Source organism: Carya illinoinensis, chromosome 6 (assembly GCF_018687715.1).
Source record: "Carya illinoinensis cultivar Pawnee chromosome 6, C.illinoinensisPawnee_v1, whole genome shotgun sequence".
Lineage (NCBI taxonomy): Eukaryota > Viridiplantae > Streptophyta > Magnoliopsida > Fagales > Juglandaceae > Carya > Carya illinoinensis.
Genome location: NC_056757.1, coordinates 814052 through 866312, shown reverse-complemented (window position 1 = coordinate 866312; position 52261 = coordinate 814052). Strand labels below are relative to the sequence as shown.

General features: G+C 36.9%; 5 protein-coding genes across 6 annotated transcripts; 3 read left to right on the top strand and 2 right to left on the bottom strand.

Annotated features, from left to right (window-relative positions):
- The first annotated feature begins 15254 nt into the window (after positions 1-15254).
- Positions 15255-19294, top strand: LOC122313315 (probable NADH dehydrogenase [ubiquinone] 1 alpha subcomplex subunit 5, mitochondrial). Its single transcript, XM_043128196.1, has 2 exons — positions 15255-15663; positions 18915-19294. Exons 1-2 carry the CDS (start codon positions 15351-15353, stop codon positions 19109-19111), a joined length of 510 nt encoding a protein of 169 aa, XP_042984130.1. The 5' UTR covers positions 15255-15350; the 3' UTR covers positions 19112-19294.
- A 697-nt stretch (positions 19295-19991) lies between these two features.
- Positions 19992-27741, bottom strand: LOC122313314. Its single transcript, XM_043128195.1, has 8 exons — positions 27280-27741; positions 27098-27192; positions 26922-27001; positions 25665-25706; positions 25466-25593; positions 24690-24870; positions 23669-23847; positions 19992-21045 (listed from the first exon to the last, which is right to left on the bottom strand). The coding sequence occupies exons 1-8, from the start codon at positions 27648-27650 to the stop codon at positions 20553-20555; spliced, it is 1569 nt and encodes a 522-aa protein (XP_042984129.1). The 5' UTR covers positions 27651-27741; the 3' UTR covers positions 19992-20552.
- A 1106-nt stretch (positions 27742-28847) lies between these two features.
- On the bottom strand, positions 28848-32239 carry LOC122314477 (pentatricopeptide repeat-containing protein At4g21190). The gene is made up of 6 exons (XM_043130100.1): positions 31936-32239; positions 31332-31416; positions 30955-31053; positions 30588-30731; positions 30285-30497; positions 28848-29525 (listed from the first exon to the last, which is right to left on the bottom strand). Exons 2-6 carry the CDS (start codon positions 31413-31415, stop codon positions 29106-29108), a joined length of 960 nt encoding a protein of 319 aa, XP_042986034.1. The 5' UTR covers position 31416; positions 31936-32239; the 3' UTR covers positions 28848-29105.
- Positions 32240-35973: 3734 nt separating this feature from the next.
- On the top strand, positions 35974-40966 carry LOC122314383 (DUF21 domain-containing protein At5g52790-like). 2 transcript variants are annotated; one of them, XM_043129921.1, is made up of 13 exons: positions 35974-36235; positions 36344-36420; positions 36515-36598; positions 36692-36805; positions 37956-38042; positions 38136-38275; positions 38369-38456; positions 38618-38691; positions 38940-39112; positions 39267-39532; positions 39620-39666; positions 39782-40040; positions 40566-40966. In XM_043129921.1, the coding sequence occupies exons 1-13, from the start codon at positions 36055-36057 to the stop codon at positions 40611-40613; spliced, it is 1638 nt and encodes a 545-aa protein (XP_042985855.1). In that variant the 5' UTR covers positions 35974-36054; the 3' UTR covers positions 40614-40966. The 2 variants fall into 2 exon arrangements, with proteins under 2 accessions (XP_042985855.1, XP_042985856.1); XM_043129922.1 differs by lacking the exon at positions 36344-36420 and having other exon boundaries at positions 36019-36235.
- Positions 40967-41529: 563 nt separating this feature from the next.
- On the top strand, positions 41530-42382 carry LOC122314384 (uncharacterized protein PAM68-like). Its single transcript, XM_043129923.1, has one exon. It carries the CDS (start codon positions 41611-41613, stop codon positions 42154-42156), a length of 546 nt encoding a protein of 181 aa, XP_042985857.1. The 5' UTR covers positions 41530-41610; the 3' UTR covers positions 42157-42382.
- Positions 42383-52261: the final 9879 nt, after the last annotated feature.

The window sequence follows — 52261 nt, the reverse complement described above, 5'->3', positions numbered from 1 at the left end:
GCTGCCCAAAGCTCTTCTTCAGGGATGATACGTGGAAGACATCATGAACATCCCCAAAATAATCTGGCAAAGCAACTCTGTAGGCGACGGACCCTACTCTCTCCAGAATCTGAAAAGGGCCGACGTACCTCGGATCTAGTTTCCTCTTCTTACCAAAACGCTTAACACCTCTCATGGGAGAGACTTTAAGATAAACCCAATCACCAACTTCAAATGACAATTCTCTCCTCCTGGTATCAGCGTAGCTTTTCTGGCGACTCTGAGCTGCCGCCATTTTATCTCTAATGATCCGGACTTGGCTTTGCATTTCCTGAATTATTTCGGGTCCAATTACCCTACTCTCCCCAACTTCATCCCAACACAAGGGCGACCTACACTTTCTTCCATAAAGAGCTTCATAGGGAGCCATCTGAATGGTCGCATGGTAGCTGTTATTGTAGGCAAACTCAATGAGCGGCAAATGATTTTCCCAACTCCCTTGGAATTCCAGGGCACATGCTCGCAACATGTCTTCCAAGGTCTGTATGGTGCGCTCTGACTGGCCGTCTGTCTGCGGGTGATAAGCAGTGCTGAACTTCAACTTAGTACCCAAAGCTGCCTGCAAACTCTTCCAGAACTGCGATGTGAACCTCGGGTCCCGATCCGACACTATACTCTTTGGTATGCCGTGTAGCCTCACTATCTCCTTGACATACAAATGGGTCAACTTTCCCAAAGAGTCGGTGTTGTTAACAGGCAGAAAATGAGCACTCTTCGTTAACCGGTCCACAATCACCCAAACAGAATTCTTCCCACTAGGTGTTCTCGGCAAACCCACTACGAAGTCCATCGTGATATCATCCCATTTCCACTCAGGAATAGGGAGGGGTTGGAGCATACCTGCAGGTCTCTGATGCTCGGCCTTTACCTGACGGCACGTGTGGCATTTCTCCACATATAAGGCAACGTCCTTCTTCATTCCATCCCACCAGTAAGTTTTCTTCAAGTCTCGATACATCTTTGTACTGCCGAGATGAACTGAATACGGGGCCGCATGAGCTTCCGCCATGATCCGTTCCTTGAAATCTGAGTCCTTTGGGATCACTCTGCGATCCCGGAACCGAAGTATTCCATCACTATCCATGCTATAGTGCAACGGCCCTCGAGATTTTCGGACTCTTTTCCTGATGTTCAGCAGCTTCTGATCCTTTCTTTGGAGAGCTTTCAATTCTTCAAAATCTATTACCCGAATGTCCAGAACCGAAGACAAAATCTCTACTTGCTGCGAACTCTCTATAAGGAGCCTTCTCATCCCATAAAGTAACGAATCCATTTCTGACGGTTCGGCTTCATCCTCCAAATGAGACTTCCGGCTCAAAGCATCAGCAACTATGTTAGCCTTCCCCGGGTGGTACTTGATCTCACACTGATAGTCACTGATTAGCTCTAGCCAACGCCTCTGCCTCATATTCAAATTTTTCTGGGAAAACAAATGCTTCAAGCTCTTATGATCAGTAAATACCTCACAAGCTTCCCCATACAAGAAATGCCGCCAGATCTTGAGTGCAAAAACAATCGCAGCCAACTCTAGATCATGCGTCGGATAATTCTTCTCATGGTCCTTAAGCTGACGAGATGCATAGGCTACAACCCGTCCTTCCTGCATAAGGACACAACCCAAACCGAACTTAGACGCATCACTGAAGACTACGAATGGCTTATGCGATTCTGGGAGTGCTAACACAGGTGCCGTTGTCAGCCTGTTCTTCAATTCCTGGAAGCTTCTCTCACACTTCTCCGACCACACAAATTCTGTATTCTTCCGAGTCAAAGCTGTGAGAGGTCCGGATAGGCGAGCAAAACCTTCAACAAATCTTCGGTAGTATCCGGCAAGCCCCAAGAAACTCCGAATCTCGCGCACTGTAGTTGGGCGTGGCCATGACAAAATGGCTTCTACCTTACTAGGATCAACTGCCACTCCACCCTGGGAAATTACATGTCCAAGAAATTTAACTTCTTCCAACCAGAACTCACACTTGCTGAGCTTGGCGTACAACTGGTGCTCTCTCAATTTCTCAAGTACCAGACTAAGATGATACACATGCTCTTCAATATCTCGGGAATAAATCAGTATATCATCAATAAATACTACCACGAAGGAATCCAGATAAGGTTGGAACACCCGATTCATCAAATCCATGAACGCTGCAGGGGCATTAGCTAACCCAAACGGCATCACCTTAAATTCATAATGCCCATACCTCGACCTGAAAGCAGTTTTAGGCACATCCTGGTCTCTGATTCTCAGCTGGTAGTATCCCGACCTCAGATCAATCTTAGAGAACACGGCTGCTCCTTGAAGTTGGTCAAATAAATCATCTATCCGCGGGAGAGGATATTTATTTTTGATGGTCACCTTGTTCAACTCCCGATAGTCAATGCACATACGAAGGGTTCCATCTTTCTTTTTAACAAATAGAACTGGTGCACCCCACGGCGACGTACTAGGCTGAATAAATCCCTTCTCTACCAGTTCTTGCAACTGAGTCTTCAACTCTTTCAATTCAGCCGGTGCCATGCGATAAGGAGCTTTATGCACAGGAGCCGCTCCAGGTTCCAAATCTATGACAAACTCCATCTCTCGAACAGGGGGTAGTCCGGGCAAGTCATCCACAAACACATCGGGGAATTCTTCCACAACTGGAATGTCTGCCAAGGACTTCTTCTCAGACGGCGTGGACACCATCTGAACCAAGAATGCATCCGCTCCCCATGCAATCTCTCTTCTTGCCTGTATCGCCGATATAATCATCGGCTTTTCTTTTAATCTACTCCCCGCAAATTCCAGACAATCACCATCCGGAAGCTGAAAGCTAATTGTCCGACTTCTGCAATTAATAGTCGCAGAATATCGGTATAGCCAATCCATCCCGAGGATGATATCAAAACCCAACAGCTTGAATACCACCAGATCAGCATCCAAAAACCTTCCCTCAAAATTTAACGGGCATCCCAAAGCAACCTTGGAACACCACACCATCTCGCCATCGGGTAGCGCCACTACCATAGCCTTCGGCAACGGTTCCGTGACCAAGTTACACACCCGAGCAAACGTGGAAGACACAAACGATCGTGAAGCACCGGAATCAAACAAAGTACAAGCATAAAACTCATACAAACGGACTCTTCCTGAACCAAACACACAACCCATGAAATCCAAAAAAAACAACGAAGAAACCAAATGCACCAAAAATTAAATCCAACTTAAAAATTTAAATTAATCCATACCTGTGATTACTCCAGCATCATGGGTCGTTGGTGCCTCATCATCCACCTCTCCGGGTGTGACTGCATAAACTCGGGCTTGCACTGCTTGTCTCGGGTTGGTTCTTCCACCGTGTCTACCTCCACGGCTTCCTTGAACTCTGACGGGGCAATCCCGAGCAATATGTCCCACTTGGCCGCACCGATAACACTGGGGTCCGCTACTCGTGCGACACTCGCCCTCATGAGCTCTATTACAGGCTCCACAAACAGGCATACGTCCTCCCATGCGAACACTTGAGGTGGATGCTTGAGATCGAGTTCCGGTCCGCTGAACAAACTTCTGAGGCGAACCCGAGCTGCTTCCTTCACCAGAAAAACTCTGCCTCTTTTGCCCTGGAGGGGAGCCCATACACAGATTATTTTCCCGCTCTACAAGGGTGGCCACATCCACTAACTCCTGAAAAGTGGATATCCGAAGGCTGACCACCATACGGCGTATATCAGGGCGTAGCCCTTCCTGAAAACGATCTGCTCGCATCTCCTCAGTGGCAACAAGATGAGGAGCAAATCGCTCAAGTTCTATAAACCTCCGGGCGTATTGTTCCACTGTTGCGCCCCCTTGGACCAGATTGGAGAACTCTCTTGCCTTTTGCTTCCTTACTGATGCAGGAAAGAAGCGGTCATTGAATTCCTTCTTAAAACGCTGCCAGGTCACCGCAGCGAAAGATCCCAGTTCAGATTCCAACATCACCCTCCTGGTATCCCACCAATCAGAAGCGATACCTTGCAAGAGATAGCTGGCGTAGAGTACTTGCTGTGCCTCAGTGCACCCACATACCTCAAAAGTCTTCTCCAGATCTTTGATCCATTTTCCAGCCTGAAGTGGATCCTCATTCCCAGTGAAGTGTGGGGTCCTATGCGCCAAGAAGCGCTCATAGGTGCATCCGGCTTGCACCATGCTACTGGACCCTCCTTGATACATCCAAGGCCCTCCCTGATATGGCCAGGGACCTCCTGGTTGTGGCCAATACCCTCCTTGTTGTGGACAAGGCTCTCCTGACGGTGGATAGGGCCCTCCTGATGGTGGACAAGGCCCTCCGGATGGTGGCCAAGGACCCCCTTGTGGTGGCCAAGGTCCTTGTGGTGGCCAAAGCCCTGCCTGTTGAGACCTCGCACTCTGTTGCATAAACTCCGTCATCTGCCGAATTGCTTCGGCTATGGAGTCATCCCTGGAGGTATTATCCTGCGGTTCCTGAGTATTTTTCCTTGGTCTCCCTGGTCTCCCCATAATCCTGTCACAACACTACTCTTGACCCTCCTTTAAGAAAACAAATAAAACCATCATAAAACCAACAAAACAAAAAAAACAGCACTACTCAGCAAGAAACAAAAGAAACCAGCATGCAAAAACATAACCAAATAAACAAAACAGCAAACAAGTTCAAACAAATAAAAACAAATAAAACAACTATACTTAACATAATTTTTAAAACACAACTTTAAAAACATTCTGGTACTACCTACGGGACATGTGGTTTTACCCAGAGCCAAACCGCTCTGATACCACCTGTGACGCCCCCAAATCCCCACGCGTGCGAACACGGGGAAATTGAGACGTCCGGATGGTGACAACCCGGGTCACCATCCCATCGACGGGTGCCGAGTGTGTGCAAGGCAACAGATGTGTACAGATAAACACGCAGCGGATAAAGAAGGTCATAACTAAGTACCAGAATTTCTTAACGTAATACAAGCTGTTTAAAACATACATAGATAAATATTACAAAACACGACTACAGATTTAAACAAATATAAAGATAGCATCAGCAACCCGACGGAGCCGCATCCTCGGGCTCAGCCTCCTCCTCTTCGTCCTCCAACTCTGCACCAAAAGCTACGGAACCACGAATGGTACCGCAGGTAAGTAAAACCCCAAATACTACCAGATAAAAACACATATAACTCAAACAAGATGCATGAAACATGCCCAATGCACAAAGCCCAAAAACACCAGTTTTCCACACACGCCAAAAACCCATTTGGCCCAAAAACATATCCTTTCCGAAAAACACGCCAAAAGCCACATTTGGCCGCCAAAAGTCCATTTGGCCCAATATCTCGCCGGAAGTCCATCCGGCCCAAAATCTCGCCAGAAGTCCATCTGGCCCACGCCAAAAGTCCCATTTGGCCTCACAAACCATTATCCAAATTTTAACCGTATACGCCATGACCTCCCCTAGGGGTCATCCGCACACCCTGGCTCCAGTGTCACACCGCAGAGTACCACCACGCATGTGACACCTAACGAGCGATGCCCAGTTCCGCGCCTCCCGCGCGTGCGTAGCCAAGCATCCTCTAGCCCTCGCCAGCGAAGGGCCACGGAGTCGGTGAGTAGGGCGATGCTCGGTTCCATGCCCGGCACGTTCGTAGCCAAGCATCCCCTAGCCCCGCTCCCGTCAACTCTCTCGACGACTCAGGGGACATCACTCAGTTTATTCCGCTCCCGAGTGACCAGAGGAGCTCCACCGAGATAATAACCCATCCCGGCTTGGGCTCGTGATACACACACACCCGTAAAACCAGTCACGCCAATACACAGGCTTTTCACACGTGAACAAAAAACACACATGCATGCACCATGAAAAGCCAAATCAATGCATGATAAAATAACCAACCAACATAAACAATTAAACAGACAACTCCGTCCTCCATCCATCCGACCCCCGAAACTCCTCGGACTCAGTCCGGAATCAACAACCAACAACAGTAAAATATTTGAATGAGCAATATATATTAAAATCTGAAAATAGGGTTTGGAAAATACTTACAGCGCTATACGGCAATTTTAGAAAACAAGCGGCGTTGCAAGCGGCGGAAAAACAGCAACGTCACAGTGAAAATTCACTGTGGCCGTGGGTCTGAAAAACCCACTTTTGAACGGGGACAAACTAGGACACGGGATTGATAGGGAATGGTCTATAGGTGGTTGTGAAGCTATTGGAAGTGACGGACGGCCGTGGGTGGCGGCGGAATGGCCGGAAATGGCCGAAAATGGCAAATCGGAAAACAAGCTCGTGGGAGCTGCTCCGGTGGTCGTTGGAGGCCGGAAATGGGTGGGTTAGGACGGCAAGGGACCGGTGATGAAGTGGTGAAGAAATGGTGGCCGGAGGTGGAGCGACGGCGGCGGATCGGAGTGAAATCCGTGCGCCCTTTGGAAGCTTTTTCCGGCCAAATGGCCGGCCGGTTGGGGGTGGGTTTTGGAGGGGTGGTGCACCGGAGGGAGAGGAAGAGAATGGGACCGGTGGGAGGCCGAACGGTGGCCGGACGGCGGCGGTAGGGGCTGGGGAAGGTGACGCCGGCGTGAGGGAGAGGGAGGAGAGAGAGAGAGAGCACGGGGGGGTCCGAATCGGGGAGAGAGAAGAGAGAAAAAGAAAAAAGAAGGAAAAAGGAAAAGAAGGGAAAAAGAAAAAAGGAAAAAGAGAAAAAAGGAAAAAGATGTGAAAAGAGATGAGGTCCAATCCTCACTCCGGGAAAACGAAACAAACCGCCAAAAAGATTAAAACCACAAAACAACTTAAAGAAATAAAACCCAACCTCAAATAAATTAAATTAAATTAAAACCCAATTTTAAAAACGCAAATACATTAAAATAAAATAACTGGTATATTACTTACAATAAAAACAATTACTTCAGCGAAAATACACTTAAAGGCGGGTCATCACATTGTGTATATTGTTAGTAATTTTTTTAGATCTACGATTTTTAGTTTTTAAGTTTTGAAAAAAAAAACATTTTTTTATTACCATTTTTTTCGTCTTTTTTTTTTCTTCTTTTATTGTTGATCTATGTCGTATACTGAAGATCTAGGTTCAACTTTGTTTGCCTTGATTTTTTTTTTTTTTTTTCTTGTTAATCTTTTACACTGTGGCTTACTATGGGTATGGTTTGTAGGGTGGATCTTTAGTGGGTTTTTATTTTTTGTTTTGTGGGTTAGTGTTTGTTTTTCTTCGTATCCCAAACTGCACCACCTTCCTGCTCCCTCTCCTCTGTCATAGATGTGCACTACCTCTCACTCTCTATATCTGAGTGGATTTTTTAATATTTTTTTTTTGTTTTGGCATGTTTCTTTTCATGGGTATGGTCTATGGATGTACTTACGTAGATCTTATTTTTCTTGTGTATTATTTAGATCTACGATTTTTAGCTTTAAGTTTTGGATACAAAATTTTTTTCTTTGCAACTTCAACAGATCTAGACGTTTTTGTCTAGATCCGAGAAGTTCAAGATCTATTTTATCTTGTGTATATTGTTAGTAATTTTTTTCAGATCTACGACTTTTAGCTTTAAGTTTTGAAAAGAAAAATATATATATTTTTTTGGTTTTTTGCTATTTCAGTAGATCTAGACTTTCTTGTCTAGATCCAAGAAGTTCAAGATCTATTTTTTCTTGTGTATTTAGTTAATAATTGTTTTACTAATTTTTTTTCCTCATTGTAGATTTGTGTAGTGCTTTGTTTTCCGTAGTTTCCTATGAAATCTGTATATTGGTGTTTTCTTCTTCTTTTTCTTCTTTTTGAAACTTGTTGCTTTGTTTGGGTACAGTCCATCACTATACAATGACCCTTTCTCCAGGTATTTTCTGGGTTTTTTTTATTTTTATTTTGTTTTTTTGTGTTTGGGGTTGATTTTCTAATTATTTCTGCTATATTTTTCTTCTTATTATTGTTTGACCATAGGGATTAGGTTTTATTTGTTTTTGAGTTTTTTTTATAAGTTTTTTATCAACTTTTATGAATCTCTAAGTTTTTTGGTATTAGCTGCTTCATTTCTTAGAAATATGAACAAACATATGCAATCCATAAATAGACTATATATATGATAAACACACAAAATGTAGTTAGACTCACCATTTCAATCTTCCTTCAAACCTTAGCACCACTACACTGCTTGGCAACACTTGATTTGAGAGAGACAGCATAGAAGAAACTGAAAGAAATAGAAGATAAACTGAATATGTGGATTGATGAATAAGTTTTGTGATTTGAGTTTTCTTATTAGTTTTCTAAGAAGTTTTATGACTACACTGCTTGGCAACACTTGATTTGAGAGAGACAGCATAGAAGAAATTGAAAGAAATAGAAGATAAACTGAATATGTGGATTGATGAATAAGTTTTTTGATTTGAGTTTTCTTATTAGTTTTCTAAGAAGTTTTATGAATTTCTAGGTTTTATGTATCGGTTACTTCATTTCTTAAAAATATGAACAAACATATGTAATGCATAGATAGACTATATATACTATAAACACACAAAAGATAGTTAGACTCACCTTTTAAATCTTCCTTGAAGCCTTAGCACCACTATACTGCCTGGCCACACTTGATTCGAGAGATACAGAGATACTTGATTTGAGAGACACAGCGTAGTAGAAACTGAAAGCAGTAGAAGGGTTTTCTTAAACACAGTTCAATGCCTCTTGGGTTCCTATTAAAGATGTCTCTTGGTGTTCAAACTTTAAATTTGACTACTGCACTGCTTGGCCATTCGGTTGCCTCTTCATGTTTCTGTTTTGGTTGCACAAATTTTCTAATTAATGGTTAGACTTTTATAAATATAATAGAATTTGTAATTTCTAATGTAATATATTGTCTTTTCTCTAACATGCAATATAATACATTACCTGATATATAATATATTCTCTCTTTCTATTTGCAAGTTCCATTCCAATACATGGAGAATATTCACAAATTCAGTTGTTGGCACAAGGACAAAAGGGGAAAAAATAAAGCAAATGGAACTATGTTTTTCTCAAATTGTAACTTATTATAATGTTTTGCTATTATATTGTATAGAAAAAAGACAATTGTATATCCCTACCTATCCTGAACGTATTACAAATGTGGCACAGTTTATTTTGCAGATTTTAACTTATTATAATAGAATACAAATGGACACAAACATAATAAATAGCTACAAAGGGGGCGTATCCCTACCCAGCCTGAACTTCTTATTAATGTGGCACTGTTTTTTTTTTTTTTTTGCAAATTTTAAATTATTGTTTTGAAATTATCAATCAAAATGCAGTATTTAATGAAAAGTTCAATTCACAGTACACGGATGGATGTAGACAAACAGTGTTAACTTTAACGGAAAAACAAGATTTTTCAGTTAAAATAACAATATTCCGTTTTATAGACACTTTTTATATATAGAAGATATATATATATATATATGAATATGATTGAAGAAGAGGTACCTGCAATTGCATGATTGAGGAAATCACCAGTCCACCACCTTTTTTTATAAATTTAAATTTATTTATCTTTTATTTTTATATTTTATTGGATTGGATTGATTTAGTGTTGAAGCTAATGTTGGTGTGAAAGACCTAATTAACAACATTCCTAATTGAAGTTATATTCTTATGCTCAATGGTGAAGAATTATTATCCACTAATGATGTTTTGTGGTACTACTAAGATATATTTATCATATTTATCAAAAAGTGCTTAAATGCAAGTCTACCCAGCTAATGGTGCCCCTAGAATATATAATGCTAGAGGCTGGCATGGAACTATTCAAAGTCATAAGTCATAAGCTAATCTTGTCTTAAAAATCTCTCCTCTTAAATATTTTATTGTTATCAAACAATTGTAGAGATAAACAATAAACAAGTTCTTGTTCTTACACCAGAATTTACATTATACACCCTGGAAACTCTGAGGGAATGATATTTTCTGAATAGGTGAACTTGCACCAGAATTTACATTTGTTCTTGTTATTTATTTTCAGATGAGTTCGACAACAGGTGAAAATGATGACTTGATTGATTTGGACCCGTTTGACTCAGAAAGTTTTCAAAATGAGGAATTTAAAGCAAAACGAAGGAAATGGTTAAACGTGTGGATTTTTTTGAAATGGTTCTTGATTTTGAGAACAATAATGGCAAGCTACGAGCCAAGTATAAGATGTATGAAATTACTTATATGGTAGCGAGTAAATATGGAACCGGAAATATGAAGCGTCACATTGACGCATGCTTTGGGAGAAGTTCACTAGATATTGGTCAGATGATGTTATCACAAAATAGTGGATTTATTTTGGTAAGCACTCCTAAATTTGATACTGAACAATATAGAGAAATTTTGATAACTGCTACTGTGAAGCATGAACTGTCTTTTTAGTTTGTTCGATATTCGAGGGTGAGATCTTTGTTACAGTATTTGCGTCTAGATGTTCCAATTATTTCTAAGAATTCTGCCAAGGCTGATTTGGTTGACATATACCATCCAAAAAAAAGGATTAAATGCATGTTAAATGATTCTCCTGGTAGAATTAGTTTAACATCTGACTTGTGGACTTTTATAACCACTAATAGTTATATGCGCATTACAACATATTTTCTGGATAAGAAATGGGTTCTGCAGAAAATGGTCTTGAACTTTTCTTTTATGCCACCACCACATAATGACATATCTTTATCTGAAAAAATTTATAATTTGCTATGTCATTGGGGAATTCAACATAAGATTTTTGTATTGACTTTAGACAATGTTTTTTCTATGATGTTTCAGTTGAGTTGTTAAGAACTCAATTGAACATAAGAAAGCTCTTATTTGTGATAGTGAATTTTTTCGTCTTCGTTGTTGCGCTCATATTCTAAATTTTATAGTACAAGATGGGTTAAAAGAGATTGATTATGCTATACAAAAAGTTTATGAAAGTATCAAGTATATCAAAGGGTCACAAACAAGGAAAGTAAAATTTTTAAATTCAACAAATCAAATGTCTATGGATAGCAAGAAAGGGTTGAGATAGGATGTCTCCACTAGATGGAATTCTACTTTTCTTATACTTGTGAGTGCTCTTTTCTATCACCGTACCTTTAGTCATTTGGAGTTGACTGATTCCAATTTTAAGTATTGTCCATCAACATTTGAGTGCGAAAAAATAAAGAAGATTAACGGTTTATTGAGAGTTTTTTATGAAACCACTTATGATTTTTCTGAGACCAAATACCCTATAGCCAATCTGTACTTTTCAACAGTGTTTATTTATTTATTTTATATTAAAGCGGCACTCTGAAAGTGAAGATGACTACATGAAGAAAAATGTCTTGCAAAATGCCTGCTAAGTTTGAGAAATATTGGTTTGAGTTCAATGTGTTGTTGGCTATAGCAGTTATATTAGATCCTCGATACAAGTTTCATTTTATTGATTTTTTTTATACAAAACTTTATGGAGATTGTTCCATAGAGTATATGAATATTCGGAATAAAATGTCATCTCTTTTCATGGTATATAGTTCTTCTAGTGCTCCCACATGTTCTACCACGACTTCTGATAGCACTTTTAGTATAGCGAAAAGTCATTCTTTGATTAATAAACATTTCATCAAATAATATTTTTTATTTAATGATTTATATTATATTGTGGCTTGAAATTTTTTTATTTATTTTTTGTGTACAAGAATTTGATTCATTTAGACCTAACGATCTTATTGCCCATATGTAAAAAAGTCAATTAGATCTTTACTTGAATGAACCTATGACAGATAGAAATGCAAAGATTGACATTGTTTCATTTTGGAAAGGAAATGAATTTCGTTATCCTGATCTTGCTTGTATGACTCGTGACATTTTGAGTATTTCAGTTTATACAATTGCATCTGAATCTACTTTTAGTGTTGGTGGGCGTATCATTGATTAATTTAGCAGTACACTAAATGCAGATATTGTTGAAACATTAGTCTACACTAGAGATTGGCTATATGACGAGGAGCAAGGTAATATTATTTTTTATCTCATTGAATAAATAATTGTAATTTTTCAATACAATAATATTATTTGATATTAAACTTTATTGATGTCTTTTTTTTTTTTTTTAAAGTAGAAACACAATAAAAAATTAAATTGGACGAGCTAACCGAAGATGTAATGAAATTGGAAAACAACAATGGCAAGGAGGACGCTCCACCTCATTCTTGAAGCTCTAAATTTGTTTAGATTTGTGTTTTTATTATATTTGGAATTGTAACATTAATATATCTACTATGTGTGCTTTGTTTATTATATTTGGGATGTAATTTTAATATATTATTACAATGTGTGTGAATCATATTTGTTCGAATTGTAATTTTAGACTTGTAGCTAATTTTATAGATATTATTTATATTTAAATATTTATATAAAATCAATCAGGTCAAACGGGTCGTGTCGTGTCTGTTTAACTCATTAATGTAAACGAGTTGAAAGGGGTTGTGCCATGTCAATTTATTTCTTACTCATTAACGGGTCATAACAAGTCGTGTCCTATCAACCCGTTTTCTTACCTTGTCGTATTCGGGTTTAAAATTTTGACATGAAATCCTTAGCGGGTCGTGTTTATGTTGACTTATTAAGTATAATATACTTACCTTGACATGATATAAATACGATCCGTTAATACGATTTGACACCCCTACCTCCAAGCAATACCTACATATGCCATAAGTGTCTTCAAGTTTTCAAAAAGACTTTTTTCAGAAATATCTTCTCTTTTGACAAAGTTCTAGTGGAGTAATAAGGATCAGGAGAAGAAAATTTAGTGGAAGAGGTGGCGGGAATCAAAGAGTATATGAGGGTTGGGATTTCGGGACATGGCTTATTTTAATTAAGTAATGCTATCAAAACATATATAGAGACTTTTAAGTAATCCTCCTTCTCTGACTGCAAGAATATTAAAGGAAAAATATTTTAAAGATTGGGACATCTTAGAAGCCAGCCTAGGAAAAGGCCCTTCTTATCTCTGGATGAGCATTTGGGGGTCAGTCCCTTTGATTAAAGCAGGAATGAGATTGAGAGTTGGTAATGAGAAAAAAAATAAGAACTTGGAGGTACAAGTGGCTGCCTACTTAGAATACTCTTTGGGTGCAATCAAGGTGGAGGTATTGGATTAGGATGCAACTATAAGTGAGTTGATTAATCACCATGATAAAAGTTGGAAGGAATGAAGGAAGAACTAGTATACCAAGTGATGAATAAAGAAGAAGCAAAAGTTATATGCAGTCTACCACTAAACAGGCTACGATTTGAAGACAAAAGTATTTGGGGAATGAGCAGAAATGGTTTATTTAGTGTGAAGAGTGCCTACTACCTAGCTGTACAGAGGAAGAAGCATCTGATGGGAGAGCACTCAAGTAGTGCTCAAGCTATATCAGAGTACCAATGTATCTGGAAGTTAAGGGTACCACAATCAGTGAAGATCTTCATATGGAAAGCAATAAATGAGGCAATTCCAATGAAAAGAAACCTGTTATACAGGAAAGTAATAGATACAACATCATGTCTCATATGTGAGCAATTAGAGGAAACATCATGCCATGGTTTGTAGAGTTGTGGGGCTGCATCTGATGTTTGGGCAGATCGGCAAAGTGTGGTGTAGAAGTGGAATAGTGCAGAGGCAGAATTCAACAGTATATAGGAGAGAATGGTATTAGGACTAGATATGTAGAAACTGGGAGAGGCAGCTTGTGTCCTTAGGAAATATGGTTTAAAAGAAACAAGTTTATATTTGAGGAAAAATTCGATGGCCCAAGAGTGGTGTATAGTAGTGCATTATCTGAATAAGAAGAATTCCAGCAGGCTCAAGATGTTGGTTCTACTATGGCAAACATAGAATTTGTTCCACTTAGTAGAGTGGTGAGATGGCAAAAACTAATTGGGATGCAGCGTTCGAGGGAGCTTCATGCAAAATGGGTGCAGGAATAGTAGTAAATTGAGGGTGAAATAATAGCAACTTTATGCAGGTACCAATCACATGTAACCCAACCAGTATTGGTTGAAACTTATGCTTTATAGATAGCTTTGATATTTTGCATATAGTTGGGACTAACAAATGTAGTGTTTGAAAAGGATGCTCTTATGGTTGTCAGAGAAGTTAGTAGTGTAGATATGAATCATTCATGATATGACCAAGTAATTGATTACATCAAAGAAGTCCAACATGGAAGATGTAGTATACACCTAGAGAGGGGAACAAAGTAGCTCATCAGGTAGCTAAGTTTGCTTTAAATTGTGAGAATGAGAGAGTATGGGTAGAAGAAGGCCCTTCTTGTATTCATAAACTTATCTTGCTTAAAAAGCAATGACCTGGTTAGTTTTTTCTGATTGAATGAAAGTTTATTTTATGTTTGAAAAAAAAATATATATTACAAATTGGATGATAATTTGTGATTAACTTGTGATACAACTTATTAGAATAATAGTAATCTTTATATTCAATTTTATCATTTTCACATGATCCACTTTACATAGTTTTATAGATAAATTACTTGAATAAAATATTCTTTAAAATATAATATATTGAATAAATTGTTGAAATTGATCAAATTTAAGAAAACAACAATAGTTTTAATATAAAAATGATAGACATTAAAATTCCAAACATAAGAGTAAGATTGTTCATTTAGGTACAGATTCAAATATCTGAGTATACAACTGACTTGGATTTAGGTGTGTAATAAGGTCCAAATAGTCCAGATTATTCTGGATCATAACTCAGGTCGGTACTTAACAGATTCTGAATTTTTGAAACTTAAAAATTTGGATACCTGAGAATCTGAATACTGTCATATTCATATTGTAACTCATTTGTTTTTATAACTAATTCTCGTATCATTTTATCTAATTATTATAATTTTCTTAAATTTTTATACAAAATAAAATAAATAATTTAATTTTTTTAAATTTTAAAATAAAAATAATATTAAAAAAATATATTTTAATAATATTTTATATCATCTGTAAAAACAAACGAGATTATTCTTTCTTAGAAGTTAAAATATAGTAGGGTTGCGGGTATTGAATTACCCGCATCATGTACCCGTAATCGCCTAGTATACTAAAGACAGATGGATAATCCGGGTTACCCCAAAATGCGGGCCGATAATCGCCTTCGGAACTGGACCGGGCCGGAAAAAATTCAGCCCGGATGAAGTTATGAATAATGCTACAAAGGAGGAACCCAAACACCTCCGAACTCCACTCCGCCATTTTCTATCGGACCCAACTCAGTCGACGTCTCCTAACACTAACGCACGAAAGCGATTAGCAAAAATTGAAAGATGTTCCTGCGGGCGATCGGACGGCCATTGTTGGCGAAGGTGAAACAAACGACGGGGATCGTGGGGCTGGACGTCGTACCGAACGCGCGGCAGGTACTAATTGAGCTGTACTCCAAGACGCTGAAGGAGATCCAGGCGGTGCCGGAGGACGAGGGTTACCGGAAGGCCGTGGAGAGCTTCACGAGGCACAGACTCAATGTGTGCCAGGAAGAGGAGGACTGGGAGGCCATCGAGAAGAAGCTCGGATGCGGCCAGGTCGAGGAGCTCATTGAGGAGGCCCGCGACGAGCTCACTCTCATCGGAAAAATGATCGGTCCGTAATCTTTTTTATCCCTTTGTTTTTTTTTTTAAAGAAAACCGTTTCTTCAGTAATTTTTATGTTTATTTGGGTTGCTGACAAATTGAGGAAATAGTATGAAAGGAAAGAAAGATTCGAGTTCGAAAAACGGAAGTTTTTGGTGATTCTGGTAATCTGAGAGATAGATAATTCGGCCCAGGGGAGAGTTTAGGTTCATTACGAAAATGATGAGTTCATGTGGACGAAGAGATACGTTTTGCGATTTCACAATTAATCATCGTTTGGGGGCTGAGCTAAGTGAACAAATAAAAAGAAAAAAATGTTTTTTTATTTTTTGGGGGAGGGAGGGGGGGGGGGGGGGGGGGTAGTTTTATTTTGCAACCTGGGAAATTGGGCTTTGAGAGCTGTAGTTATGCTGGAAGTGCATTAGTCTGTACAATTCTGTGCTGGGTTCGTGTTTGTCATCGATTTTGTTGCTGATTGAGTGAGGGAAAGAAGAGGAAGAAAAAAATATATGCGAGTTTTGTGTCTTTGTTGAATTTGTTCACCTTATCAAGGAAGAGTGTACTGACTGAGCCAGATAGTTGTCTCAAGTTCATAAAGAATTTGATCGTCTTTTTATTTCGATAATTTTCGCCTCTCATGTTGGGTTAAACGTGTTAATTGAGGATGAAAAAATTATTTCATAAAAGGTTTGTAAGTGCGTTGGAGATTCTTTAAAAGTAAGGTCCTTTACACTTTGAAGCCTGTAAAAACATAAGGTTCTTTGCCTTAAGAGTTGAAGATATGCCTGTGAGTGAGTTCCCCCCTCATTCTAGGAATATCCAGTTGTGGTTTACCAGGAGAGCTTAAAGGCCCGGATTGGTTACACAATACTAAAAATCTCATCTCATCTCATCTCAACTCATCATTACAACTTTTTCTTATCCCCATATAAAATATAATAAACAATTTAACCTTTTCAAATCCTAATACAAATTAATATTAAAAAATTATATTATAACAATATTTTATTCATTACTATTTAAAATATTTCATCTCATTTGTGTAACCAAATGGGCCGTTTTGGAAAAGGTAAATCTCAATCTGAAATGAAAAGCAATGGCTAAGCGACATTTGGGCCATGTTTGATTACCATCAATTTTCAAACACCGATCAGTCTCCAAAAAAAAAAAAAAAATCCTATTCAACTTTTCATCCAATCGTTTGCCTGGTTTTCAGTAAAAGTAAAAACCATAAAAACCAAAAAAACTTTTACAAAATCCAAAACAATAATATCCCAAAGCATTTTTTTATAAGTAAACGATTTTATTAATATCCCAAAAACATTATAATTAAATAACTTCCTATCTACCTTTCACTTTCACAAATCCTAATACAAAACATATTTAAAAAAATTATTATACTTTCCTATCTACTTTCACAAAACCCTATAAATAAACACATCTCAGATTTTTTTATATATAAAAAAAAATATCTCATAAACTGTCAAAGGTTGCAAGATCTTGTAGGAATGAGGTTGATGTACCAGAAGAATTTTGTAACCTACCTGACCTGGTCTAACAGTTTCACTAGGTCATTGGAAAGAGATGAATTACTAGAGCAGGACAAGAATATAAAGTTTGATGGGAAAGTAAAAGATGAGAGTTGATGAATTAATTTTACGGAATCCTTTGAGACTTTCTAAGTTTTATCCTAGCCTCGGGTGAATGGATTTGGTTGGATCACCTAGTTTGACACCATCCTGTGATCATCTAAACTGATCAGATGAAAGCGCTTTGATGATTGCAAGCAAATAGGGATCGGGTTCTGACTTCACCTAGGATGGTCTTGTCAGAAATATTTTCTCTCAATTGATTGCTATCAAAATTAAAAGATGAATAAGAAGAAGAAAAGAAAGAAATCTTTGCTTTCAATGAGAAATAGGGATCCATAGGGCGTTCTGGAAAATTTTCAAAGTTAAAAGGGAAATTTTAATTTATAGCAGTTCTTAAGAGAGAATTAAAATTTTAATATTTCATTTTAAGGTGTCATGAAGTTAGTGTTCTCGGAATTTTATAAGGATTTCCCAGTAACAGGAGGCAATTGTGGCAGATTGTTGGCAGCTATCTAATGACACTACACAATGGAACATCACCTTTATGCACTCAGCGCATGATTGGGAAGTGAATATTTTTTCATCATTCTTTAACCCTTTTATTCTTAAAGGATGGAAAGTGGTATTGAGAATAGGATCTGGTGGATTTTGTCCAAGAGAAAGGAAGTTTGAAGCCAAACATTTTTTTCACACTTTGCGGTACAGGGACACTTCTTTTTTGAGGAAGGGCATTTGGCGGAACAAAAAGCCTGCAGCTGGCATTATTTGTGTGGACAAGTGGACAACTGTGTCATGGAAGGTTCTAATTAGGGATAACTTGAGAAGAGAACCTTGGTGATGGATTGGTATTAGATTTGCAAGAAGAGTGGTGAAACAATAAATCATCCTTTGTTGTACTGCGAAGCCTGCTAGAATAGTGTGGGCCTTGGCCTTTCATCTTTTTGGAGTGGAGTGCCCTAATCGTAGTAGAGTTATTGGATTGTAGCATAAATTGGAAAGTAAATATGGAAGTTTGGAGGATAGTTCCTATATGCATAATATGGTGCGTGAAAGGAACCCAATGCAAGGAACTTTGAAGACCGCGTGAAGTTGGTGGATGAGCTTAGTTCTACAACGCTGAACCTTCTTGTCTGGGCATCACTTTATAATAGACTAATAGTTCTAGTTTTTTCTTATATAGATTTTATGTGCTCCTCTTATATACACTCTGTGTACTTGTATACATTCTGTGTACTTGGTTTGGGCCCTTATGCATGATTAATAATATTGACTCATCATTCATAGGTTTGGATAGTGAGTTGAGATGAAAGTTGAATAAAATATTGTTAAAATATTATTTTTTAATATTATTCTTGTTTTGACATTTGAAAAAGTTGAATCGTTTATTATATTTTTATGGGAATTTGGGAAAGTTGTAATGATTGGATGAGATGAAATGTTTTTTGTATCCAAACCTAGCCTAAGAGTATTTCAGCCTTGAAGAACAAGTTATCTATTGGAGAGCCAAACTATATGTGAGATCATGTATCTGGATGCCTCAAAAAGAATTCAATAATCTTTCCTTAAAATGTCAGAGGCTATTGCCTCTATTTGCATTACTTATACTTGATAAGCGAATAAATATAGTTTGTAATGGGTTTTGTGTTTTCTGCGTTGTGTTGGAATGCAGAGTGGGATCCATGGGGTGTTCCTGATGACTATGAATGCGAGGTTATTGAGAATGATGCTCCAGTTCCTAAGCATATCCCTCTGCACCGACCTGGTCCGCTTCCAGAGGAGTTTTACAAAACACTGGAGGCTATTACTTCAGTCCCCAAAGTGGATGAGGCTGCAGCAACCTCCAGTGAGACGCAGGTAAAGGAGTAAAATGCTGCATGTCTTTGGGGAACTTGGGGTTCCAGAGCTGAATGTCTTCTTTTCCCCATATTCTCCTGATTTTGTTCTCATTTAGTGGGACTGTTTGAAGGGAGTTTAATTTCTGGGACAAAGGCTTGTATCTTAATAATCTCCACTTGAAGTGTGAAGTGCAAAATCATGTTATTCCTATCACCGTTCTTGCTTCTGTGGAAATGAAACTAGTTGCGTTTAAGTATTGTTAGCTGCGTCTGGAGTTTGAAACTTTGGAGCATGCGGCTAGTTCAACAGGCTGTCTTTTAAGGGCTCATATGAATTAAGTGCTCAGTATGTGATATGAGCTGTGGAAGATTCCGTTGTTTTGTTGAATATGGAAAGTGTAGTTTGTTTAAAGTTGGGGACAGAGAGAATGGTTATTGGGATTAGAATCCTCCAAATTGATTTTAACAATCTCAGGTTCTTTGGGTAGCCCATCGAGAGCATTTACAATTGTTTAGCAGTTTTGCATATAAGGTCTCCATTGGATTATGCAAAGTAAATGCATAGAAGCTAAAGCCTAAAATGTTGCTCTATATTTGTCATCTATGTAATTTTTTTTTTATTACCATTTGTTTCATTTAAACTCTCTTTATATTTAAACATGAAAAATTCATTATATTCTTAGAATATAGTATTATAATAAAGATAAAAATTCCAATTCATGGTAGTCATCTCCCCTGGCTGGTGCCCTCACAGATACACCAGTGGCCGCTAACCGAAATGGAACGCATGAACATGCACCTCAAGCAACACAAATACGATATATACTGCAATAAAGGTCAACCGAATTTTTTGCCACGCACCCAGCTCCCCAACACACTAGTGATTCCCTCAAAAACATCTTTGAAGCTAATAATCTCAAAAACCAAAATAGCTTTTTATTTAAAGCTTTTCTGATAAGGTGAAATAACATCCCACTTAAGGCAGAGAGGTACAGACAGTTACAATCTCATGATAGTCTTTAAACTACCAAGTCGTAAAAGCGTTATGATATGAAGAAACTCTTATCACTTAAAATTCTTCAATTGTATTCATGACCCTAAGAACTGCAAAGGGGATTTGCCTTTACTCATATCTGTTATACAAGAATCTAACAGTTCAAAATTTAACTAGATGGGATCAACCATACCTATTTGTAATTAACCTTTACAACATAGATCAGATGGCAAAACTTGGATGTAGACATAATGCGGGTACGAGCACAGAGACCAAAGAGGCTAGCATCCATGCAAGAAATATGACCGGTAAAACAATGGACAATGGATCACCATTTACCCCTTTTTTTAAATCTCTCTTGCCTTCCTATTTTATGGTGGGGGAGGGAGTATGCATTCCAGGACTAAATATTCACAATCATCTCCAGAAGCAACTATCTCATTAATCAGATCCTCCCAATATTTCTACCGTGAATCCATCACGCTGAACCAGTCTTTGCCATGCCAGAATAGTAATTGCCCACATTTGCCACAAATAGTGGATCCCTATCTTCAATTTTGAACTCATTCCTGCTGCTGCTACTACTTGTGGCATTTCCCTCTCTCTGCTCCAACTCTTTCGTTAGATCCTCCATTGCATTCTTTAAATTGGCTTTGCTCATTTGACCAGCCTCCCCAGTTGAGATTCCAACCATTGTAATCTTTGGAAGAAGAGAATTTGGCTGTACGTTTTGTTTTATACATTCCTTCAATGAGTCTTCCGTTTGGCAAGACTTTTTTGACAACAGATGACTTAACAAATCTCTAAAAGGTAACCTGAAATCAGGTTTGTGCCCTTGATTAGCTTTGCTACCATCTTTTAATTTGGGCTCTGAAGTGTCTTGGTGATGAGAATGTTTACTATCATTTCCCAATTGAGAGTTGGCAAGACAGCTACTGTACTCAGATGCTCTCAGAGCAGAAGCTGCACTCCTGCAACATAACGATGATAATGTTGTTAAGGAAGGGACTCATGTGATGCAGAACCCAAACTTCCGACTCAAATTAGTAGGTAAAATGGATCCAACTTCGAAAAGCAGCTTTGAAAAACAGAGCCTGGTTTATTAAGTTTACGGTTAGTTAATTCAGAATATTGAAATGGTGCTAAAGCCAAAAATGGGTTCTTTTCTTTTTTAAAAACATCTAAATTGAATGAAAAACTCATTGAGTCATGCACAAGTATACCCTGAGGTTACCATATTTATGCTCAAAACATGATAATTAAGCAACTATACTGCATTTACAGTGTGATTCTACAAACTTTGAGCAATTTTTAAAGGGGAAAGGCCAATGCTCTGTTGGTTACTAGAAACCAAATGTCTGTAAATCCAAAAAACAAGATAACGTGTCAAAAATAGTACGGCCACAAGGCCTACATCCATGGCCAAAATGGCAAGCAAGTACATAATTTTTTCCGGGATATTGCAGGAACATGAATTGGCACATCAACGCTTGAACCTGTCTTGTGTTGGACACAACTAAATAAAACCTTGACAAGTGGGGGGAAATTCATCCGGCGGATCATAAAGGGGAATTAACTTCATTTCTTCACTTTCAATCATTGATGCACTCATGTTGTTAAGACCTAGATGGGCATATTTCTATCTTGTACTAAACGAGGAAGTTCAAAACAAAAAAAGATAAATCTGAGAATTTGTGAAGGTGATAAAGGTTGTTGTAAATGTTATTTATGTTTGGCTAAGATTAGATGAGTCTGTATTTAAATTTAAATCATGGATGAATGTGAGTTTTAATAGGATGCTAGGATTGCATCCGATAAGGATGAGTTTTGAATAAGAGGGTATCCGATAAGGATAAGTACTCGGGTTGTAACTCTTATCAAATCTTGTTTAAATTATAATATAAGAGTTTAGTTTACAAGAGTTCTATGTTGGTTCAAGTCTAAAAGTCAGTTCATGAGATAAAGACGCAAGCCTTATTAGAAAAACTGAAGCAGATCTAAATTCAATGCGATCCAGAAGAAGTGATCTAGTCCGAAATGTTCACAAATTGTTAGCAACATATCTAACTGAGATTCTGGATAAACCTATCAGTAGAGTCCTTCTCCAAATCAATCACCGCATTGTTTATTTATAGAGGAGTCGGCTGAGGGTTTGGGTGAACACTTGAACATCACATATTCACAAGCATTGAGATCTTGAAGATCTGGGTAGAACTTCAAGAGATCGTGTAAGAAAAAATTCTTGAGGGAAGGATTTTCCAAAAAGCTCAATCCGTGAGATTGAGTGAGAGCATACTCCAAGGGAGAGTTGCAGTGTTCGAGTTCAACCACTGGAGGTTCCAGTAAGAAAGACAAAGATTGAAAAGTGTCAGAGGTTCTAATTACCTACTGAGGTAGAAGACAAGTGGGTCGCATGTCTTGGGTAGACGTGTCTGATTACAAAGGTTTTGTAAACGTTTTACTTGCAATCTTTTCAATCAATAAAATTGGCTTTCTTGGGTTTGGTTGCACCGTAGAATTTTACCTTTGTGGAAGTTTTTCAAAGGGTTTCCCTTCGTAACCAAATAGTGTGTTAAAGTTATTAATATATATTAGTTACTAATCAGTGCTAATGGCTTATGTTGAGTGTTAGCGTGCATAATCAGGAGTACTTTGGAAATTTCAGTTGTGATGGTGGTGCCCCAAGACGGAAATTTATTTTATGGAGAATAGATTTGCTGCCCATTCCTTATATATATATAAGCTGGTTACTCATAAAAATACAAAAAACTCCAAACTTTCATCTTGCCGCTGTGTAATTTTTTATTTTCAGCAAATTCTAGTACTACATGGAATAAAAAACTGCTGTAAAATTATCTGTGTTGGAATAATAGATCTGCAGCCCATCCCTTTCATATTTTATATTTATGCTAGCTACTAATAAATAGACCAAAAATCGCAAACTTTCCTCATGCTGTTATGCAATTTTGGACTTTGAGACATCTATTAATAGATGGAATTAAAGCCATGCTTTTGCAGTTGTGAAGTAAAAATGGAGGTCAGCTGATGAGATGGCTAACCAAGAAAGTCCCCGAAAGTGGGGCACCAATGCCAGAAGCTACATCATCTTCTTGATAACATCAAAGGACAGAATGAATCAAATGCCCTAGATTATTGAATCAACTGACTAATAACATTTTCAAATTATTGGCAGGATAGATCAAGTGGCTAATTTGCATGCTCTTCCTAAGATCTCCGTAATTGAAACTATGGTCTTGAAGGAGTAAAGGCGTACAGTTATATAACAGTAAAAAAAAAAATAACATACCACATTCTCATTATGATGAGGTGGCATTGCCCATCAACCTTTGATTTTAAAAATAAAAAAATAAAGGATGATCCAATGGTGATAAAAATGCCACATTTTACATAGTGGGGTGAAAGTGAAATATGAGTGTGGTATGTAGCATTACTCCAGTAAAAATCTTCACCCATCAATGGTAAGTTTTTTCATTTGATAAAAAAACTTACCATCGATGGGTGAAGATTTTTGATGGGTTAAAATTGGAAGTTAGCAACTCGATGGGTGAATATAAAGAATGGGAATAGAGATACCTTTTCTCAAATGAGTCAACCATATACGGAAACTTTGGTTGTAAGCCAGTGGCTTTCCGCAACCACCTGTTACCGAGGACCACTTTGTCAACTGCATAAAGGAGCTGCATTTCAGCAGCTTTTGAAATAACACTTAAAGGTATTCCAGGATTACCCATCTCATCCAGCACTTCTTGAACCTGTTAATATGTTTATTTTTGGTAAGATGAGATTTTACTTAGAACACTTCAAGATGCACAGGAAGCATACTCCAAATACACCTATTAAGGGGATGCTTGGAAACAATTTCCATCTCATCCTATCTCATCTAATTTCCTTCGCAAACATCATTCACACACAAACACTTTCAAACTAATCATTACAACTTTCTGAAATTTCCACAAAAAATAAAAAATAAAAAAAAAATAAATAAATAAATCAACTTTTTAAAATCCTAATATAAAAATAATATTCTAAAAATATTTCAACTTTATAATATCTTTTATTCAACTTTTTCTCTCTTCTTTCTCAAAACACAATAACATTTTACTACTATTTACAAAATTCTCATCTCATGTCATTTCGCAAGCATCTCCTAAAAGAGGGAAAAGAGCTTGGGAAATTCCTGAATACTAAAGTTAGGAATACAAAGGTGGCTGGCATCCAATGGAAGTATAGTAGAAGTGCGGCTGATTCATTATTCAACACTTTTTTTCTCTTTCTCCTTTTATATCTTTATTCATTCAGATGTTTAGTTCGTCTTCATGAGTAGGGGCTGGTCACTTCTGGAAAGCATGTCACAAGCATTCAAAACCCAAATACCAACTTGTATACAACACTGAATGATATTAAATGCTGTGATGACAGCAAATACTCCTGTGCCAGAATGTTCCTGAACCAAAGGAGTAATAGAACGAACCTAGAATTTCGGGATCCAACCTTCCAATATGATATTACTAGAGTTTTGACATCTGATGCTACTACAAATTGTTTGATGAGTACAACTAGTTCAAATTTAAAATCAGGCCAATGGATTTCATACCTCGGGAGGCTCCCATAAGCTATCATCAATCTCTTCAATTACTTCTGCCCCCATGTTGTCATCAATAACATCTCGTCGGCGTTGCATATGCCGAATTTGAATTAAAGAATGGAAGTGTTGGTCAACAGATTCTTCAAGAATATTATCAAGGATGTTTTTATCGAAGAAGTATGGAGTATACCTGATGGAATAAACAGTAACAATATGAGCATCAGAGATTGAAAATACAGCCTTATAGGAATAGAATGTTCCATAATTTGGATATCTCTATAACTTCTTCTTCTTTTTTTATTTTTTTATTTATATGTTGGGGAACCTCTCCAAGGCAGGGCCCTTTGGACCCACCCCTGCAGAGTAAACCTCAGTCCCATGCACTGCAACCTCGGCAGGAAAGCCAGCCTTCCACAATGGCAAAGCCAGCCTTCGGCACGAAAAATAATATCTCAAAGTTATCTCTACATAAATTAAAGACCGATAAGGGCTCGAAGACAACAAATTGAGCAAAACAGTCAGCATTGCCATTCCCAAGAAGAGAAGGCAAAGATACTTAAATAATAGGGAAAAGGGCCTAAAATGGATTAAAAATAAAGATCCAAATCCATCACAATACTAGGCCCTTATGCCAATTTCTATGTAATAAAGTTAACAATTTCTATGTAATAAAGTCAACTCATTAAAACTAACTTTTCTCTAAACCAAACGAACATGAAATGTTTAAATTTTTTTGCATAGTAAATTCCTAAACTATCAACGAGCACATTTGTGGCAGAACTTACCACTTAATCCCATCTATCGAAGCTATTGCAATATCCAGGTTTTGAGCACTAAAAACTGGAACACCATCAACCTTTTTGCTTCCTCCATTCTGTGGGATTGTCTTCAGAAGCTTATTAGCAGCCTTGACCTGCAGGGATATTTTAAGTATACAAAGAAATGCTAACTTCCACTGTATAACAGCCATGATTCATATCATACCTGTTTCTCATTCGGAACAAACTGGAACAAATGGGGTTTTTCCTGCATAGCACATAGTGACCAATTTAAAAGCTATTAAAGAACACCACAAAATGAATTTCAACACAAGGAGATCAATAAAAGGAATTAAGTAGGTACTTAAGGTTCGTTACTTGCCACATGCTAGGTATGACTCATTTACATGCATTCTATATATTATTTCACCAAACAAAAAAACACGCATAAAAGTGAAAATTCATATTTGAAACATCCCTTTCTAGGTCTAGCTATTGGAGTTGGCAACATAAGTCTTCCACAATTATGATAAATTTAAGGGCAAGTTTTCTGTCAAAAAGCATGTATTTTAAACCACCTCAACCATGATCTCTTTCTAGCCCTCTACCCATCTCCACCACTTCTCAAGCTAAAAGAATACAAACAACTAAAGAATGAAAAGATCATCCTCAACTCCCAATGATGCACATCTCTAATTAAAGTAACATTATATTGGGGTTTATTATCATAGATATGTAAAAGTTATGCTAACTAACCTCTTTACAGCAGGAAATGCTAAACAATGCTGGGAAGCTGTCTTCAATGGTTGGTCCCAGCACAAATCATGCCATATCCCAATCTTAAACCCACCCCACCTCAAATCTAACAAGACGTGAGAAATCCCCCCGTCTCTCCTAACAATTTTCCACAACCCGACCCTGAAAGATCCCTCCTGAATAAATCAGAGTGCAAATCCTAGCCCACTTAATAAGATGATACGTGACTTTATCACCAACACTGTCCCACACGGAATCCCTTTGAAGTTTCTCAAATGAAGGGCTACACTGATAGGAATGGGGAACAGAGACAAGTAGTAAGTGGGCAAGCTGGAGAGAGTAACTCTATCAGACTGATCTGCCCGCCCGTGGATAAATACAACCCACTTCCACCCAGCTATTTTAGAAAGTTAAGATCAAGTAAAACTTCACAAGCTATTCAGTAGCTGAAGAATCCCCCCACATGTGGGACCTCAAAAGTTTTCCTAATTACTACACAATCAGCAGTTTATACGGGCATCACGGAGCTCATTATGCAAGCGAAAAAACAACCTGAATATGTACGTTAATATCAATATACACAAGAAAACCGAACACACATCTGCTGCTAATAGAATAAATATATTTTGTTTTTTGATAAGTTGCTAATAGAATAAATATTCGTTTGACAATTGAGAATAAACATCAGATAAGCATAGCTGTTTCACTCGGAACAAGTGGGTAATACCTTGAAATGCTCGTATGCTAAATCAAGACGACAGGCACCCACCACACCACTTGGGATATTCAGCCTCTTAACATATGCCACTACAACAGAGAGTGGGTATCAATCAGTATTAAAGGAGAGATGGTTTTCTTCGGACTAGAAATGGAAAATGTTTTAGAGTAACTATTAAAACGCACCTGCATCACCTAAATCCATAAAAAAACGGAACACAGGCCCATTTCGTTCGCTCTTAGTAATTGTTGCAAAAATCTTTTTGAGCCAATCGGGCGTTCTATAAATAAAATACAATCAATCAGCTCGAGTTATCATTTTTAAAAACTTTTTGACACGGTAGAGATTATAGAAAGGAGGGCTGTACCTTTTGGAGAGGAAGGGAATGTCGAAGTGGGTGGAGACAGCCATGAGACCGGTCCCGGAAAGGTCGCACATACTGAAGACCTGGCCCACGAAGGCGGGACCACCGCCCCTGCCGTTGGAGTTGAGGGCGGAAATCCTGACTGTAGAAGGGAACGCGGAGGAGGAGGTGGAATCGTAGAAGGATGGGACGCCGCCCTTGACGGCGGAGTCGGGGAGAGACGAGTTGGAGGGGAGGAGGAGTGGGAGGCAGATTTTAGGTGGTGAGCTATGAGAGGTTGAAAGCGAGGTGGTTTGGTGGGAGGTGAGGAGGGAGATTAGATTGGAAGTGGCGGATTGGAGGAGGTGGGAGACAGTCTCGGTTGGGAACGCCATGGCTAACGTTCGTCTGTGTTAAGGAGTAGATTGATATGTCTGAGGGATGCGTCACGGCATTCTTCCGATGTGGCGACTCGCGAGGCGATATTACTAATCAATTTTTATTTATTTTTTAAAAATTAAGAGATGAATCAAATTGACATCTCAGATGATCCAAACTGCACTTTTCTTGAATCGGTTGAAAATGGTCGTATTTATAAAAGAATAATGCTATAGATCATTCTTTTATCTTATTTTTATTCTATTAAATAAAATATAATTCATTTATTATTATTATTAAATAATTAAAAAAATATAATAAATGAGTATTTAATAATAATAAATATATCATATCATATTTAATGAAGTGAAAATGAGATGATAGTATAGTGTATAAAATTTTCTTTATAAAATGAGATACTTTATTCAACAGTCTAATATTACATACTATAAATTACATTTATGTTTATAGTTTATAAATAAAATGAGATAAAATAAAAGTAAAAAAAATTAAATAAATTATTATTAAAATAAAATTTTTAATATTATTTTTATTTTAAAATTACAGTCTTGTACTACATATTATAAATTACTCTCTTATACTCAGTTGGATGATATTGTTTTTAATTTTCTTTTTAGATTTTACTACTCATCATTTCCACACAACACATTTATTTTAAATTTTAATTTTTTTTAAATTTTATTCTTCCTAAATTAATTAAATTCTTCTAATCTTCATCTATATTCTACACATTTAATAAGAAAAAAAAAATAAAGAATTGTAAATAGTGTTGATAATGAATAAAATTTTGAAGACACTTGGCTTAGGGATTACAAAATTATAAAAGGAGGTTTCTAGAAAAAATATTTCGCCCCATAATTGAAAATGTATAAATAATAAATACTATCATATTATCATCCCCAGAGAAATTGGCCCAATTTATACAAATGATACTAACACCACCGAAATCATAACAAATTAATTATTTTAGATCTACCAAAACAAAAGAGAACAGAGAACGCTTGCTTTGTTTTTGTTTTTAGCCTCTATTTTCCAATTGATGTGTTTTGAAAGCACAGATATTTACAACCAATACGTTTTAAAATATAATTTTCAACTAAGCAGCTCCATGTTATTCTCTCCTATGCATTTCAGACTACCTCACTTTATCTAAAAAAAAAATTCCTAGATGGGTTCATCCAAAGAGACAACACTTGCACAATGCTATTGGCTTCATGAATGCAAACACACCCAGGAAGGCCAGGCAGCCTATATTCAATGTACCGTACGCCAGCACTTTTTTCTTTTTCAATGTATGCCAACACTATATCTTGGTTTTACTTACACCTTTCAGAGATACAACTATCAACTTTGCAAGTAAGAAATCCCTATCAACTTTGCAAATCAGAAATCCCTATCAACTTGTGAGAAACGAGCATATAAATAATAATGCAATACTAAACCTCCGACTGTCAAGAGGAAACATTAGTTTCAATTTTCAACTCATCAGAACTTGTTTCAGCTTCCTCGTAAAATTCGTTTGAAGTCCAGTCAGTTTCCTCATTCTTAAGTACATCTTTGCCACAATCATTAGCTTTGACATCAAGTTCTTCGGAACTTGTTTCAGCTTCCTCGTGTGTAACATTCAAAGTCTGGTCAGTTTTCTCATGCCTGCTTGCATCTTCATTAGAACCATCAAATTCTTCTAAATGCTTTGCCTTTATTTTGATGCGCTTTCCTTTGATGTACCGATATTCCCATTTCGGAGGTGGATATTTCTTCTTCAATTTGTTATATTTGTCCATCATACCCAGCTCTTTGAAGACATTTCCAACCATTGAAACAATTGAAACATTTGGTCGGACACCAAGCTCTTCCATGTCAGCAAATATCTATGAGAGAATATATACATGTTAGAATTTTCCTGAATTTAGAGCATCCAATATATAAGCTACTAGATAGGAAAGAACTAATCTGACAATCAAAAGATACTGCACCAGTTCTGATAGATACAGTGAAGATCCATATCTAAGATCAGAGCATCAATTGACTAATGCATTAAGAAGCTATTTCATGTCTTACTTTGCATGGGTGTTGCCAAAGAATCTACATCTAAAAAAGATTGAGGTGTGGATTCTTTTTTTTTTTTTTTTTTTTATTGGTATTGGGTGTCCGAGAACAAAGTTCCCACTAATCCCTAAGGTGCACAGGCCCCTCAGCAATGAGTTCCCCGCACCTCAGGTAATTCAAAGGGAAGTTCCTCCAATCTAATAGGCCCTAGAAATTGTTTGCATCCAAGAGGATTCCAACCTTAAACCTGGAGGGAGCATACCACCAAGGCCAAGGCCTTCACTCTGTGATCAGTGGCAGCAGCTCAACTCTAGTAAGATGTCCACGTACAATGATGTCTTACTTGGTAAGACGGGATGAGTTAAATGTAAATGAAAAGTCAGATCCAGCATGATTTGGAAGATAGATATTATGGGATTGAATCTGATTGTGATACAATCAGTTGGTGATGAATTCATTTCTCACAATGAAATCATCTTCTAAGGCTTCATCTCTTGAGCATTCTATAGCCAAGGCTTTGTACATCAACTGAACAAGTCATTAACTTCATGATTAGGAAGCATAGGGTGGCATAGTAGTACCTCAAACATCTTCTCATGCATGGCCCTTTTATAATAAATAGAAATCATCTTATCAAAGAAAATACGAGGCATGCTTTCCAAATTCTCCGTAAATAGTTTTGTCCAAAGCTCCTCAGCTTCATCAAGTCTCCCATCCTCTGCTAAGGCATTTAGTAATGTGAAATAGCTCCCCATTGTTCTTCCTTGACCTTTACTTAACATCCACTTTGTCACCTACAGTCCACACTTTGCTTGCTTGATTTGGTATTTGAAAACCACCAAAGAAGAGAGAAGTAAGAAAAAAGTTCACCAAACTAAAGGCACCTGAATTATTCTCTTCCATTCTCGTTGATTTTCAAGAGTTTTCAATGCCTTCTTCACGGTAACTAAAGGGAACTCTAATTCCCAGGCAATGAATGAATCAAGAGCTCCATAAACTTCCTCTTTCACATTTGACAATTTCATAATCTACAAAAAAATCCCCAAAATGATTATCTCAAGAGACTAAAATACAATAAAGAAATTTCGACCATGGAATGTCCTTAAAATGTTCTTCTATTACTGTAGATTGTTCAAAAACTCCATGTCAAATTGGCAATCTCATATTTTGAAAAGTTGGCACATACTCGTATTTTCTGTGAGAATCAAATTAGACAGAAACAAAACCCGGGGAGATAAAAGTCAAGCTTACACAATCAATGAGCTTTGATGACTTGGAAATGGTTCCAATTCTCTTTCTTGTTTTCCACACTCGAGGATATCTTGGTCTTGGGCCTTTTGAAGAACATACCTGATTTTTTTAACATTTTTTTGGAGAGAAAAAAGATCGTTGGAGTAACGTTCAGTTTGATTGCCAATAAATAACTACGACAGAGAAGAAAGATTTATTCTCCCTTTATTCTTCATGAAACATCCACATATAAAACATAACTACAGGTAACACCCTCCCCTAATCATCAAATTTCCAGTTCCCATGTCGCTATCTCATCTTAGCAACCAAAATGGAACCAGTTGATTTCCATTACTATCAGCAAAAGATTGAAATATTAAGAAACATGAGATGCATACCACGACCCTGCTCGTGCTCTTTGGAAATTTAATTGATTCCAATCTTTTAGTAACGATTGGCAGAGAATACGTCAATGTAAGCATCCTGTGAAAGCACAAAAGAACAAACTCAATAGGTCTTAACTATACGAAGCTACTAAAAAATGGGTGTGAGAAATAGGCCCCGTTTTTCATCAATAGCCATTAATATCCAATGTATTTCTTCTTTTTGAAAAGCAAGAAATGCATTTCAAAATGCTATCCAGACAATGGAAATAAGGTTAGATTCATAAGCAACACCAGAAAAATAATCCGAGTTCAGAACAGTCCATGAGAACCAGAAAACCACATATTGGTTTGAAGTAATAAATCTCCTTTGGCTAAAAGAAACCAATATACGCCAAATTTGATCTCTTTATATATCGAAATTTCCACCCAACCAACCAGAGTGGTTGAAACGTTTAAAGTCCAGGGGTGAGCACCAAATCAATCGGAGTCGGAGTCGGATTTTGGGGATTACATCACGCTATTGAATATTGAGCATTTCGGGATTACAGCACTCTTGTATCACCAAAATCACAGACCGCAATCAAAAATCGCCATACGATTTTGAAAAAGCACCTACCGTGGGCTTGTGGAGACGCCGGGGACGCCTGGAGGAGAAGGAACTGACAGCGACGGGCAGGGGCAGTTCTAGGAGCTGCGAACGCGTAGAGGGACGGCCGCAAGGCAGGAGAAGAGAGAGAGAGAGAGAGAGAAGCGACAGGTCTGAGAGTGAGTCAGGTCGCGGGGGGTGTTCTTCCAGGAACCGACGGCAAGTGGCAGTAGAGAGACGGCCGCACGGCGGGAGAAGAGAGAGAGAGGAGACGACGGGCTCTGAGCCTGTGAGGCTGAGAGTGAGCAGAGTATAAGGTCCCCCGAGGATGGGAGCACATAGAAAGTCTAAACGGCGCCGTTTTCTCCATTAGAAACGACGCCATTGAGACCGTGAACCCTGTTTTGGGATGGGCTGATGCGGCTTTGGGTTTCTAAACCCCTTTTTTTTTCCTCATAAACCTTGGATTTTTTTCTATGATAAAAAACCAAATCCTACTTTTTTAAACTCTAAATTTAATTTTAATCTTTATTTTAGTCATAAATTTTTTATTTATAATTTTTATAATTTTTTTCAGCTTTAAATTTAATTATTAATAAATACTGATTTACTAGTATCTAATTATATATTATTATAATATTTTATTATGTGTTATTAACTCATTACATTAGACTTATTTCTATAATAATATCTACTTTATTTTTATGTTAGACTTATAATATAATATACAATTATATGTTATTATATTATAATATTATTTATTATTATACTAATGTCTAACTGATTTTAATACTAACTTATTTCTACTGTCTAATTATATCTTATTATACTATAGTATTATAAGTTATTACTAGAATTTTTTTTCTATACTAGTGTCTAACTTAATTTTATACTATAATTATATTATAGTATCTAATTGCATATTATTATGTTATAGTATTACATGTTATTATTAACTTATTTATAATTTATTTCAATACTAGACTTACTTCTAGTCGCTAATTACATGTTATTATACTTTATTAAATTAATATTAAGTGTTATTAATTTATTATTATAGACTTATTTCTATAATAGTGCCTAACTTATTTTTATACTTATTTTTTTTTATATAGTTGATTTTGTATTATAGCAATACTATGAGATTTACATATATTAAACTATTGATCTATTTATATTATGATAATATAAGTATATTATATAATAATTAACACATATTAATATAGTATTAAAACTAGCTATCTAAATTCTAGACTTTTATTTGAGTATATATAATTAATACATAGATAAATAGATATTTTTATAATACATGCACAATATCCGCAATCCTTAAACTTGGGCTTGAATAATGGACCAGTCTTCGATTTCGGGCCTGCGGCTTTTTTGGCCCATCACTTGAATCTTTCAATAACTATATAGAAATAATAACTTTTTTGACTTATCAACTTTTTGAGGTGCCATGGGTCGTGGTTATGCCATAGTTCACGTATATACCAATAATATATATTAGTAAGGGTTTTATTTGTAAGGCAATATGTCCCGTTGAAACTAGTTATTATAGGAAATAAAATGGTGGATATGATAAATTATAAATTGGAGCTTGAAAATAAGAATTGCATTTTGTAAAATGATCACAATATTAGACTCAAACGTCTATCATATATTTTTATGAATTATTGTAGAAAACAAGATGAACATAATTGTCATTTTTTTTTCCAAATAATCTTATATATGAATAATAATAATCTTTAAATCTAAAAAGGAAATTTGTGAATTATTGTATATAGAGTACTCGCACCGAGGCGAGCAACAGTAGATTGCACTGTAGAGGGTAAAAAGTACTCGCAACTCAGGCTGATCGAGCACTTTGAAGAGGAGTAACGTTCGCCTTAGTGGTATGTGTTGGTTTGATTGGTTACCCCAAACTTGTGTTTTGCTAGGAGTGGCCATCCTCTGAAGTCTCAAGCAACGTTTTGCCTGAACCAGTCTCGATCCGTGATAAAAAATAAAGGTTGTTAGGTTGCTATACTCGGTAATCACGAGTAGTGTCTCAATCGAATTGGAATAGCTTGGCCATCCTGAGCAACAGTTATTCCCCCAACTCTGCTCGATAATCCCAAGCAGTAAAGGTTGTTAGGTTACTCTTCTATGTTATGTTGAGTAATGTTTCTACCAGACTCGTATTGCTCAGTCATCCCAATTAACAATGAGCTCTGGTCACTAATCCCAAATAGTATCTTTTGATCAGGGGTTGTTGTCCTCTTCTCTAAAATCTCGAGCAAGCGTTATTGTGTTGCTTTATTCAGTCATCCCGATCAATGTTTCGACCGAACTGGTATTGCTTGGTCATCCCAAGCAACGATTATACGGTCTTTAGTCCAATTAATGTAGGAATCTTGAGGTAAGCTTCATTGCTAGTGGAGGAATGTCATGGCGAGGCGCACTTGTTGCTGGATGAACCCTTGTGCGAATTTTATTGTTCGAGAGAGGAACCTTGGGGTGAGCGCTTGTTTCTGGATGAACCTCGGGGAGATTATTGCTTGGGGAGAAACCTGCGGGCGAGCACTGCCCAATGCGAGACGTTAAGTTGTTGCCACAATAATTCATAAGAATAAATGATAGTCATTAGAATGACATTGTTATCATTTAACAAAATACAATTCTTATTTTTAGTATCTAATTTATGCATTAAACCATAAGTATCATATCCATAATTTTATTTTATATGATAACACGTGCTATTTTATTAATAGAATAGATAACTCTTTGGACGGCATCTTTTACCCACTCAATTTTGGTCGTTCTCGACTTTCTTCCTGTCAGATTGACTATCTTTTTCTTCTCAAGTATTATAAAGGTTAGATCGTAAAGTATTATATATGCTTCGTGCTTTCACCAGCACGCATGCATGCTGATGGCTGCAAAATTTCGTTCCGGTTTTAAATATTATATATATAGAAGCTTAAAGGTATCACACTTTCAATGAATACGACCAGTAGTTTTGGCACTTCCTTATATCCAAACGATGTTGCCATTTCCTTAGAATGATGTCATTGTGAGTTTTTAGCCGTAAAAGAGTGTCATACTGTTGTTTCTTTAAAATCTCGATTCAACGATGAGAGTATGAATAATCCAAACAGTACTTGCTAGATGAAACTGCAACTTATAAATTAGAAGCTTCAAATTGAGTAGTCTTTTTGCATTATGTCGCTTCCAAGGGCATTGAAGATCGTTTATTTTTCATTTTTTCACTAAAACCAAGAACAAAAATCCTTTCATGCAAAGTTCAAATATTTTGAAATTTTTGTTTTGTAGTTTCATAAACTGGATTTGGTGGAGTTTCTTCTGGGGATAGCATAGAATATATTGTAAACTGGGATTATAACGCCCCCAGATATAGCTACCCCAGTTACTTTTGTTCATTTATATGCATGGCAAGCACTATAAGCCACGGGTTTACAGCTAGCTATGAAGTCGGGTGGAGGGCGCATTCCCATCCCAACGTCTTTCTTTTTTATATTTTATGGAATTTTCAGCTTTAGTAGGTGTCGGGAGGTCCATTGAAAGTTTCGTAGGTGTGTCAGAGCAAAAACTAAAAGCCAATTCAATCCATCAAAGTTTACTAATCTGTTTCAGAAATGCTTTAGATTCGAATTTAGTCCACTAATTTGTATCTATAATGTTTTTTTTTTTGGTTAGTGATTGAGAAAATATTTTTTAATAATATTATAAAATAAATTTAAGAATATAAAAAAAATAAATTAAAAAAATCAAAAGAAATAAAAATACTTTTTTTGACTTGTTGAGTGGGTTGTCGGGGCTACATCCACGGATATCACTACTCGTTTTGTTTTATCATTTAAATATGGATATTCTTTCTTGATATATTCCATCTGTGAACTTCCAGTTAGAATCTGCAGACAGCAGGTGTTCGGCAGCTGGGACTTGGGATTTTGGTCCAAAGAAAGTGCCAACCTTCATATTTCCATTCTCGTTGTCTCTGTCCAAAACGTTAAAACCCGTCGTCTGTATCTTAATGCCTGCTTCTCTTTAAAGCCAAACCTGTTCGACTGCTTCATAAGATTATTAGTTTGTTGTTACATTTATTTTCTTTCATTTCATTCCGAAGAATAGTCTTCCAACAACACAATGGAAGAATACGACGAGCATTGTTGCAAGACTGAGTTTTGGGTATTTTTAAGCATAAGTTTGGCACTTGTTTCGTTTGCTGGTATTACATCTGGTCTCGCTCTAGGACTCTTGTCCTTCAGCCATGTCGATCTTGAGGTCCTCATTAAGTCTGGTCAGCCCCATGATCGGAAGAATGCAGGTTGGCATTTTTATTTCACTAAATTTGTTGAACTTCCTCCTAATTATACTATAAATTATGTATTTTCCCTTAACAGTACTTCTTTTACTCATTGATCATGATTTGCAGCAAAGATACTACCAATTGTTAAGAATGAGCATTTACTTTTGTGTACCCTACTCGTGGGGAAATCACTGGCGATGGAGGTATGTCGCGTTTGACGTCAAGAACACAAATTTAAAGTTTTGAGTTTAAATTTAAATTGGTCATGATCGAACATTTGTTTTATTTATAAAACAGGCACTGCCCATTTTCCTGGATTCAATATTCCCGTCTTGGGCTGCCATTCTTATCTCAGTTATCCTCGTACTTGCATGTTCAGAGGTAAAATCTCTATTGTTTGTTGCACCACTCCACATATCATTGTTGAAACTCAAGGCAGACACATGGGCAGTGTTATTTATTTATTTTCTCTAGATCATCCCTCAAGCTGTCTGTTCCCGGTATGGACTAAGTCTCGGCGCAAAACTATCTACCTTTGTCCGGCTGCTTCTGTTGCTCTTCTTTCCCATATCATATCCAATCAGTAAGGTATTTCTCATTGAAAAAGCATTACAAACAAAGCTTCGGTTTCTTTTGCCTCGACCTTATATTTCTACGTACTTCACTCTTCTCTTGATTAGAATGCACCGATCTTCTCTTGATTTGCTATATATACCGCGCATTAATGATAAGTAGGAGTTGATCTCAAACGCACTGACAAGACTTGTGAAGTATCATCATCATTCACCTGTAGTACTGGAGGACTATAAGAAATTTAGACCAATGGATTTCGCATATAAACTTAAAAAATTGCTCACCTATTTGTAAATATTCTAGTAAACAGAAGGCACCTTATCCATGGTCCAATGAGGCTGAATCTCCATCCCCTTAATTCTTCACTCACAATGGTTTCTCTTTATCTGTCATGCATCATGCATGCTTTCTCGAATAGAAGAAGGCTAAAGACAAGTCTAGATGTGTCCCGATAAAAATTTATCAAAGCAAGGATTCCCTTCTTGAAGAACTCTGATTGTTTCCGAGTTTAAAAGTTGAAGAGAAAGTAGAGAATAATGCCATATCATTTGTGTTAGGAGTATTCTTCTTCACCGCCTTTGGTTAAATTATTCATGCCATTGTGTTGTTGTGTTAATTAGAGAGAGTAATTCTTGTCCTTGTGGGGTCAAATAGAGTGCTCTCATTGAGGGTGTCTCCTTCTTCTTCCTTTTTTTTTTTTTTTTTTTTTTTTTTTTTTTTTTTAAATTTTAAAAAATTTAATTTTATTATTATTTTTTCTCTCTCTAAGCCATAAAAAATTATCGACATTCAAAATCAGAGAAGAAACCATTAGAGTTCTCGAATAGGAAGCCATATAAAAGAATTTCCTAGAGGTCATAAAGCTACGAGCTGTGGGTAAAAAGAGATTTCTTTACAAGGGGTTGTACCTGGAACCATTTGTACAACTGAATTCTTCTACTAGATTGATTTCTCTAGACTGGATGCCCTAGAATGGTTTTTTTATTGATCAATTTTCTTTGTCTTCATGCTTTATTGTTTTACACATTGGATGATTGATTGTGTGGCAGAATAATTTTTTTTAATTAGTATAATTTCACATATATTGTTCAAAATATCTATTTACCCTCCCTAATTAGGTACTCAAACTTGGATATCTACTATAATAATTTCACCTTCATGACAGCTCTTGGATTGGCTCCTTGGGAAGGAGCATTCTGCAATCTATAGACGAGCTGAGCTGAAGACATTAGTCGAGTTGCATGCGAATAAGGTAATTTGCTTCGTAACCAGTGCCAATTAAATATGATTGCATTGTGCAATATGGCAGAAAGTGAGGATTTTGAGGTGCTGATTTCAATTTCAGGCAGGGAAAGGTGGAGACTTGTCGCATCATGAAACTACCATTATTCAAGGTGCTTTAGATTTAACACAGAAGACAGCTATGGACGCTATGACACCCATCTCTGAAACCTTTTCTCTAGACCTAAACTCAAAAGTTGATATGTATGTGCCTTCCTATCTATTTATCTCTAAAGTAATGTTAAACATCTCTTTTTTTATCTGTAATAATTTTGGCTCATTTCTATCCTTAATTAGGCATACAATGGCTTTAATAATGAGCAAAGGTCACAGTCGTATACCTATCTACTCTGGAAGCCCGAAAAATATTATTGGCCTCATTCTGGTAAGCAGCTCAGGAACTAAATGGGTGCTGTACTTAGAATTTATATAACGTGAGATTATAACACATGAACTTTGCATATTCAGTTTTTGTGTATAACCTTTTCCTGAAGCAAGTTTGTTTGTATCATAGATCAAGATCATTGCAATTTCTTTTGGTTTTAGGTTAAGAATTTGATCTTCTGCCGCCCTGAAGATGAAACTCCAATCAAATACTTGACTCTAAGGAGAATACCTAGGTAAGTGAATTCCTTTTTCTCAAATTGGAAATTTGTCATTTTAAAGTAGGTTTCAATGGTATATTAGGTATTGCTTACATGATTTTTGTTTATTTTCAATTTCTGGTTATACAGAAACAAAAATAAATGAGTTCATGACATGGTGTACGAGTGATAATTGGGCATTCTTGCATATTATAATTAAGTTTTATAGTCTCATGCGTATGCAGATTTAATTTATTTAAGTTCTATATCTTATTCTATTGCAGGGTAGGTGACAACTGGCCACTATATGATATACTAAATGAGTTCCAGAAGGGTCACAGCCACATGGCTGTTGTCATCAAGAGTAGGAAGGATGTCATAGACTCGGAGAATAGTGCAGTAGTCAAGCATACCATGATTGATATTAACTCAAACAAAATGCGTGCAGAGAGGAAAGGTATACCACTACATGCATGATGATACAGAATTAGAGAGTTTTCTTTAGGATAATATGTTTCATCCATTTCGTTTTTGATATGTCAAATATTCAATTAATTCATCATCGAAGAATACTGCTGTAAAATTTAAGGTGATGGCTGTGGCTTGTACAGGACTATATTCTCCACTTCACCGGAAAGAGTATTCGAATATATCTACAAATTCATCCCCTTTATACTCAAGCGATACAGATCATGATCACACTTCAACACCGATGAATATCATGGAACATGAAAGACATTCAAATTCAAAGCATAAAAGAAGGGAACTAGGAAGTGAAAATATTTTATATGAGAATTTAGAATATCTTCCAAGCAATTCGGATGAGGAGATAATTGGAATCATAACAATGGAAGATGTCATGGAGGAACTACTACAGGTTTACTACAAGTGAAAATATATTGTCGGACAATTGATGATGATTTAACAATAAGAAAGCTAATTTTGTTTTTGTTCTGTATTGAAGGAAGATATACTGGATGAAACTGATGAATATGTTGACGTCCACAATAAGTGAGTAATGGCCATTATTTCTTTACTGGGTGCTCTTTTTCTGCACACAATTTCAACTTTCAGGGGTTTGGAAGTCATGTATTTGATATTAGTTTGTTTTGTTTCTTATTTCCAGAATTAGAATCAACCTGAGATCTTCAAGAAGATCATCATCTAGATCTCCCCAAAGATCTTCTGCTTCCCATCTTATCTGGAGAACCCCGGAGCCATCTCCACTTTCTTCGTACACCCACTTACTTCGTTCACCCATTTCCCCATATGTACAGCCTCCGCTTGTAAGACCAACACTATATGCTTCTCCTGGAAGAATTTCTACACCAAACTCTCCAGCTGGATCTGCTGGTTGTTTTATCAGCTCACCTTCCCCACATCGAGTATGTCATGAATTAATTTATTCATATTGCTCATATAAACTGATCAGATCAATTTAATTAGTACTGTCACTTCAAACTTTTGGGTGGTTAGGAATAGTCCGAGAACTCGCAGCTCCTGCTCATGCATAATGCATTTCTTTTCAATTTACCAAGCTTTTCGAACTAGAAGAACTTTAATAAGATCTAGAAGAGAAAGTACCTTACATATGATTCCCTCTAATTACGTCTGATATATATATGTCAGTCTGTTAGTTCTCAAGCACCTTAAATTTAATAGCTCTTCCGTAAAACAGCTTTGACATTAAAATCATCCAATATTTGCACTTTTTGGAAGCCACAGTATATAGGAATTACATGTAAAAGGCATGAAATGCCGTCACATTCATATTAAAATTAAGTTGGGAGGAGAGAGAAAGATAGTATGGTTATGCATGTTCTAACTTATAAGAATAGGGGATGTATTGAATGGATTCATGTTCTGTCATGATTGTACCTCATTGATCACTAATATCAACTTCATACCAGGTCTCAAGAAAGTTATATGAGAAGCTATTACGAAGTGGTGATTCATGAAGTCCCTATATATACAAGATGTCAACCAGAATAAATTGGAGAAGTTTGCACTTGCAGCATCCAAATTCCAATGAATCTCTCTCTCTCTCTCTCTCTAATCAACTCTCTTTGCTTTATCGGTTTGTGGGGTGCCGTAAAACTCATTTGCCATGTATTGAAGTATGAAATAGTTCATGCATATATATTGTTGCACAGTTGCTTAAGAAAAATGGTGCTTGTAAACTACCTTCTAGTTGTGATGTACGTCATTAAAGAAACGCATGCAGGTTCAGGGAAGATGCTGGGATTTTCTTGTACATATCTGTTCATGTATATATTCTGGATGCTGCATCAAATCTTTTCATTCTGATCTACCTATTTAGCTAATAGTAATTCAAATGGATGATATAACATGATCATGATAGTACCTTCGAAGCTGCTCCACTTCAAACAATGTCATATGATCACCTTTTTTCTTCTTTATAAATTATATATGGTAACCTCATTCTACGTAAGAAATCAGTGTTATATATATCAAAATGAAGTGATTACATATATAATGAATTCATTATATATGCTTGGAAAAAAAAATTACCAAAATTGAAAGATTGTTCAGTTCATTGTGGCATAACATATATCTCATTATATATTCATTCAACCATTACTTTTTCTATTAATGAAATTATTAAACCATAATCTACCAACCATTACTTTTGTGGCATCATTGTCAAATTACTACAGTACCCTTGCTTTCGCGAATGGAAATTGGAATGGTAAAGCAACAATCAAGTGCCATTGGTACGTTACGTGCCTTGTGGTCAGTGGCTGTCAAGTGGAATATCCAGAGTTTCACATCTAACATATTGCGCTATTCCCAAGGACAAGTAAATATCTCAATTACACAACGCCAACATCGTCCACTTATTTCTGGATAAGAAGATCTAATCTAGCAACGACGGCATTCAAATATAAAGCATCCATAACCAGTAAGCACGGTACTCAGCGTTGAATCGAAGCCATGAAAACCCTCATTTGTTCATCCCAAACTCCTCTCCACCTTTCAAATCCTCCTCCATCGAAGCCCAGAAGCCCATTCCTCCATCCCACAACCCTGCTAAACCTAAAACATCCCATAAAAAGCACACTCAAACCGCGGGCCAATGCCGCCAAAGGCTTTACAGGTAAACCTCCTACCCCGCTAAAAGAAACTGCCACTCGTACTGAAAAATCCAACAAAACCAATAGCGATGACGACGAAGAAGTTCCACAAGTAGTGTACTACAGAATAATAGCAAGAATATTGACGTTTGTTGGGGTGCCTATGGCCATTGGTTTAGCGTTGTTGCACATATTTGATGTGATTAAGGAGCAACAGCTGTGGGATATGCCACTATGGCTCCCTTTCACGACAACGTTTTTAACCTTCGGGGCATCGACTATGGGGATTGCCTATGGTGCTCTGTCTACAAGTTGGGATCCAGAGAGGAAAGGTTCAGTTTTTGGGTTTGAAGAAGCTCAAAAGAATTGGGTTGAGATTTGGAAGGAGGAGGATATGAGAGCCTGAGGAGACGATCGGCCTATGGATCGATGATGAAGGTGGGTCCTACGCCTTATGAAAATCACATCGACTGATTTGATCTCTTTTCATCCACCATGTCTTCGCAAATCATCTCAACCAGTTAGTCTTCTTGAAAAGGAAAGTTACTGTTAGTATTGTTGTAAGAAACATGTTAATGGGCTACAATTTTTTATCTTTTCTAAACCAGTGATCGATTTTGTTCTTTCTTCAATCACGAGTACCTTTCGGAGAATGTACAAATTTTCAGCTGATATTGTTCCCCCTAGCCTCAAAGTGAACCGAGGAAGGAAATTGAGTTTGGGCCGTACGTCTTGGGGATTTTGTGAGCAAATTGCATACATAGAAGCTGAAACATGACGAGTTGTTAGGAGGCATAGAGCCACTTATCTTTCACATGTACAGCAAAAATGTGTTTGTTGTGTGCATGATCAATTAAACACCGGATTAACAGTCATCTATAGTGCGCTGGGATCGTCATAAAATAAGACTGATGGTGAGGAAATTTACGGAGACTCAAAGGCAAGGAGTAAAGATGACAGCCATCTTAACTTTACTGTTGCACAGGCCATGGCACGAGATTCAATTTCCAAACATTTTTTTTTTTTTTTAACAGAGTGTGAGAGGTTTCGAACTTTAATTTTTTATTTAAAAAACTAGATCGTATCCCATCGTGCCATCAAATTCTTAACAATTTACTTTCAAAACTTGAGAGCATAACACTGTTTTCTAGTTGTTTTGAAATACACGAATTGCTTCCCAAAAATCGTTCGATTTCCTAATCTGCATTGAGAAATGAAAAGGGCATATAAATCAAGCGTACCTAGATCACGTGACCAGAATAGAACATATATACAAATATCAATACTACTGCTCCCATGAAGAAATAATTGTAAAATTTGTTAAACCCATCTTAAAGTGCGCCTCGGTATCAACCAAATCATAGCCGGCCATAATTTTACATTCGTGGCAAGATTAGAATAAAATAGAAGAATTAAAATTATCAGATCAAAACCATAAACAGAATTAGAATGTCATGTCAAAAATTTTCAGATGTTAAATCATATCATAACAGAATATTGAACAGATTCTGATTATTTTCACATATTTTAATTAAACAGATTCAGAGCATCTTCACATAATATGTACAAAATTTCAAATTTTATATTCGTTTTTTTGTACAGTTTAGAAATAAAGTGTCAAAAATTTACTCATATCTACACCAGTCATGAAAAAAATATTTTTTCCTTTTATATAGATTTCATGAGAGATACATAACAAATAACTGAGTTTGTTTCAATTTTTTTTTTAAACAAAGCATGCATATTTTTCATAAATCAACCACAATCTATTTCTTTTTATGTAAAGTTTAGTATAGAAACTTCGCTTACTTAGACTTTTTAACTGTTTTGAATTTTTTCACCATGGTGCCAAATGAATATCAATTGTCACTATAAAATATACATATAACTTACTTAAATCTCTAATTAAACATGTATTTTGATATTTAAGTTTGAAATACTAAAATAACCAATTTTTTTTTTAAAATCTAAAATTCTCGTAACTCTAAAATACCATCACTTTCAAAATTCATCGATAACCACTTAATTTCTCTTACTAATATGGTAAAACTCTAAATTATTTCTGTAAAATAAAGATTTTGGACTAACCTTAAGTAAAAAAGTTATTTAGACAGTGAAATGAAATGAGATGGTTTTAGATAAAAATTGAAAGTTGAATAAAATATTATTAGAATATTATTTTTAATATTATTATTATTTTGAGATTTGAAAATTTTAAATTATTTATTATATTTTATATAAAAATTTTAAAAAATTATAATGATAAGATAAGATGAGATAAGTCTCACTTAAAAATAATTTTTAAAATAATTTGTTTAAGCCTAGAACGAAAGTCCATGAGAATTCAGCCCATTTTTTTTATTAAAAAAGTCAGGGTCATCTTGACCAATACACTTAAAAGGGTTCAAACCTTTATAAGATAGCTACACGACAAAGGGTTTGCAAGGGTAGCCTTGTAAAAATCTATAATATGTACATGGGTAAAAGTCAAAAGTTAGGAATAAGTTCAAGATGAATACACATACTGTGTGTGAGAGAGAGAGATACCGTGTGATACTCACCAAGAGAGAAGAGGACGCGTGATAGAACAGGGGGCTCGGTGAGATCAAAGGTGGTCAGCGCGGTGGTAGAGCACTGAGAGAGAGACACAGAGAGAGAGAGAGAGATCAAAGTTGTTAGTTTGAGAAGCAAAGGAGCAGAGGGATAAGGAGATCTCGGTTAGGGCTGTTCATACGGGCCGGATAAAATCCGGCCCGGCCCGGAACCCGGATAACCGGATTTCCGGTTCCGGTTTTCGGCCCGGATCAAATCCAGTCCGAAATCCGGATTTAGAAAACCGGATGAATCCGGATCAGGTGCCGGATTTAAAATCCGGTACCCGGGTTTATATAAAAGGAAATGTAGATGCCGGGTAGGGTTTCAAAGTTTGTAAAAGTAAAACCAGTTCGACTTTCGAGTAGCCGCTTCCCCCCCCTTCGAGATTTCTCCCCAAGACTTCCCTCCTCTCTCTCTGCTCTGCAAAGTTCGATTTTATAGACGATGGAACATCTCTTTTGCTCCGGCCATCGTCTTCTACTCTTTTGCTCCGTCGTCGACTTCTACAACCCAAGGTTAGATTTTTGCTCCGTCGTCTTCTACTTTTTTTTTTTTTGTACTCTTGCTTCCTCTTGACCAGTGAAAGATCTCCTAAGGTAGTGATATTTTGGGGTTGTTCGGAGATTTTGGTGCCATATTTTGGGGTTCTTCACCATCACTCCGGCGTTTTATTTTCTTTTTCCAGATTTGCAGAGGGTCCCAAACTAGTGGATGCCGGTGGCTATTGGGGAGATCTAACAAAGGGAGAAACCCTTTGCTTTCTGTCGGGGTGCACAACTCTGTCTGGGGTATGTTTTTTTTCCTCTATTTTTTTGTTCTCTGCCTGCCTGTGTTTGTTTGTGTTAATCTTTACTTCAGCCTATATTATATTGCTAGGCCAACTCTTGTACCCTAAGATCTTTTTGGGTTCCTAAAATAATTAACTTTGGTTCCGGATGTTTTGAAGCTCTACTGTCCTGGATTGTGATATTCAACTCTTCCTTGGATCGAATCCTTTGATGTTTTTTTATAACTCAAGCAGTGTATTTAATGTTTGAATCATGAGTTAGCTTGAAGTTTATTGGAGAAAAACGTATGATTGGTATGATTGGTTTTATTTAATCTTTCTTCTCTGTTTTTGCATCTGTATGGTATGATTGGTTTTATTTATTGATAATTATAATAATTAGAAGCATACGAGGATATCCAGCTCCTCATTATTCAAACTAGAAGCACAATTTCACACCTTTTTCACAATTTTAAGAAGTAAATTAAAATGGTTTTGATCAAGACTGTGGGCTACCATTTTGTTGTTTCATGGAGCTAGCTAATTTTTTTATTTTATTAATCTATGGTATTGGAGTACACATTCCAAGCCAACCGACACATGCATTTAGTCTAGCTAAGGGAGCGAGCGAGCCCAGCTAGCTGCTGATTAATTAGAGGGCAGCTTAATGAATAGTAGACCCACAATATTAGAATAAGTGCATACCATCAGCTTCTTGTCTCTCCCGAGATGACACTCTTAACATGGGCGGGGAACTATATATATATACACAACTCTGTAACATTAATATTATATAATTAAGAATATTAACATTAATTAAGAATTTTGAACAGTTTTAATTAAAGAAAAGAACCACAACCAAGTTTATGAACTATGCCTTGACACATATGGATCTAATATTGACTCTTGGTGCGTGGGGTTTTATTAATTGAACTTGGGTATGGTGTGTTTACTGGGCACAGTGCGTATTGATCCGTGCAATATATGCTGTAGATAACGTGTTAAGTAGCTGGTCTGTAAAGTGTAATGAGATTTATTCTACCTTTTTAGTCTTGTTATATCTTTTTTATGGGCATTGCCAATGAAACAGTAATCCTTTGATTAGTTTACTCGGAAAGAACATTATGCTCAAGAAAACAAAAGGTTAAAGGCATACTTTATGTGCTATCAATAATGATGACAATGGATCGAGTGTAATGAGCAATGATCGATGCATTAAAAACCACATGGGATATGCATAATTATATGGACCCCAAAATTAATAGTAAAATCATTTTGTTATAAGTTTTATACATACAGGGTTTAAGTAAGTGATCATGTCTTCGGAGCATATTAAGAATAATCAATAAAGTAAGATAATTAGGTTCTTTATCATGAGTGCTTTTAGTCGTCTGTTACCTGTTATGGCATTGTAAGGTCATTTTTAATGTTTTGGCACTTTCATTGCTGCCATTGTTTTGCTTAGCTTCTCTCTACCATTGCCCCCAACATACATAATGTTTTTATGAGAATGTTTGTTCTCTCTGTAATAGCTTGAAAATTTTGATGGGTTTGTTTGTTTTGTCAGATTTATCTGCACCTTGCTAACAATATGAAGTCTATTTTTGTAGGAATTACCTCACATTGCTTTGGCTTCCAAGGTAATATTGATGGAACGATATCCAAACAATTATATGATTTTTTTGTTGAATCCAGATACAATTATGCCATTTTATAGGATGTGTTGCTTTCAGATTTATGCTATTTTCAGTCTATTTTATTTTTTGCAGGATCACTTTCAGGCCAATCACTTTGAAGTTGCTATTTGGTGTGGAAAATAAATTACTGATTTTGTAATTCATATATTGTAATTTGCTATTTCGTAATGTAATGTATAAATAACAAATAATATAATATATTGTGGATTGTATTGTAATGCATGCATACATGCATAGATGAATATTGAAATATTTTTTGGTTTTACATGCATTTTTATTGCGAGGCAAATTAAGTGAAACTTTGATATAGGAGTTGATGATATTTTTTAACCTCTAAAGTGCACAATCAAATTTATTTTTATTATTTATAAAAACAAAATCAGAGGTATATATGTGAAAAAAAATCAGAACTTGGATGCATTTAGGCTTTTATTGGGTAAAAAAAAAAAAAAAAAAAAAAAAAAAAACCGGGTTGAATCCGGAACCGGGAATCCGGGTTTTGAAAAACCCGGATTCATTCGGGTTCCGGCCCGTTTCTGATCCGGATTAACCCGGTCCGGGTTCTGGCCCGGATTTGAAATCCGGGTTCCGGTTTGGGTCTACCCGGATTTCCGGGTCGGAACCCGGATGAACAGCCCTAATCTCGGTGTGGGCTTACCGAAAGGGAATATGACAGACTTGGAGTGTCGTGAAGTGTTCGGCAGCAATTTTTGTGCAGGTGGAGGCAACTTGGAGGGGGCTGACGACTTATGGTGGCTTCTCGAGATGCAATGTTGGCTGTTTTACGCATAAAAACACTCTGTTTCGAGTGTAGTAGAACAGAGCACTACCGTTGGCTATGGTGGTTGCCATGGTTTGCCATCGATTGTTTCCATGGTGGTTCACAGTCGATGAGAGGCTGTCGGCATGGTCAATGACTCTCGGCCCGAGTGCATGTTGTCCATGCATTGGGAAGGCTTGGCGTGTGCATGGGGTTGGTTTCAAAGTTTTGAAATCCGTTCTGGAGACTATTCCGGTTGAGGCACTGGAACGGAATATTTCGGTACCGGTACATTTCGGTGTACCGTTTCGGGATTAATTATATATTATATATAAATATTTATATGTATATATAAACTAACAATTAATAAAATAAATACATATATGTAAGTGTGTGATATGTATATGTGTATATATATAGAAGAATTAAAGAATTATAAAATGAATATATATTGAAAAAATTCACAAACTTGAGTTAAGACACAAAAATAAAGGAAAAAAATTAAAGAATAGACAGATTATTAAAAGTAACAATACTTCTAATGCACGGAAAGGGGTATTTGAATTCTTAAAGTACAATTTTATTCATTATTTTTTAACTTATTTACAAGATTTTTTTTTGGGATCGGAATTACTATTCCGGCCGGAATACCGGAATTTCGGCCGGAATTGACCGGAACGGCCGGAATTTGACCGGAACGGAACAGATACCTATCCCATTCCGGTCACTGTTCCGGCACAAAAAATTTCAGCCATTCCGGCCGGAACGGAACGAATTTTAAAACTTTGGTTGGTTTCCGCTTGAGGACATGGAGTGGCTGTGGCTAACAATGGTTGAACAAGGCTAGGCTTCGTGCTTAGTGGGTCTTGGTGCATCTACATTCATGGCAAAGGACATATAGACTACTACACCAAGTTGTCTTTCACGGCGGAATAGGGGTGGTGCAATGATCTTTACGGTTGGGTATGTCGTGCCTAGTTGTGGCATGAAAGGGACTATGAGTTGAGGCCATGGTTTTATGGCAGTAGTGAACGACTGGGCAGAAACTTGCTTTCTATGTGGGTTGTGGTTGGCTGTGGGAGGATTGCCACGACTTGATAAATTGATAATGGTAATTTCCAAAACCAATATGTATATTACTGAATATATATACAACAACAATGCTGTTTACAATTTGTATAGAAAGTACAACAGAAAAGGAAACAAAGATACATCAGATTGTGTACAGCAAGGAAAGTATTACAAAGATTAAAAGGAGAATTAAAAAGGAATTAGTTCCCATTTGAGGCTTGGTCTTGAGAGATTGCAGTAGGAATAGAAGTTGACTTTCCATCTAGAGCTTGCTGATCTGGTGTTGTTTCCTTAGTTGGAATATGTGTGTTAACATCCTCCCTCAAGCTAATAGGAGTGGCACATACTTTTAGTTTGTCATGAAGGAGTAGGAAACGCACTGAGGTTAAACCTTTAGTGAAAATATCTGCAAGCTGATCAATGATGGGGAGATAATGAATCTTGATATCTTTCTGCATGACCTTCTCACGTATGAAGTGATAGTCAACCTCCACATGCTTGGTGCAAGCATGAAATACTGGGTTGGAAGCCAAGGAAATGGCACCCATGTTGCACACCATAAGGTAGGAGTACTGAGCAGTGGGACTTGAAGATCTTGGAACAACATCCTCAACCAAAAAAAGTTTTGCCGTAACTAGAGCAAGAGCTCAATATTCAGCTTCAATGCTAGATTTAGAGACAATAGGCTATTTCTTAGCACTCCAAATGATCAAGGAAGAACTAATAACCAGAAGTTGATCTTCAATCATTGGGATTACCTGCCTAGTCAAAATCATTGTACGCTTGCAGTTGTAAGTAACCTTTTCCAAAGAATAAGCCTTGATTAATGGTGCCCTTAAGATATCGAATGACCCTTTTGGCAGCTCTCCAGTGTGTAGTAGTGGGGTTGTGCATGAATTGACACAATTGGTTCATAGAGAAGGCAATGTCAGGTCGAGTGAGGGTGCAATACTGCAATGCACCAACCATATGTCGATATTCTGTAACATTGTCAAGAGGATCACCATAAGATTGGGACAATTTGGAACCAGCAGGAAGGGGAGTCTTAGCTGGCTTGGCTCCAATCATTTTGGCACGATCAAGAAGGTCAGCAACATATTTTGATTGAGATAAATGGAGACCTTCTGGAGTTCAAGTCACATGGATGCCTAATAAGAAGTTCAAAGATCCAAGATCTTTCATGGCAAAATGTTGATGCAAACTGGAAACCAAATGAGATATGGCAGAAAAACTGTTACTAGTAATAATGATATCATCAACATAGATGAGAAAAAAATATATGAATGTTCGATTGATGGAAGGTGAAGAGAGAGTAGTCCACTTTGGACTCAATAAACCCGAGGCTAAGAAGGGTGATGGACAATTTAGTTAACAGGGCTCTAGGGCCCTGTTTAAGTCCATAGATAGCCTTTTGCAGTTTACAAACATGCCTTGGGTAGTGTGGATTAACAAAGCTTGAAGGTTGCTCCATATAAACCTCTTCTTCAAGAGAGCCATGAAGAAAAATATTGGACACATCCAATTGCTGTATGGGCCAATTAAATTGGACAGCAAGAGCAAGGATAGTCCTGATGGTAGAGGCTTTGACTACTAGATTGAAAGTTTCAGTAAAATCTATCCCATCTTTCTACTCAAATCCCTTGGCCACTAATCTGGCCTTGAATCGGTTAATGGTGTCATCTGCCCTTTGCTTGATCTTAAAAACCCACTTGTTGGTAATGACATTCTAGAGAGGTGGTCGAGGACAAAGTGTCTAGGTGCGATTGGCTTGAAAAGCTTGAAATTCATCCTGCATAGCCTTGTGCCAGTGTGGTTGTTTCACTACCTGCGCAAAGGTTCTGGGAGTGCTAGGCAGAGATATGGAATGGAAAGCTAGAAGGGGATGTTTGGTGGAGTAATAAATGTGGAACTCAGGAAAGGTTTTGGATTTTCTAGAATCATCTTGTGATCGAGTTACCATGGGATGATTGGAAGAGGCAGGCTGGGTACAAGAGAGAGCAGAAATTTCTAAGATGACCATTGAAGCAACAAATTTAGGTTCTGGGACAATTGAATGAGGTGAACTAATTGGTTCATGAATCTCATGAAGAGACTCAGAGTTAGGAGCAAAAGAGGAGAACCTAGTGGGAGGTATAGAATCTGCGGGGCAGTTGGTAAGACAGGTGAAATAATTTGAGTATGCTGACGACTAGCATTCAGTACCTGTGAAGGGGTAGTTGCTGGAGTAGATTCTTGTGCAAGGGGCATTTGCTGAGATGGAATCTAATCTTAAGCAAGCAATGAGTACTCATCAAAGATCACATGTCTACTCAGGATAAGTTTTCGAGTTACAGGATCAAAGCATTTGTAACCTCTGTAATTAAAACAGTAGCCAAGGAAAATTCACTTTTTAGATCTGTTCATTAGCTTGTGAGTGTTATAGGGACGAATGAGGGGAAAACAAGCACAACCAAAGACTCTTAAGAGGGAAATATCAGGTTGTTTATGAAGAAGCTGAACATAAGGGGATTTATTTGTCAAGACTACAGTGGGCAGCCTATTAATGAGATAAACAACAGTATTGAAAGCATCAATCCAGTATGCAAGAGGAAGTTTAGATTGTGCTAATAAAGCCAAACCAGTTTCCACTATGTGCCTATACTTTCTCTCAGCTAGCCCATTTTGTTGGGCAGTATAGGGATAAGATTTTCTGTGCAAGATGCCATTAGATTCAAGAAATCTGGTTAATTGAGTGGAAGTAAATTCTCCTCCTCCATCAGATTGAAAGGCCTTGATCCTTTTAGTCAACATGTTTTCTACCAAGCATTTGAATTTCACAAAGCATTCAAATGTTTGGGATTTGGTGTGGAGAGAATAACTCTATGTGAACCGAGAAAAATTATCAATTAAAGTCACATAGTATTTGCATCCATTGTTAGCAACAATAAGAGAACACCAAACATCAGAGCGTATTATTTCAAGAGGTTCAGTAGTTACATTATTGGACTTAGAGAAAGGAAGAGACTTGGATTTAGCCAACTGACATGGTTCACAAATAGACTTATACAAGTTGGACTTATTATGGGAAAACTGAACTAGACTTTTTAGTTTGTCAAATGTAGAACGGCAGGGTGACCCAATCTTCTGTGCCAAGTGACTGGATCAGCTGTTGTAAAAGAGTCTGTTCCGTGCCCTTGTTCTGCACAAAATAATAAGAGTCAGTCAAGACAAAACAACAATGTTTATATGAACAAAATCTTTGGATTGACAATAAGTTGGCAGCAGAAGAGGGACAATGCAAAATTTTGTTTAATCTAAATGGAGTATTGGAGTTATACAACACTGTAGACGCTTGATTTGAGATAGACAAACATGTTCCATTACCTACAGCCACCTCTTCATCACCTTGATAGAGCTCTTGGATTGACAGATTCTCTAAAGCTGCAGTTACATGACTGTTAGCACCATTGTTTGCATACCATGGTTATTCTTGAGCAGGTGGATGCCTTCCTTGGAAGGCAAAATTCATGCGTTAATAGCAATCAAGAGCTTGATGACTTGATTTTTCACATATATTGACAAGGTGCTCTGCTGAAGTTGGTGGGTTTTGAGTTGCCATTGAATGGATTCTTAGTTTTTGGTC

Bases quoted from the DNA above. Each gene is read 5' to 3' on its own strand.
- LOC122313315 (XM_043128196.1), top strand. From the start codon at position 15,351: ATGTTCCTGCGGGCGATCGGACGGCCATTGTTGGCGAAGGTGAAACAA. The intron at 15,664-18,914 runs GTCCGTAATCTT...GTTGGAATGCAG, and splicing joins TCTCATCGGAAAAATGATCG to AGTGGGATCCATGGGGTGTT.
- LOC122313314 (XM_043128195.1), bottom strand. From the start codon at position 27,650: ATGGCGTTCCCAACCGAGACTGTCTCCCACCTCCTCCAATCCGCCACT. The intron at 25,707-26,921 runs GTATTACCCACT...TGTGCTATGCAG, and splicing joins TAGCATACGAGCATTTCAAG to GAAAAACCCCATTTGTTCCA. The intron at 25,594-25,664 runs GTATGATATGAA...ATATCCCTGCAG, and splicing joins TTGTTCCGAATGAGAAACAG to GTCAAGGCTGCTAATAAGCT.
- LOC122314477 (XM_043130100.1), bottom strand. From the start codon at position 31,415: ATGCTTACATTGACGTATTCTCTGCCAATCGTTACTAAAAGATTGGAA. The intron at 31,054-31,331 runs GTATGCATCTCA...TAAAAAAATCAG, and splicing joins AGAGCACGAGCAGGGTCGTG to GTATGTTCTTCAAAAGGCCC. The intron at 30,498-30,587 runs GTGCCTTTAGTT...TGTGGACTGTAG, and splicing joins AATGGAAGAGAATAATTCAG to GTGACAAAGTGGATGTTAAG.
- LOC122314383 (XM_043129921.1), top strand. From the start codon at position 36,055: ATGGAAGAATACGACGAGCATTGTTGCAAGACTGAGTTTTGGGTATTT. The intron at 38,692-38,939 runs GTAAGTGAATTC...ATTCTATTGCAG, and splicing joins ACTCTAAGGAGAATACCTAG to GGTAGGTGACAACTGGCCAC. The intron at 40,041-40,565 runs GTATGTCATGAA...ACTTCATACCAG, and splicing joins GCTCACCTTCCCCACATCGA to GTCTCAAGAAAGTTATATGA.
- LOC122314384 (XM_043129923.1), top strand. From the start codon at position 41,611: ATGAAAACCCTCATTTGTTCATCCCAAACTCCTCTCCACCTTTCAAAT.